At 37.5% G+C, this 72089-nt stretch overlaps 3 protein-coding genes across 3 annotated transcripts; 2 read left to right on the top strand and 1 right to left on the bottom strand.

Moving 5' to 3' along the window:
• The first annotated feature begins 19147 nt into the window (after positions 1-19147).
• LOC116255086 (GDSL esterase/lipase At1g09390) lies at positions 19148-25379 on the top strand. The gene is made up of 5 exons (XM_031630835.2): positions 19148-19653; positions 22209-22394; positions 22487-22656; positions 24151-24421; positions 25000-25379. Exons 1-5 carry the CDS (start codon positions 19407-19409, stop codon positions 25254-25256), a joined length of 1131 nt encoding a protein of 376 aa, XP_031486695.1. The 5' UTR covers positions 19148-19406; the 3' UTR covers positions 25257-25379.
• Positions 25380-29907: 4528 nt separating this feature from the next.
• LOC116254684 (laccase-3-like) lies at positions 29908-37407 on the bottom strand. Its single transcript, XM_031630221.2, has 6 exons — positions 37250-37407; positions 36950-37101; positions 35876-36120; positions 33536-33664; positions 32179-33132; positions 29908-30233 (listed from the first exon to the last, which is right to left on the bottom strand). The coding sequence occupies exons 1-6, from the start codon at positions 37376-37378 to the stop codon at positions 30097-30099; spliced, it is 1746 nt and encodes a 581-aa protein (XP_031486081.1). The 5' UTR covers positions 37379-37407; the 3' UTR covers positions 29908-30096.
• Positions 37408-50438: 13031 nt separating this feature from the next.
• On the top strand, positions 50439-68091 carry LOC116254227 (GTPase LSG1-1-like). Its single transcript, XM_031629453.2, has 7 exons — positions 50439-50845; positions 51260-51352; positions 52102-52188; positions 55950-56043; positions 65182-65238; positions 66561-66640; positions 66722-68091. The coding sequence occupies exons 1-7, from the start codon at positions 50613-50615 to the stop codon at positions 67893-67895; spliced, it is 1818 nt and encodes a 605-aa protein (XP_031485313.1). The 5' UTR covers positions 50439-50612; the 3' UTR covers positions 67896-68091.
• Positions 68092-72089: the final 3998 nt, after the last annotated feature.

Here is a 72089-nt window from a genome sequence, read left to right as displayed (position 1 = left end):
TGGACAATGAAACCATTGAGCCAGACTTGAATGATGGGACCAATATAGGCAATGAGAATGAACCTCACAGTGACATTCAATGTCAACCCATATGCTCTGAGAGAGTGCCATGTCCTCATAGACACTTGCAAGACTATGTCACATACATGACTGTTGCTCATCCTATTGAAAAGCAAGTTGGATATTATCATTTTCACATCATGGAGCTGTTCTCAGTCATATCTCCTATAATCATGAACTAGGGTCATACCATGAGGCTAACCAATCAGCTGAATGGCAAGCTGCAATGAGAGAAGAACTTGTTGCTCTTAGAAGAAACAACATTCGCAACATTTGCCATAGTCACCTTGCCTAAAGATCACAAACCAATCGGATGCAAATGGCAGTACAAGATTAAGCACAAAAGTGATGGATCCATAGAGAGATGTAAAGCTAGGTTGGTTACAAAAGGGTATACACAGACATATGGTATAGATTATAATGAAATCTTTTCACCTATAGCAAAAATGAACACATTCAGAATTGTCATCTCTATTGCCTGAAACCACAACTGGAATCTTTATCAGCATGAGGTAAAAAATGTCTTGTTGCAAGGGGAGCTTGAAGAAGAAATTACATGCAACTGCACCTGGACATCCCGAGTAAGCAAATGGCTTGGTTGTAGGCTGAACAAATTCATATATGGGCTAAAACAATCTCTCTGAGCATGATATGCCAAAATTGGTGGAGCTCTTGTGAAACAGTACGGTAAAAGATGTCATTCAAATAATTTGTATTAATCAAGAAGAAAGGTAGTCACATCACTAATGTCCTTGTTCATCTAGATGACATTGTTACTAGAGGAAGTAGTGAAGCTAAAATTTCCATTCTTAAGAAATATATGCATAAACCATTTGATATCAAGGATCTAGGACAGTTGAAATATTTTTTGGGGATTGAAATTGCTCAATCCCACAAAAGGATCTTCTTTTCACAATGCAAGTATGCTTTGGATGTTCTCAAGGACACAGGAAAATCTGGAGCTTGCCCTGCTTACATGCCTATGGAAGCCAAACCATCACTTACTAGCAATGATAAGGACCCTAAGGTAGACAAACAGAGATTTCAAAGATTGATTGGAAAGTTTATCTACCTTATTAGTAGCTTGTCCTGACATTGCTCACACAATTAGTTTGGTAAGACACCATATGCAGGATCCCAAATAGTCGCACAAGAAGACTATTGATAAAATTCTGAGACATTTAGAAGTCTCCTTGTCAGGGCTTATGGTATAAGAGGAACAGTCACACTCTTATCACTAGGTATACAAATGTTGATTGGGTTGGAGATGCCAACGATAATAAATCTACTACTAAATATTGTGTTTTTCTTGGGAGAAACTTGGTTGCATTGAAAAGAAAAAAAAATGAACATTATCGCCTCATCTAGTGCAAAGGTAGGGTATAAAAGCTATGGCTGTAGGAGCTAGTAAGCTTACTGAAATGGGATTTGAGGTATCTCTTCCCATGATTTTACACTGCCACAACAAGGCTGACATATTGTCACAAATCCTATCTTCATGAATGTACAAAGTGCATTGAGATCGATTGCCATTATGCCCATGAGAAAATTGCTTCTGGAGTGTGCCTTGTCTATGGACGTAACCCCTTCATGGCTGAACCATGTTAAATCTGGATATCCTTGAATATCCCTTTCTTCCTCTTTAGTTCTTCAGAAACCCAGTTAATCTGGACTGCAGTAAATTTTGTAGCCATCGAGTGGACATGTTCATGGAAATGTTTTGCAACTGAATGAGTCTAGAGTTTCAATCTTGTTCTTCCTAATAAATTTAAGTGTTCAACCATGACTACTTTTAGTGCATGAATTTGCGATGCTTAGCTCAATTTCTTAATGGCCAATGCAAATACAACTCAATGACCTCCAACTCTTTTGAGCTTCAAGTAAAATGGCAAAGCCTGAACAATTCAAACTTTTCCAGTCAAACAGTTCCACAGTTACTTACAAAGATTATTAAAAACATTTCAAGTTGATCACCTTTTGGATTGAAAGGTACATAAATATGTAATGTTCATTGATTGCTACCAAAACTTTTTTGGTGGGTTTTCAGATTCCTTAACTGCACGATCTTTTAAAATCTAAACGTGACTGTGTAACTTTTGAAGGCTTCTGTTGAACTAAAACCATGCCCGGAAGGGGGCCTGTAGGAGTGCAGACTTGTACTAACTAGTCATGGCCCTATTCTCTCATGCAAGTAGACTTTGGAGATTGACCATTCTGAAGCAGCTTACCACCAGCTTTTGTCTAGAAATAAGCAAGTCTTTAATCCACTTAGCATACTAGGAGTGGTTCGCACCCGACTGATTCTGTTGACATGCATGGGCCATTTTTCATGTGCGCACAAGAGAATCACTTATTGTTGGGACTATCCACACACATTAACAATTTGAATGAAACAAGTGATCCAAATGTCATGATTCCAGCTTCTTAAATGCAAAGTTAAGTATAGGGCTGGGCAGTGTGCTGGCCCAGCCAGGCCAGATTCAAAGAAGGGTTTGGGCTAACCTGAAGCCTGTGCCCATGGCCCTCCATCAAGGCTTAGGGCTAGGTGAGGCCCAACCCGATCAGATTATAATAAAAAATATATACAATATATAAATTTGATATACAAACATAATATTTATAATGAAAAAATACATAAGATATAATTATATATATTATCAAGTGGAGTCAGGCCTAGCCTATAAAGTTGTCAGGCTGGCAAATAAAATATGTAAACAAGATAAACCTATCACTGAATATGTTACTGGTTTTAAAGCTATATGTGATGAACTTGCAGCAATAGGGAAGCCTCTTGGGGACAACGATAAGGTGTTTTGGCTCGTTAATGGCCTTGGACCAGGATATGAGTCGTTTATGACCTCCATCCTCAAGCCGCCAGTTCCATCTTACCTTGATGTGGTCTCTTTACTTCAAGGGCATGAAACAATCAAAGATCTACATGTAGGAGCTACTAGGATGAACAACCAAATCACATTCTTCACACAACAATCCAGCAATCAAAATAATAGAAGGCACTACAACAACAATTTGCGCAATACCAACAACAATAAATAGTCAGTTCAACTACAAGGGACGTAGGTTCAATTCAGCAACTCAGCAACTCAGACTCGAAATCAGCAAGGGTCGGCCAATGGAGAGAAGAAAACATCCAAGGTACCATGTCAGATTTGTGGCCTAAATAATCATAGTGCCTTTAAATGTTATCACAAGTTTGATCATGCTTATCAACCACGTGATATGCCACAGGCATTTGCTGCTATGAAAACCGTTGATCCTACTAATCAAGACTGGTTTCCTGACACCGGAGCAAACTCTCATGTGATCAATGTTCCAGGTAAACTCAAAAGCTGCATTCTATATAGAGGAACAGAAAAAATCATGGTAGGAAATGGCCAACATCTTGATATTACACATATTGGAGTTGTCGATATCCATGTGGAGATTCACAATTCCTGTCGACAACGTTCTTGTTGTGCTCGATATTAAGAAAAATCTTATTTCAGTTAGTGAACTCACTTCTACTATGCCTCATGTGTTTGAATTCTCTTCAAATTTCTTTGCTATTAAGGACAAGGAGACCAAGGAAGTGATTGCAACCGGGTCTAGAGAAGGCGAACTGTATGCTCTCAAGCCAAAACCGAAGAATGTGTTCTTTTCAACACGGTTCCCATCAGCTCCCTTTGAAGTGTGGCATGGATGAATTGGCCATCTACATCATAAAGTCTTAGAATTTATGATTGCAAATAAGTTGATTACGATAACAGAAAATTTAAATCTTTTACTTGTGCCAGTTGTCAGCTGGGGAAGGCGTGCAGCAGACTTTCATTTCTTCCTATTAATGATGATTGTGATTCTTTATTTACTAAAGTGCATTGCGACTTATGGAGACCGGCTTCTATCGCGTCTTGCCAGAATCTAAAATATTATGCTTTATTTGTGGATCAATTCTCTAAATATTCATGGATTTATCATCTAAAATGGAAATATGATTTTTTTTGCTAAATTTCTTGAATTTCACAAAATGATTCAAACACAATATGCAAAGCTCAGAATTTTTCAAAGTGATGAAGGGGGGTGAGTTTAACAGTTTGGTTCTCACGGATTATTTAAAGGAGAACGACATCAAACATAAAAAATTCTGTCATAAGACGTCAGAGCAAAATGATATGGTGAAAAGAAAACATAGATCAGTTACAGAATTGGGTCATACTATGTTTCTTCCTACTAAATATTGGGTCGAGGCTTTTTCCATTGCAGTTTGGCTTATCAACCAACTTTCACCACAAGTCTTACACATGCAAAGTTTGTATGAGTTGCTTTCCAAGAAACGACCTGATTATTCCTATCTTCGCGCTTTTGGATCTAGATGTTATTCTTACATTAGATGATATACCAATCATAAGTTTCAGCCCAAGTCGTTACCCTTTGTGTTTCTTAGATATAGCAATCATCATAAAGGGTATAGATGTCTATATCCTCTCACTGGCGTGTATATATCTCCCGTCATGTCATGTTTGATGAAACCAATTTTCCCTACAAAACCACCACGCCAACTCCTAGGGCCATAACCTCTTATGCTGACTTTGTATCATTTTCAGATTCATCCACTGAGCCTCATATTAAATCTCAACATCTAGCCCAAATGCATAATTCTGAAGAACCTTCTCCTTTGCCACCTATACACATACCAGCCCCTACATCACCTCTCCAACTCAAGCCACCAAGTTCACCATTAGTCCCATTGACTACCTCCTCCTCAACTCATTCTATGACTACTCGATCCAAATCTGGCATTGTAAAACCTAATCCTAAGTATGTCTTTACCACTTCATCTATTCCAATTGAACCATCACATTACACCCTTGCCTTCAAACACCCAGGCTGGTATCAGGCTATGAAAGAAGAAATGGTTGCTTTACAGGAGAATCATACTTGGGATCTCGTGCCTCGTACACCAAACATGCATGTGATTGGGAGCCACTGGGTCTTCAAAACTAAACTGAAAGGAGATGGGCAGCTTGAAAGACTCAAAGCGCATCTCGTAGCACAAGGTTATAGCCAAGTTCTAGGTCTGGACTTCTTGGAAACTTTCTTACCAGTGGTAAAATTTGCTACTATAAGAATCGTTCTTAATCTTGCCCTCTAAAACAATTAGATGTCAAAAAAGCATTTCTTAATGGGCATCTTCGTTAGCTATTTTATATTGAGCAACCTCCTGGATTTGAAGATCCATCCAAGCTAGATCATGTTTGCAGGTTAAATGGAGCTCTTTATGGATTGAAACAAGCACCTCGGTTATGGTACGATAGATTTGCTTAATTCCTATTCTTTATGGACTTCATTGACAGTGTCAACGATCCATCTCTCTTTGTTCACAGATAAGAAAAATCTGTCACTATTTTATTACTGTATGTTGATGATATCATTCTTACAAGAAATTCACATTCATTTATAATGTCCTTTCTCATTACCGTCAGACAACAATTTGCTATGAATGATCTGGGTGATCTGAATTATTTCTTGGGAGTTCAAGTTGCACGAACTTCCAATGGTTTGTTTATGCATCAGTCCAAATATACTCAAGACATTATATCTAGAGCACAAACGCAACAATGTAAAACAATGATCACACCTATTACTGCCAGTTCCAAATCTCCTAAGAAAATTGATCCTCCTTATTCCAATTCTACCACATATCAGAGTCTTGCAGGGACACTTCAATACTTGACCCATACACGGTCAGATCTCTCATATGCAGTCAATTTTGCATGTCAATTCATGCATGCCCCAACGATGAAACATTGTCAAATCTTGAAACGCATTATAATATATCCGGGCATACTCTGATGCAGACTGGGTGGCTATCCAGATACACGCCATTCGACTTCAAGATACTGCACATTTCTTGGTCCAAATTGTATATCCTTGAGTTCTAAGAAACAATAGACTCTTGCTCGCTCGTCCTGTGAAGCTGATACCGGGTCCTTGCTGGAGCTGCTGCTGAAATTAAATGGCTTACCTTTATCTTACAAGATCTCGGTGTTTACCTCTCCAAGGCTCATATTCTATTGAGTGACAACATTTCGGCACTACATACCACTATCAATTCAGTCTTTCATTCATGTATAAAACATTTGGACTCGATTATCATTTTGTTCGTGAACAAGTCGCACTTGGAAATATGAATACTCAATTCACCACAACTGAAGGTCAGCTTGCAGATCATTTGGCCAAACCATTGTCTCAGCAACGACTCACCTTTCTCATTTAGCATCTTCGCTTACATATCCTTCCCTTCGGTTGAAGGGGGTGATAACGCACCAGCTCACTCTAGAAAATCAGGTACAGCTTCAATGGATCATAACTCTAGGAAATCAAGCATAACTAATATGGTAGGAAATCAAATCAGCCACGAGAGCCAAGAGACTAAAACGCATCTTGATAAGGCTCCAACAATGAATCAGAATTCCAGCCAATTAAGAGCAACAAATATGGAAACAAAGACAATCGGACGAGCAAAAAAAAACGCCTCTTCACAATGCTGAAATATTTCAGGAGAATGTCGGTTTCTCCTATTCAAGACCAAAGGAAAAATTCAAGGAAACAGTACGCCCATGGAAACTGATTCAAATTTGAATAAAACATAGCAGTGTATAAATACTGTGTTAAGGGAACGAGATCATCATGAAATGACTGAGTCGTGGAGTAGGAATTTTCCTTCCAAACCACGTTTATTCCTTTGTTCATCATCTTCATCCTTTTTTTCTTTTTTCAGTTTCCTCATAAACTTAGATATGAAAATAAAACTTTCATATGAGATATTACATACTTTATTCACAAGGCCTTTCTATCCATTGTGTTTAATAGTTGAGAAAAAAAACGAGAAAAAGGAGTGAACTAATAGTTGAAAGTGACGAAGAATGTGAATGAAATAGAACAAATGAATAGGATGACTCAACTTCATGGAATGAAGATTAAAGATTCACTATACCATTTTGGATAAGCGTCGATGGGCAGCCAACTGTACGCAATAGAGATGCATTCCCATCAGCTGAAATTGTTGAAAGTGGAGGTCATAACATCAGTCGAGACCATCGAGCGCCTTGAGAATCAATCTCTCCAACATCAACAACAGCGTCGAGGTCCTCCACTTAAATCCTCATTTCACTTTCTCATCTCTCTCTCCCCCCTTCTCTCCCCCCTGCGCATAGTTGGACTCTTGAGTGCTTTCATGTCACAGGCCCTCTAACATCATAGATAAGCCTCCCCTCCTTCTTCTCCTTGTTCTAATCTCTCTCTCTCTCTCTCTCTCTCTATTTTGTCGTTAAACGCTGAAACAGCAGCAGCCTCACTACGAGCGCCTTCAATTGCGCAGCAAGCATGCCCGTGCCATTGAAGGGTGCCTTCAATGGCGCGGAGGGCAACGTATGTGCTACCAAAGATGTTATTTCTGGTGTTAGGATAGGCCATGCCATGCTATTTGCAGATGTTGGCATCCCTCGCCCACCATTGACGAGGCAAAAAGGATTAGGACGAGCTAGGGATGCCACATAAAATATGATTGTCTTCTGCATTGAAGCATCCATGGTGAACAGGTACAATAATAAACTTTGGGCAGGGCTAGAGAGTGAAATATTTTAAAGTGCGTGCAACAGAGTTTTGAGAATGAAATACTTTCTTATACGAAAAAAAAAACAAAGAGAGAAAATATTAAACAAGGAGAGGGCTAGGGTTTGAGAATGTTCAAGAGATTCCATAGAGAAAGGGAGAGACATGAAGGACGTTGAAGAATGTTGTTTCCTCAAGTCTTAACATATGATTGTGGATACTTGGGGTGAGCTTGTGGGTACCGTATGCATGCTCTCTCTCTCTCTCTTTCTCTCTTGCTTCTTCTTGTCAATCCTAAACCCTAGGTTTTGGAATTTTGTATGTCTAGCTAGCATGCTTAAGAACATTTCAATTTTCTCCACTGGTAGATACCTTCATCGGTGATAAATTCCACCGCTTAGGTAAGGACAAAATCCCAACGGCCTTTAGCATGGGGAATTAAGAATAATTTTGTGACGATATTTAGTACCATTATAACAACCCGACTTATTCTCACACTAGTCTTAGGCCCCTGGTTTGGTGGATCCTACCCTGCCTCCTAGCAGCTACAGTTTTCAATTAACAACCCCCTTTATATGTCCTCCAAGATTCTTCACAATCTTAGATATGAAAGTAAACCTTTCACATGAGACATTACAAACTTAGACTATCCATAGCCACCGAGCTAACTCATGAGCCTTTGATCCATCGTGGTAGATGGTTGAGAAAAAAACAATAGAAAAAAGTGTGAAATAATAGTAGAAAGTGATGAAGAATGTAGACAATAGAACAAATGAAAAAATGACTCTTTTTCATGGGATGAAAAATAATGATTGAGCTTTTTTCTTTTTTGTATTGAAGAATGACTTAAATTGTTTGTAAAGTCATGAGGGCTATAAACTTGATGTTACTATAAATTTATTTGACTTTTTTTAGTTCCTAATTTTTATTTGTTATATACTTTGTTTATTTTATTTTTTCCCAATTTTTAAGATTCTACATGTTTTTTTTTTAATTAAGAATACCCTTTTTTTGTATTCTTCAAGTTCATTTTATTATACTTGAGAAAAATCTCACCATTTAAAACTCCAAAACGCTATTTATGACTATGCTTGACATACATGTGTTAGCGTATGCCAGATCCTAGGTCCGCGTATTAAACTGGCTTCATAGATCCCAACCTGCCCTCTAATTGCTTTAGTTCCAACCTACAAAACAATAAGAACCAGGACAACTAATCACTTAACAACCCTTTTTACAAGTCATATGAGATTCTTCACAATCTTAGTTATGAGACTAAACCTTTCACAAAAGACATTACAGTCTTTGACTGTCTAGAGCCACCCAATTGTTTCATAAGAGCTTTCTTGGTAGATGATTGAAAGAAAAGCAATAAAAAAAATATGTGAATTAATTGTAGAAAGTGATGAAGAAAGCATACACAGTAGAACAAATAAAGAAGATGACTCTACTTCATGCGATGAAGATTAAATGTTGTAACGTTCCTTTTTTTTGTATTGAAGAGGGACTTGAATTGTGATGTAAAGTCATGAGGGCTATAAACTTGATGTTACTTGTGGATTTATTTGACTTCTTGTTTTCATTTCCTAATTTTTATTTGTTATGTATTTCTTATTTTGATGTTGTCTTATTAATTTCTCATTTATTGCATTTTCCCTCAAAATTTAGGATTCTATTGGATTTTAGAAAAAAAAATGTTAAGAATTTACAGTATTTTTTTCATTTTCTTCAAGCATGCCATATGCAAGAAAATCTCACTGTTTAAAACTCCAAAGCATTTGTTTGTGACTATTCTTAACACACATACGTCCTTTATGTGGGATTGTAGGTTCGAGTGTTAAATTAGCTTTAATACCACTGTAACAACCCGACTTATTCTCATATCATCCATAGGCCCCTTGTTTTGTGGATCTCAATGTGCCCTTAGCAGCTTTAGTTCCAACATAAAAACACTAAGAACCAGGACAACTAATAACTTAACAACTCTTTTTATAAGTTTCCCAAGATTCCTCACAATTTTAGACATAGGACTAGACCTTTCACATAAGACACTATAGACTTTGAAACTTATTCATGAGGCCTTTTTGATCCATCGTGATGGATGGTTGAGAGAAATATGATAATAAAAATGTGTGAACTAATAGTAGATGACAAAAATTGATTGTATGTTTTTTCTTCTTATTTTTCTCTCAACCATTCATCATGATAGATCATAAGACCTTTATGAATGAGTTGAGTGACTCTGGGCAGCATAGTCACTATTCAACTTATATATATATTGCAACAACCCATACATCCAAATATGCGGATGGCAGGAGGATTTCAAATTTTCATTTAGGATTATTAGATTCCTCTAGCCATCCATCCATCTCAATGTCTCATACATGCAGCTCAATGCATACAGTTAATTGTTAAAAAAATTATAAGCCGTTGGTATACAATAACCTATTGCTAGTGCTTTCGTTGCATAATATTTTTGGCGATGACATTTAAATATTTAATCATCTAGTAACATTTGAGAGTCGACTGATTTCAAGGTTGTCTTTTAAGAATCCAAAGTACCACTCAAATGATGAAAAAGACTAGAGAGGAAAGAAGTAAAGATGAGTTTCCTTAAATAAAATTCTTTTTTTAAAGGGTATTTTAGACTCTTAAAAAAACAATTGTGTCTTCCACATTTGTAATTTAATATCCACCTTCTTTTATTTCCAACGTTAAAGTCTTCGATAGTCAGAATCACCAGTTTAAGCCCAACGCCACCACCCCCACGGACCTTAATGGAAGTGCCTGTTTCTTGGGTTTAAGTAAGGGAGCCCAAATGCATCGTATTGTACCTCAATTTGGTGGGGATGTTCAACAAGTCGAGCTAACTCGAGCTTGACTTGAATTCGCTCAGTAAACTTTGCTCAAACTCGATTTGTTTATTAAACGAGTCGAGTTCGAGTTAAGAAGTGAACTCAACAACCTAAGTGGGCTCGGCTCAATTAATCTCGGTTAAGCTCCAAAAAGAAAACATATAAAATAAGTTTCACAAAATTATAAAAAAAAAATAGATTGATCAAATGGGTAAACACATGATTGGTAAACGGGAGGTTCCATATTCAAACCTATATGCCATCGAGTTTGAGTTTTAAGAACTCAAGCAAGTCTGAGCTCGAGCCAAGTTCGAGCTCGGGTCGAATTGGCTTTCAGGGCAATGGAGAGGGCGACTGCCATCTCCAACTTCAAGATAAAGAGATAGAGAGAGAGGGAGCAAATTAAGTTAAGCAGAAAAATGGGTGTAAGGATGGTATTGGAGTCTGCAGCGCATGTATGGTGGTGTCGGTTCCCATCTTAACAAATGAATGACTGTTCAGCAGTCTCCCTTTTCTTGGATCAACATGTGCTGCACCAGTGCCTTATTAGAGCAGAGATGCCTCCACATTGAGGCCCATTCGAGTGGTTTCTACCTCTATGTGTTTTCCTCCTTTTGTGAGCGAAAACAAGAGGACGTCCTGCTCCACTTGATCCCAAATGGAAAGCACAAAAAACCATTTGAGACAACCTTCGCCCAGACTCTCAAAATCACAAAACGGGAAGAGGATGCTAAGAACACGAATGCCCAAGAAGAAAAAGCACAAAATCGGAAATGCAGGATGGCCTCTCACTGCAAAATCGCCGCACCCAATTTTCGGCACTCCAAAAGCCATCAAATGAGAAAATAAAAAAGATTTGACTAGATCAGTTTACCTGGACGATTGCTGAAAAAACGGGGGAAGGGCAACGGTGCAACACGCCAGAATCGTCCCCAGAATCGCTTGAGACGAATGCCGGAAACACCCTTTCAGTAGGCGAAGAACACAATGCGCCATCAAAACTCGAGAGAGAACGCACGAACCTTCCGGGGATGGAACCAAAGAGGGAAGAGAAAGAAAAACGCGGGGCAGATTTTATATTAAACGAACCCTATACCGGTGAAAAATCTCCGCAACAAATCGTAACGGTGAACTGTACACCGGTAGGGAGTGTTGATACCCGCGCTTTCTTTCGCCGAGATAGGATTTCCCGCCTAAAGCGCTACGGTATAGCGCTTCACCGGTATAGACATAATTTCCTTTTTTTTCTTTTTGGTTTTCCAATTTGGTATTGCATGCATTGATTTATTTTCGCGTTGCTTTATGTTGCTCCGATGTTGAGGGGAGTCCCCATCCATCCTCTATACGAGGCGGAGTCAGGGGGGCAGCAGCACCCCCCTTTTCTCTCAAACTTAAAAAGAGAACATGTAAATTTAAGAAAAATTATTTAGCTATATATAAAAGTTTTGAAAATTTATATTCAACCCCTACTACAATTTTAAAACTATAGTTGGGCCCCTACGTCTTGAATCCTATTCGATTAATATAACCCACGTTGCCTTTGTGTTTTTGTTTAGGTGTTGTCTCATCTTGAGGTTGCTGTGGTTGGGCTCATCAATAGTAGGTCCAGAATTTGCTTTTGGAGTTGTGTTGTGGCTCAGAAAACGTAGCTACATTTTGCTAACCTTCATGAGAGTTCTTCATAGGTCCTGTCGGCCAAGGAGGCAAAATGTTACCTTTTTCTTAATTGGTCATTTCAATATTTGTGGAGCGTCGACCTGTTCTAAATTAGATTTTTATGTAGGAGTTTATGAAAGTTGTTCGGTTCAAGGTTTCTCTGAGTCATTTGGATTTTTCGCAACAAAAAGTTAAGCCTTTAAACTAGTTTTCTCAATATATGTAAGTATCTAGGTTTTGAAGCGTGATTTTGCCAAAAACGCCTAGTCTTCAAAAGGCAAAATCAAATCTGTTTCTGCAAAGCTTATGCTGTTTTAATATTTCATTATGTTTAGAGTTAAGATTCACCCTTTAAATGCTTTTTTGGAGGCGTAGATTTGGTTTGGTTGTAGGGTTTCGCACATTTGTCTTTGCTGTTTGACATAGTTTTGATTTTATTGGCATAATCTTGCATTTAATTGCATTAATTTTGTTAGGAATGTCAATGGTTTGGATTCCAATTGGATATGCCTTTAACAGTCTCTGTTTTTTCAGAAATTTACATATTTAGATTTGAATACAAAACAAAGAAAAGTTGCATCTAAATTTGCATCTGAAATTCGATTTCACAATAAGAATCCAATTTTTACATTTGTACCTGAATTTCAATACGAAATTTTTACCTAATTTGGCCGATTTCAAATGTAAAAGGATTGAATATATGCAAATCTGAGCTGATTGTGAATCTGATAGGATGTCATTCCCTAAATCCAAATCTGATCAGATTTCTTAATTGGATACTGATATTTTTCTCATATCTGATTTTTTTATAATAGTTTGGTCGAATATTTGATTCAAATAGAATATATTAACATTTTTATTTTTACTTTTATTTTGCCTAGTCATTTTCCTACATGTTCAATCTCTGGTCCATAGGTTTACAGTCAACAAAGATCACCATAATCCAAACAAGAACAGTCCCCTTTGATAGTTGCTCTCCATGGAACATCCTTGGGGTTTTTTGCTCTCTTAAGCAACAATTTCACGTATTTTGTTAAATCCTTTGAAATTTATCGTTTGTTTTATATTCTCTTTGTAATTTAGATTTTTGTCTTGTATTGAAGGTGCACTTTTTCGTGTATTTTTGTTTCCATATATTTCAAATTTTAGGTCAAATTTACCCATTTTGCCAAATCTAGACTTGTCTAGATCATCTACCACATGTGTCCTAGGTTAGAGTGGTTGTTTAAAGGGTTATTTGGTGGCATTGATACTTGGTGAGTGTCTGAATCTACCCTAAATATTTGAGAAAATTCATGGAACACTAGAACTATTATTCTATAAATATGTTTGCAATTTTTAAAGCAGATTCATAGGATACTCACAAAGTGTCTCTGCAGCCAAATAATACTTAGATATTGTTTGGTTGTAGGAACAACTATTCCTAGTATACTTGTCCTTAGAACAAGTGTCATAAGAACAAAACTTTTTGTCTATATGCACAAGTTGTAATTTTGTCAAGTGTTCTTTTATAGAGACAAAAATTTTCAAATTGTATAGTTTTTTGTTTAAATAGCTAAACGGACAAGTTTAACTCATGTTTTGCATTGTCTTCTCTATCTCTCCTTTTCTTTTTTTTGAAATACATGATAAAACAAATGTCAAACGTATGAACTAATAAAAATACTCTTTCTTCTCTCAACACAAAATTCATATATGACAGAATGTTCAAATGAGACTTAAAATCAATATCTAAGCCAACAAAATATGTAAAAAAATATCTAACCCAACAAAACTACTCTTTCTCCTGCTATTTCTATCTCTACAAATACAAGCAACCTAAAGTATACCTAGTCAACAAAATACTCTTTGTCTTTTCTCTCTTTTGTTTTCTCCCTCTTTACAAATATAGATGACCTAAAATCCATATATCATAAAAAAAAACATCATCCAATTACAAACAACATAAAACATAACTGAAAAGTAAGTTTTCAATTTGTTACATATAAACTATATGAAAATATTTAGATGCAAGTTTCTAAAAATAGCTAAATATATATTATAATAGTTATGTGACAAAAAGAAGACTTTCATATTCTTTAATCTCATTGAAGTTTATGACTTGAAAATGATAACTATCTCATGTAGTCAAACAACTACCATCAACCATAAAATAATGCTCGTCCATTGCATTTTCATATTGGTCCTTGCATTCAAACAACAATTTATGTGAATATGAGTGATAATACAATATGCACTAATAATGAAAAAACATATAACAATAGACTTGACATTGACAATAAAAAACATAGAAAAAAACTTTTTTTTCACTATAATATATTAAAGAAAATGTCGTTAACAATTTATAAACAAAACCACACAAATGGTGCATGGACTATATATGCATTATCATCAACCTGAAAAAATAATCTAAAAACATCAAAATTACTTACTATTGCACCAATCGATCTACATATCATTTGTTATTGCATCTTTAAGCACATTAGTAATTCTAGTGGGCTTTTATTGTCATTATCAAATTGTGTGAATCGATTGTCAATAAGTTCTTCAAACTGTAGTGCATTGAATTGTTTTATATTCTAATGTTACGAAGACATAGATTCAACAAGTACAATTTTGACTTGTGTGTCAATTGGATATTGCACTTGGTTTTTAAGACTTGAAAATCTTCCCTTCAACAAAACAAACACTTGTTCTATTCTAGTACAAAATGGTGAATGTCTATAGTTGAATAACTCATATTTGTTTTGCATTGGTTGCACACTAAAGGCATTGTATTCATACAAATCATACAATATAGACAATAAGAAGTCAAAAAAACCCACAATATTAGTATATTCAGCATTAGTAAAATAATATTTTTCGACAAAAATAAAAAATATCTTTAGTTGTTATAAATGACTAAGTTATTTAAGATTCAAACCTCACCACAAGGTACTTGTAAAGGATCATGTTCATCATCCAAATGCACTAGATAACACTTTTGCATCTATTATGCTTTATTTCCAATCAACAACAACAAAATAAAAGTGTATATTGAAGTCCACAACAGCAAGGACATTTTGAGATAGAAAACGTTTTTTGTTTTTCCAACAATATTGATTCTCTTTTCTAACATATGTAAGAATGTGGGTCTCATCTACGCTCCATAATAATCATATCATAAAAAAACATGAATTGCATAAAAAGATATTATTTAAAAAAATTAACTTTTTAGGTTTAAGTACCTTATGATATGTGCAAAAGTGTGGTGCTCCTTTAGCCTTTGGAGGCGTCTTTTCACCATGTTAATACATATGTTCATGGCTAATCAAAGTAAGTTAAAACCAAATTAAAGTATATGTGAACTGTTTTTCTTGAATGTTGAAAATCATAATAATTCTTTGATTTCATGAATCATGCCCCATATTTAGCAAAAACATAACAACTTGTTTTCCAATTAATATATGACTTAGATCATTTAATAATCATTCAACTCAAAATATTTTATACAATCTACCTAGGATTCATGTTCCATTCACAAAAGGTCATAAGAGTTTCATGGGTGATCATAAATATAATTATAAAGATATCGTTAACCAACATTTATCTTATAATTGTCACCCTATTGTTGCCTCATGCAAATAATTATGATAATCATTGGCAATTAAACAATAATCATTTTTTGCACACAAGTTCTTATTTTTGGTCTTACATATAAGAAATCAATAATTAACTCATCCATAGATTTAATGACTAGACAAAAAATCTCTCTATACTCAACTTACATAAAACATATTAATGATAATATGAATTAGCACACATAAGATAAAAATGAAACATATTAACTCATCTAAAATAAACAAGTATACTATAAAATGAACTAACATAAACATATCAACTCAATTAATCACTATATATTCTTAATAGAAATTATACCTAAACATGTATTAAACTAGTAATATAGAAAAAAAATGAACTACCATTCAGCATGTGCAATAAAAATAAATAAACATACCTAATATCCTCTAATTTTGCTACTCGATCACTTAGTACTTAGTAATCCTCAATTCTAGTGAAACACAAAAAAATATGTTCACATGTTGTGACTATGACATAAATTCAATGGCTTTCAAATAAGTAAATGAATCAATTTGACCATTTCTGAATAACTTTGAATACAATGTCACTAACTTGTTTTGTTACATGATATGGATACCATCATAAAAAAAATTGTACTTATTGAGTTAGACTACTTATCACATCATAGATAGAAGCACTTGTGATGACTTTCTCTTATTGCATGTTCCTTTTGATAATGAAGGTTGGTCGCCTAATGAATTCTTTGTGGGATCATCAAAATTATTCGTTTGAGATACTTCCTAATCTAACAAAGTAATAAGTGGAACTTTTGATGGTGTTGGTATATTTGAATATGCATTTCTTTGATCACCCATAACAATAGATTTACTTCATGTTTCTACTACATGCTTATAAAATTTTCATGTAAGTGGCTTTTTATACCTTTTTTATTTAGATATCACTACACATACTCATCCCACACATTCTTGTGAGTCAAGACCATTTATCTGCATCTCATCCAAATCCACTAGCTTTTCGAATTTCACCCATAACGGTTAATATTTGGTCTGACATGATTTGAGTTGTTTTTTTATTTTCTCTGGCATATATTTGTCACCATATTTCCATCAGTGATCTTTCATCATTTTTCATGGCTGCATCCCTTAAACTTCCATTAATTTTCATACTCGGAATACGAGATTGTTTTAATAAGGAATCAAATAAAAATTGTTCTTGCTCATCATCTCACACTAGTCTATGTTTCTATTTTTCAATTGCACTTCCACTATCTCCCATCACTATATAAATTTAATGATGCATGCATTAGATAAATCATCAACGAAATAAACATAGAACAAAATATAGTGGATTATTCTACCATAGAACATGCATGTGACATAGATACCTTGAACATCTTTTATGCACAGTCAATTGCAATAATGCAAATTAAGTATAAACAAAAGAAAGAAAAATATGAGAAAAAAAAGTGACATAAGTTGGACTTGGACGTGCTCAACACCAAAAGAAGAAAAAGTTGCAAGCAAATAAAGACTTCCAACTTACATTAGCATTGGTAAACTTGAAAGGAAGATGTTTTTTAAGTTAATAAATTGCCCTTTCCAACATGCACTAGCATTGGAAATCTTGAAATGAACATATTTTCAAGTTAATAAATTGTCTTAAATCGCAGTTAGTTTATAATGATTATACTTCTCTTCAATAGCAAAAAAAAAAAAGAAAAGAAGTAAGAGAGAAATAAATGAGATTCAAACTCATTTAAGGAATAAAAGAAATTTATAGCCCACCTGTTTTGTATTCCTTTCCTTAAATGTGAAGCAAAAAATAATTTCAATGACCAGCATTATATCAAATGAAAAAATGTTATAATAACATAATATGTGGAATTTATACTCATGACATGCTAAAATACATTTAAAATTAGTGTTGACAAACTAAAAAAATGTCCAACCCTATGTCTACAAAAGGTGGTCTCACTTTATTCAAGCGAATAACATATTTTTTTATACAACTTGACCTACTTTTCCTATGGCATCTACATATCAAACTAGTTGTTTCACCAAAATGAAAACACAATTTCCATTTTTCTTCAAAACAAATATGACATGGGTTCTTTTACCTTACCAATTTCCAGTTAGGACATGCCAAACGATGAACATAATCAAGAAGAAACCAGAGAAGGCTTGAAAACAACTTTTTGAAAGAATAAATGAAAAGGAAATATTTAGAATCTTTCAATAAAAATGAACTAATATAGCACAACAAGTAATTGGCGACTTTGTTACTGTTTGAATTTGTGTTTCTCAATCTACAATTTTATTTGAAAACCTAGGGTGTCACTTTGGAACAGTGTGTTACTTTAGCTAAACGCCTTCTAAGTGTCTTATTGTGTCATTAATCACATTTTAGGTTTTTTTTTTTATAGTTTGGGAGTATCTGGTCATAATGTTGAGTTGTATTTTGTATAGTTAAGGTACACTTTTGGTTTCCTTGAATTTGATAGTGTGGTTTACTCCTTTATGTTTTCATTCTATTTTAGAGGATCTTAACTAGGTTTTTATTAGCTACAGGTCATGTTGAATTTGCTTAGTATAGAAATAGTGGGTACTTTGTTGAAGTACTTTAAGTTAGAGTTTAATGTCGTTTTGTTTTCAACTATTCTAAAAGCAACCACAACCTTTACACTCACCGACTGCAACATACATGGTACTATTGACTTTACCCACAATCCTTACACTCATTGATTGAATAACAACACCCATTATATTATGCACTTACTTAGTGACTAAGCCAAAGGAAGGGTCGCATGGACCCTAGCCCCACCTCAAAAATTTTTTTTTAAAAAAATTACATGTAAATTTTAGAAAATTTCATTTGTCCTGTATAAAAATTTTGAAAAATGATATTTCGACTATGTCAAAATTTTAAAAACTTTAATTTGACCCCCTCATAAAAAATTTCCAGCTTAGGCCCTGCACTTACTCCAAATCCAAGTCTAACCAATTACACACCAGCAATTGGCTATTGTGGGGGAGACGGAGAAAGAGAAACAAAAAATTGCACCTGCCATCTTCTCATGAAAGCACCAAACTACATTGTAAACATTGCTCATGAAAAACTCAAACATCTCTCATTAGGAACAATATTGAAGGTAAAATTTTGTTATGGTAGAAAACTCTTTCCCCATTGTCCGTAGAGAATTGAAAATAAACTATTTTTTCTTTTTATTTCCCCCAACTGAAAATAAACTACTTTCTCCTTTTATTTCCCTTGATCTTTTTTCGGTCCTGTTCAGATACAACTCTTTTACCCTTTCCTCCCCTTTCGTTTCCCGCTTTCCCCGTTTCGCTTCTGTCCAGTGACCAGCCAAAGAGAGTGTTAACTTTGAGCTCCCTAAAAGCTCCCCCCCAGGCCCCATGTCCCCCGCGGCACGTGTGATTCGACCTCAGCGTGGAGATAGCCGAGCTTTGGGGTTTTTTAACTCTCTGTCCTCCTCATCTGATCCCAGAGCCACCGCCATTGTTACTGTAATGAAAAATGCTCCTCTAACTCTACTTCGGTTCTCTTATTTCCTTGTTCTTTATCTCGAGGGGGAGTAAGAGGAGGAGATTCCTTGTTCTTTATCTCGAGCGGGAGTAAGAGGAGGACATGGCTCTCCTTGAGCGGGTTTCCCACCTGTTCCTGTCGATCCTTCTTCTCTTCTCCTGCGGCGTGGCGTTGGGCGCCGTCAGTTGCAGAAGGAACCCTATTATCTTCAACTTCGGCGACTCTAACTCCGACACTGGCGGTCTTCTCGCTGGCTTAGGATTAGCTGTCGGGCCACCAAACGGGCGAGTTTTCTTCCGCCGTTCTACTGGACGGTTCTGCGATGGACGCCTCGCCATTGACTTCCTCTGTAAGATTCTCGCCTTCGCTTATCGAATCAGTGCGTCCGACGCCAATGCTCCACCTCGGTGGTTCTTATTGATAAACCTATACTTGTTGGAGATCTTCTGGTTCTATGTACGTTAACACGCGTGCATATATGTCTTATTTAACCCTTAATTTAAGGGCGACAAGCTTGTACGCTAAGAGAAGTAGGCACAATAGATAAAGAACAATGGAATGCACAACTTTGTAAATGATAGTCTGTAAATCGATTGCCTGGATCACATTCGCGTACATCTGAAAGTTATTCACACCGTATGAAAGGCAGCTTGTATAGATGACGACTCGCTACATGGTGAAAAAGTTCTGGACTTCCATCGCTGCCATCTAGTGTTTTAGCTCTAAAAATACGAGAAGAAAGTTGGAGGATAAGAGGCTTTCTTCACTTGAGCTTGAGGTGAAAATAGAACCTGCACCTAGGAGCCCGAAGCGAGCAATCAAAAGATGCCCTTTCAGATTTGGCCATCCAATGTTTGGACATCTAAGAGACAACTTTGCCTTTTCTATTAATTTTCACAAATCCAACTATACGATTCCATGTCACATCTGGAAAGTCGCCGCACCCTCGGTGTCGACACGGACATAGATGCAGGTACGGGACACTGCTTAGACATGGCAAGACTCTACCGTCTTTTTTTTGGCATATTTGGCTATTTCTTGTTTTATAATATATATTCTGTTTTAATTAACAGTGTCTTGGTGGTTCGTTGGGAACTAGAGATGCATTTAAGACACCCTATTTCGGAGGAGAATGACCTACATGAGTTTTCAAGTCATCTTATTAATTACTTTTCTAAATACATACTTTTTTAAATGGAAGTCCAGCCTTTATAGGTTTGTAATTACTTTCTATTCTGGAAACTTAATTGATATGCTGAAGAGAGAGGAAGAACCGAAGGAAAAGTGGGAGGTTGAAGAGACTTTTTACTTTTCCCGAGAGAATTAAAGCAAAAGCAGCACAAAGGCACAAGTGCCTTGACAGTCATGTTGTCTGTTGCCAGATATACAGATAGTTGAGAAAATCATCGAAGTTTCGTTGTTAAATGTCGGAGAAAAATGGAGTCAAAAGGGTTTTTTGCCAGAGGCTTTGCTTTCCCGACCCTTCGAGAATCATCAGAAAGGATCGAGCTCTCGACCCTTTCCCATGTATATGCATGGCGATTTATAAAAAGGAAAAACCAAAATCTTTGGATGGATGTGTTCTTGTTGAAGGACAGAGATTCGTACTCAGGTGCCTTATCCTTGCCTTGCGCAGTCAGACTAGTGTGAGGCCCACTGTTGAATCTGCATCTTCTCTAAGCTGACCCAAATTAAACTAATTCCTGACACAAACCAATTATAAACCATTGGTTTTTCTATACATTGTGGGACGACCACTCCGATTTTATAGAGAACAGCTGCATTTTTCTGTCTTGTTGGGGTTAGTAGTAGCAGTGCTGGTGGTGTGTGTGTATATATATATATATATATATATAGATATATATATATATATAAAAGAAGTAAACTCAAAATAAGAAAGGGAAATCTAGTTGGCTATGTTTCTAATCCATATGGACTTCTTTCATTTGACTGCAAAACCATTCCCAAGCGAAATGTTATCAGAGTGATGGACATATGTATTACAGCACGACTTTTTGGATTTTGTGGAAAAAATAAAAAGATTTTAAGAAGGTCCAATCAGCTCATGTGAATTTCTATGTCCATTGTTTTTTGAACAGCCAAATACGCTGAATGCTTACTTGCAGACAACTTCTAGTGCCAGGAAATCTACTTTTTACCACTGGAAACTAGGATAACGAATTCGTAGCGCAATCCTTCAGCGTCTTTGAAGAACGTGCAGCCCAAGCTTGAGCTTGTGTACATTCTTCTCCTTAGTAATTGTTATGGCCGCAAAAGTTTCATTTGGTTGGTATGTATGCTAAATCATGACATGTTGTGTGCTTCATAAGGCAATATTATCAACCAACTTTCCCAAACATAAAGACAAATTAAAATTGCTCACCCAAAACCTTATGCGTTGTGAAACGCTCATAGTTAAATGAATGAGACCCAGGGTGAATGTTTGACATTTGTCAATTTAATAATTTTGTTGTGAGTTTTAAGGTCATAATTCTTTAAAAACATAATTTCTTTTTAGGCTTCCACAAATTGCTCGGTTCTTGAGTTATGGAGAGATGTTTTTTGAATTGCCATCGTATGCCCATTGAATGCACTGAAATACTACACAAGAGGTCTCTCGGAGAGGTGATATTTGTAAGCATTTAACAACAGCTGTTAGAAGGTGAGGACAACCCTTCCCCAGGAATGCTTCGCAACTGTAAACAAAAGTTAAAGGAGGGAAACCATGTTTCTTTATTTTTCTGAATTGGGTTTTTTTCATGTTTTCAGTTGTATTGATCCTCTGCATGCTCTTTATGGCCTTTTTCTTGCTTGTACATGTGCTCTAATCAAACATAGGAAAACAAATTGTTAAATAATTTCGGCGCAACTTTTTTACATATCCCTGTTTTCCATTACTTGCAGGTGAGCATCTGAATGCAGCATACCTCAGCCCTTACTTGGATGCGTTGGTGCCAAATTTTTTCTCTGGAGCGAATTTTGCTATTGCTGGATCAGGGACTTTGCCTCCCTTTGTTGCTTTTTCCTTGAACATACAAGTATTGCAGTTCCTTCGGTTCAAATCTCGTATTCTTGAAATTAAGAAAGAACGTAAGAGAGATAAAATGGCAACTTTCTTCTTGTTTCATGTTTTTATACCCTCATGCAACTTGTACTACTCATCGACAACTGGTTTATTGCAGATGGAGAACATCCAAAATTTCCGTTTAGTGAGGATGAGTTTCAGCATGCTCTTTATATGCTGGACATTGGGCAAAATGATCTCTCTCATGCATTCTCTGCAAACTTAACTTATTCACAGGTTATTGAAAAGATACCAACCATATTGGAGCAAATAAAATCAGCTGTTGAGGTGAGCTGTGTTTCTGGTTCTACTGGCTAACATGGAAAGCTGGAACCTATTTTTGAGGTAAAATATTCTGGTGAAAATGGGGAAACAGGGGTCCCATCATAGGTGAAGCACTACACGATACGTAGATGTTGCAAATAATTGGTTATTGAAACGAACTTATGCCTTATACCTTGCCTTTTGTTCCATGTCATGTTGAAAGGTGAATTTTGCTGTGAACATCCTTAACCAAAGCTCCCTTTCTTCAGTTTAATTTTGATACTCTTTCCATATTCTGAAAGTCATACTGCTGCACTGTATTCCATCTTATCCAGTCAGGTTGGTATATTATCTTGTCTTATGCTTGAGATTATTGTATTCACAACCTTCTAGTACTAGCTCTTGGGTGTTTTGGCTACAAAGTGAATTCTATAAACCTGTCATGAATTATACGAGATTAAAATATTAAAGCCTCATTATCTCGGCTTGGCTTCTCTAACTTTTCATGGAACCATTGGATATTGGCATTTTATGCTCGTTGTAGTTTGGTAGAATTTTATAGTGCAAAGTCGCAATTTTATATTTGTTGTAATGACATTTATTATTGGGCACTTTTCTTTTGCATCATAGGTTAAAGTGAGCCCATATGTAATGACATCCACATGCAAGTTCAGTTAGGTATTGGGGGTCTATAATCTACTTTCCCCCGTTCTCTCTTCTTTCTCTTCACATTCTCTATGGCTGACATTGGAGTGCACCAGCTTGTTGGAAACTCTATGATGGTTTGATGTTTATGTTACAGCAGTTGATGTTGAGGATGTACTACAAGAACCTTAAACAGTTTCAGTAATTATTGCATGCTCATATGCTATAAGGAAATATTTCACTTTAATCTCCTGTTGGTTTGTAAGAGTACTGCCATGGCCGCATACACCAATTGCTTTAGAATCAGCATGGATTGTCTGTAGGTCCAACTTGTATTCAGAATGGTAGGGAACCATCAACTATAATTATAAAAGATGCTGCTAAATATTATTAACAAATTTGTACTTACTTGCTCATCTCTGTGTGATGATTATCTCCAGACACTATCACATCTTCTAGAAAGTAGTGAATGCAAATTGATGTATAAAGCTGACCAAGTTTAGGGGATAAAAGATTCTATGAGCCCTGTTACTTATCTATCATTGGAGAATGCATACGGCTTGCCATGAGAATGAGTTGTCTTTGTTGCAGCTGTGTTTTCTTCATGCATATGAACTATATGGAAGTGATGTTCCTCGTAGAGGATCAGATCAGGTCTTTGGGTTTTCATTGGGATTAGTAAATCATGAAGCTCCTTATCATCTTCACAGTTTGAGAAGTGCACATTTGAATAGATATATTTATCCATTGATGTGCATCTTAGCATAATCCCTTATTTTGGGTTATATATGAGACCAAGGCTACTGCTTTTGCTGAAATATTCTACTAGCTCTCCAAAGTATTACTTTGGTGATTGGATAATTTTCTTTGCAGAGCTTATATGCGAATGGGGCTAGGAATTTTCAGTTACATAACACTGGGCCCTTGGGATGTTTGCCTCAGAAAGTTTCAATGTTTGGTGAATATTATACTGCACATGACGAGAATGGCTGCCTCAATGTCTTCAATGATGCAGCCAAGGTTTATAATACAGGCTTGAAGAAACTTTGTGCTGAGCTAAGGACAAACCTTAAAAACTCAACAATTGTTCACGTGGATATCTACAGTATAAAATATGACCTTATAGCAAACCATGCCAAATATGGTTAGTACTATTTTTCTTCTACTTTAATAAATTTTATGTCATTGAATTTTTTAAATTGGAGAACTCCTTTCAGTAATTATTGTCAGTTATATTGTTTTCAGTGACCACCAAAAAACCAGAGTTGGGTATCATTTTCACCTTTTTATGAAGTCATGGTTTTCTTTTCAAGCTAGACTTATTTGTTGGTTTCGTAGGTTATATTGCTTACAAACTACTAGAGTGACATCATTATCATTATCCTGTAACATGAAGGAAGCCAAGTTGTCGTTAATTTAGTTGTCAATATATCTTGTGTTATTGCTTATTCTTTGTTCTATTAGATATGTTAACATTTGCAAGCATTCCCTACTCAATGTCAGATTTTCTACATGGAATATCAAACATGAATGGAAGAAGATGTAAACTCAATTAATGAAAGGATAATAAAGCATGATATTGCAATTATTCAAATTGAAGTGGTTTATGAGAAACTAATTATGGCATGTCAAAACACGTGGTGCTTTCAGAGAATTGTGAGAAGTTCATTCAAGTACTTTTTGCTTGTCGTCCAATCTTTGTTTGGTGCATGTATGAAACAGGCTTTCAGGATCCGTTAATGGCATGCTGTGGATATGGTGGCCCCCCCTACAACTTCAATGACAAGGTAAGGTGTGGACAGACCGGCATCATAAATGGAAGTGTTGTAAGAGGTGAAGCATGCAAGGAAGCTTTGAGCTATGTGAGTTGGGATGGAATTCATTACACAGAAGCGTCAAATGCGATAATCGCTTCGAAAATCCTCTCTACTAACTATTCTGAACCTCAAACGAGCTTTGATTTTTTTTGCCAGATTTAGTTCTTAGTTGGAGATCAAATATGTGCTTTTTGCCCTACTCTATATACTTTTTCTCCTTGTTATTTATGCAACATTCTTCACGAGTTTTATTTGATATGGCCATTTACGTTTAGTTTGAAACTACATCCATGTATTGGAATTCTTTCAGATTTTTGTATGTTACGAAATCAAATTGCGTCTTGACCTGATTTTAAGCTAGTCAGTTACCATTTTTAACCTGCACATGCAATTAATGAGAACATCTTTTGCCAAAGCACAAGCTGAAGCGTTCTTCATTCTTGTTTGAGAGAATCAAGTATTAGATCTATCGTGCTTGTATTGTCATACTCATATGTACTGTCTTTGAATGGGAGCTTTAGGTTCAAACCCTTGGTTGCATCTTTCCTCATCTGAAAGGCAAGCCTGGCGTTCTAAGAATTCTCTCTATGGACAGAGAACGACCTTTTGCTTATGCTAGTGTTTTTAACTTTGATCCCTACATTTCAAGGTCTGAAGGGCATATATTCGTTGGGCATATATTCGTTCCAATAAAGGATCCTTACCATGAATTTTGTGAATGATGGCGCAAGGCATCCAGCAATTTGATACAATTCACCGGCAGCATCCAAGTGGCTGCCAACATCTTCTCTCCTCTCTCATGTCCCTAACGTTTAAAATCTAATTTTTATTCACCTCTGACATAGATTTTGTTTCTGTGATCCATTTTTGTAGGCTTAGGATGAATCCGCCACTTGGTTTTGTTTATATTTTCGTTGTAATTTCTGTTCAATTGCTGGTCGGCTGGTTTTAGTTTTGTATCATTGTTTTTATACTTATGCCCATTCGTATACATGATCTTTGCATTGTTACAACATGCATATTCTCGTTTTGCATCATTCATGCACATAACATGCATATCGTCATCCATCATATTATCTTAGGCATCATAATTAGGAAGTAATTTTTTTAAGCATGCATTTCATAGTGATGCTGAAATCTAGCCATTCACCATAAATTCTGGCATGAATAGGTGCACCCATGGTTCTGGGAGACCTGGATGGTGGGGGCATAGTAGGAATTAGGAAGATTTTCTAGGGATAGTCTAAGAACGTATCAGCTAGGAAGTTCCCTAACTTTGTGTATCAGTTTTATACCCTGTTTCGACGCAGCTAAAGAGATGGAAAGGCAAGGACAACCAATGCTGTGTTTGAATAGATAATCTTAAAGGAGGGAAAGGAAAGAGTAAAAAAATGTGTTTAGATAAAAGAGAAAGGAAAGAGAGGAAAAACTAGTGTGCCACCAATCCCTTCCAGAATGGAGAGATCGTGAGGGAAAGGAAATATATATATGTATATTTTTAAAGAATAATGATTAAGATGCATTCTCTCAAGTAGCTCTTCCTCTCTCCCTCTCTCTCTTTCTCCCTCTCTCTCTTTCTCTCTCTTAAGTGATGGATAGCACAATCGGTTGGATTGGGTGGCATGTTATAGTCATGTTCTTAATTCAAAACTTAGAAGGTATTATTTTGATGGTATTGAGGAATGTTGAATTTGAGATTAAGAGTGCTATTATAGAGGCTAAATGGATCAGTTCTTGTCCCTTCATCTTCCCTCTCTCTCTCTCTCTCTCTCTCTTTTTCTGCCCATTCTGTGTTGTTGGGCATATGTGGCAAGCCCTTTCGCCATGAGAGGGGCTTCATCATCAGCTGGACATTTGACCAATAACAATGTCAAAGGGTCTCAGGCGGAAGCTTTCCCCGACCAGCTAATCTCCGACGACTTTACTCCATAGGCAACATAAAAAGGGCTGTAATAACAACCCTTTCACATCGCTGTTGGCCGAGTCTTGATTGCCTAAAGGTAGGCGAATGGTGCTGCTGTGGTCCTGTTACTTTCTGATCCAATATGAAAAAAAACCAAGGAAGACATTTTTTAACTAATGGAGGTTCACCTGATTTGGCTTACTCGTCATCTTGCTCAATGCAGAGTTTATTTTTAAATGAAGTAAATAAGTCAGTAATGAGGCAATGTTTGCTTGCACTGTCAAGCTTTCTTGGTCAATTTTTTCGTGTTACTTTTTGTCTTGTGCTTTTATATTATGTCCATCATTTTGATTTGCTATGTGTGCCTTCAATCACAATATAAAAAGTTTTAGTTATGAAAATCAAGCCAATCTTTATCAACAGGATGTATTAGCTGCAATTTTTTTTTCCTAAGACACTTTTGGTCCAATGTAACTAAGTCATGTATATATGGGTAGAAATTAGGCTCAATCTCGTTAACATCATGATGCATAGGTCAAAGATGAATCTTTTAACACTACAATAGATTCACTTTCATATCCAAATTAACGAGTAATTGAATTATGGAATAGATTCTTTGCCAATTTTCCTTCTTTCCTCTCAATCTCTGCCTCACTTCAAAGTTTGTAATACCGTCATCTGTGAAGTCTTGCATTTGGGCATTGACCATATCCTTAGATGTCCACCTCTATATCATACATGCTTGCATTGCCAACTTATTGTATGGAGGGGGAGGGAAATATAAATGTACAATCATATTATTCCATAGAGATGTAGAGTCAAATTACCATAGATAATAAAGAAAATTATTTATAAAAGAGAAAGAGATATGCATAACCAAATTCTACAAAGAGAGGTATTATAGAGAGGGGTAGCGAGGGGAAAAAACTATGGGTGTTAGGGGCATTATCATAAATAAACTTCATTTTTTTTTTCAAATTTTCCTTTATATCGCTAAATAAGCATGATATTTGATTCATTCTTTCTTTTCCATTTTGTAAACATCTTATATTTTTTTTATACTTTACAATGACAATTTTACCCATGTTCCACATGTGTTATTACTATTTTTGAATCATTTTTTAATTTATTTGGTCTGTGGCCCTAGAAAAGTGCTAGAGCATCCCATTTCACCCCAAAAGGATTATCATTATCTTGAACCTATAAACACCCCTCGCCCCCTAGGTTAACTCTTGGTCACTTTTACCATTTTACCTTTAAACCCTAGAAACAACCATATTTTCATAAGTTGACTTCAACCAAGCCATTTGTAGTCTTAAGATTAGGTCCCATTAGGGCTGCACACGAGCCGAGTCGAGTTCCCTAACACGAGCTCGAGCTCGACTCGACTATACATAGTCGAGCTCGAGCTCGACTCGTTTAACTCGTTTATTCCTCCATCGATGCTGCTGAAGAGCACGGCGATCATCAGTAGCGTCCTCTGGACGAAGCCCATCTTCCTGTCTGAGGACCCGCTGTACCAACCTCGTCGATGGCGGAGCCATCCTCTTCGACGGCCTGCTTGAACCCAATCAGGTCATCGGAGGCCGAGAGCTCCAGAAGAGCGGAGCAGGTGGTAACCTTGCTGCCGCCAACGCAGAACCCTGCGTCCTTCATCCCACAACACAACGCCTGTTGCTTCAAGGCCTCTGGTCCTCCGCACATACGCGACACTCTTACCCTGCACAAGAAACCTAATCAACCAAACCATCAAAAGAAGACACTCAAACTCCTTTTCCCCTCTTCTTCTTCCCCAAACAAGAAGGGGGTAAGAAGGGGGTAAACAGGCAAAAAGACTTGCAGTTTTCTTCAACAGAGGAACAGAATCGTAAAGGGTGAAGGAGGAAGATGGTGGGTGGTGCTCTGGTGAAATTATAAAAGGAGCTTCGTGCACCTAATCCACAGTGGACAGGAAGGAAAGAAAACGGCAAAAATGAAAAATTGATGACCGCCATCTCTTGCTTATCCAGACAACCAATCCATTGAGCTGAAAAGCAAGAAACTTTACTTTCTAGACAACCAAAGCACTAAATAACGCAAGATCACCATGACAAGAGAAGGAGAAAGAGGATAACCCTAATATTTTTTCCATTCCGCCTCTTCTTCTTCTTTTCCTTATTCTTCATTTTTTGTTTCTCAGTCATCCATGGCTAAGTCCAGCAAACATGCCCTTGAAGAAAAAGAAGGAGAAGAAGAAAATGGAAATAAATAGAAGAAACCAAATAACTTATCTTTGATTTTCAGGATGGATAGACTCACCGATGGCTAGAAACCGCCGGATGATGTCGAACGCTGCCACATGCCAATGATAGTGGCCAAGGAACTTCATGGTTGGAGAAATAATGGAGAACACAGAGACAGAGAAGAAAAGGAGAAGTCGAAGAGACCGAGAGAGGGAGGGTCGGAGTCGGAGAGAAGGAGAACGGAAAAAGGAAAAAGGAAACCTAAACTGAAAAGGAGTTATGAGTTTCCCACCTGAGAAGTGCTGAACCTGTTTTTTTAAAACCGGTATTTTAACTAATCGAGCCGAGTCGACCTTTAACGAGCCCACTTCAAGAACTCGAACTCGGCTCGATTAGTTAAATGAGTCGACTCGTGAACTCGAGCTTGACTCGTTGAACTAATGAAGCAACTCGAACTCGCTTACGAGTCGAGCTCAAGTAGCTCGACTCGTTGTGCACCCCTAGGTCCCATGACCTTCATCTTTAGCATAATAGCAATTCTCCTTGTTCATTTTGGCTTAAAACAGTTCACCTGAGCTTGGTGAGCCCCATTTTATTAGTTTCCGCTCCATACCATGCACAAATACGGTCTCCCTTTCTCCTACCGCCGCTATACTATTTATTAAAGAAAAATAAGAAAACTGGGAGCCCATTTATAAAGTGTAACAATAATACATATTGGTGAGTACATGCAGAAAAGTACAACTAAAAGGAAGGAAATTCCTCCTGTTGGAAACCAAGATGGATTGGCTACGGAAACTATAACGGATGTATGCACCGGTCCATTCAATGGAAAAAAGATGAGGTGTACAGGAGTGCACAAAGAGTACTGAAGCTTCTAGTCAACGCAAAGAGGGTAGTCCTCCGGAATAGGCTCTAAGGACTCCAGTTCTTCCACTCCATTCTCGACCAGCAAGACAGTAGCCAATCCCCAGGTAATGTGAACATCCAAATGACAGTGCATGTACCAAGTTCCTGCATCATACACCAGAAAGATTCCAATCCTTAAAGTCAGAACTTCAAATGTGCCAACAAAGTTAGTTATTATGTTTAACTGTGGCCAATATTGGAGCTACCTTGCGGTTGGCGTGGACAACTGCGCACCCCAGCATGAGCAAACATTTACGAAAGTTTTACCATGATAATGCTGGACTCAGGCCTAACCATATGAGGTGCCTACACCAAACTTAGGCCACTCCTTGGTAACTCAACATGCACTCAACCGATTGCAATAATAAGGTAGTTCAGTGCCCCTTAGCTAAACATTTCTGACTCTGCCACTGACTGTGACACAAGGGTGTAGTGCCGCTGCACATAAAAGAGGTTGTTGTTTTGACCCCCACAGCTGCTATCTCGCTTAAGGAACTATTCTCCTAAATAATATTGGTCTCAAAGAAAGCTCTGAACTCCGAGGGTTAGGAGACAAAGGTGAAGCTATGGCCTCTCTTCTAGGAAATGGGCTTCATAAACTCCCAGTTAACAAAAAAAAAACATGATACAGATTCTTTCACGTTTGGAGATATTCAGACAGATAGAACGCACAAACTTCAGTTGAGAATGAAATTAAGACGCTTGTGAACCAATACTACCTAACCAATAATGTTAGGTGTGAGGTCACAGTTGATCAAAGTGCTGATTGACCATGGTTCCGTCAGCATGGTAGTTAAGGAAAATGTGGAAACACATAAAATTTTGGAAATGACCATCAATGTAGACTTTGAGGGTGAAGCACAATTCAAGATATAAGGGACATTTACTCAACCAAAGAGTCTTTTTGAGACATAAAGCGCTTGAGGTACATGACAAAAATATCTGTCGATTGCTGGTCTTCTATTGTCGTCCCAACAGGAGCAAAACCAGAAATTTTTCATAAAAGAGACCGAATTAAGGTTTCTAAATTTTGAAGAGGGCTGAAATATCACTTTTCAAATTTTTTATATAAAATAAATGAATTTTCTCAAATTTACATGTAATTTTTTTTAAAAAAAATTGAAATGGGGTTAGGGTCATGCGAGCCCTATCTTGGCTCCCCCTAGTGTAAGGCAAAAAACTTTGCATGCATATAGGCTAATTGATATGTTTGTTGGTGACAAATAATGTGCATGCATTTAAGCGTCTGCACGTTAGTGGTGAGGGGAAACGATTAATTGGTATTGTGCACCGTGCTGGTGCATACCGCGGCGTCTAATTTGAAACCTAATATTGGCGTATTTTAGGAATTTTTTAAACTGAAATGTCCCTTTGAGGTTACAAAAATGTTTTTCTTTTTTGTGACTAGGAGAATTTTAGACATTATACAGGACAATGTACAATTTTATGTACACCAGGCTGGGAAAATAACCTGTTTCGGTCTAATTTAAACCTAAACTAAACTAAAGCTGGTTGTATCAATATGCACCAATGTGATGGACAAAATGATGGAAATTGACCATGGTGCCTTTGAAGGAAAAAAAAAAGTGGAAAATGTAAATTTTCGAAAATGTCTATTTCTCTTTAACGGAATGGCCGAAAAATCAAGTTGTGCGCACTAGGTGTGCATACAACACCCAAGGACAAAAAATGGGTTGAGGTATTTTAAGAATTTTTAAAAAGTAGTTTGGTTAATAGGGATATTTTGGTTATATATTTCTATGGATAATTTTTTATATATAAAAACGTATACATAATCGTTTATTTATTTAAGGAGTTGTTTGTCAGTAAAAACATTGCAAGTGTTTATGAATTTACCTAAAAAGTTGTTGTAGGTTAATATAACAAAAGAACTATTGTTTTATGAATTTTTTTCAGTGATTCATCTCAGATACTCACAAAGTGTATTCGATGCAAACAATCCCTAAAGCTCCAACTTAAGTAAACAAAGTTTCAAAACCGGACACAAAATATACATAATAATAAGAGAGAGAGAGAGAGAGAAAGTCACCAGGGTTATTCGCTAGGAAACGGATGACGGACCAGCCATTGACAGGTACTGCGACGGTGTTGCGGAGGGGCGGGTCTACCAAATTAAACTTCGCCGTGTCAGTAGCCGCATTGAAATTTCCGAATCCTTCTGCCAGCACGTAGAACTGGTAGCCATGAATATGCATGGGATGGTTCTCAGCCGCGAATATGTTCGTGTCCTGAAACACAATCTGCACCACGGACCCGAACTTGATGGGATACACCTTCGTTCCCGGAATCGGCTGCCAAAGACTCCTGCTCACATTCATAGCCGTGTAATCAAACACGACAGGCGGCATCGCCGGAAAGTCCCTCGTGAAAACTCCTTGAATTCCTTTGACGTGGGCCTCAAGGATGGATGCCCTTGTAGGAACAGTGAAGGAGATATTGTTCATGCTGGCCGTGAACCTGGTGTTGTTTGGCCCTCCGCACGAGCTGCCAGAGTTGCAGTTGAAAAGCCCAAGGCCGACGGTGAAGAAGAGGTTTTCGTCGACGTGCAGGGGGACTGCGGACAGGTGGTCGGCGGAGTTGAGGCTTCGGAGTTTCGAAGCAAACGCGGTGGCTGTGTTGGTGTCGTTGTAAGCGGGCAAGACCGGCATCACTGCCTGCACATGCTCGGTTTTCGGGATGGCTTCATACTCCAAGATGGCCGTGGTGGTGGTGTTGTCGAATGCTACGCCTTGAGCGCTGGCATACGCCCGAGCTGCGATGTAGTATCGGCCGGGGGGTTGGTCGGCCAGGACAAGCACGTCGGTGGTCTGGCCGGGTGCTATCATGATCACGCTCGCCCGGACTGGCTTGGTGTAAGCAGCATCGATGGCGACGACTTCCATGGTGTGTGATGCAATGCTCACGAAGAGCTCTGTGTTCATGGCAGCGTTTATGATGCGCAGCAGGTAGGTTTTTCCTTTCTTTATGGGAATCACACTTGTTTCTGGTAATTACATGCCACAAGTAATCAAGACGCGCCATGAAGATGGTCTCTCTTTTATATATATATATATATATATATATATATATATATATATATATATATATATATATATATATATATAGTTGAGAAAAAAATAAAAAAGTATGAAATGATAATAAATATCAAAAATGTCTATCATCTTTTTTTTTCTCCTAACTACTCATCTTCATGACAATTTTGATTGGATGGCTAAGTAATTAGAAAAACTAGAATCACCATTCAATTGTTCATATATATATATATATATATTGAAATCAGCTGACTACTTCAATGGCCCAATGTTTTTTATTTTGTATCAATAAAAACTATCATGAAAACATATTATATCATTGAAAATTGTGATCAAACAACAGACTACGCGCACCTGAACTTGAACAAGGGTACAGGTCCCCGGGTTGCCCATTTATAGTGAAGGCATCTGAGATGTTTGGAGCTGCTCCGGTCAAGGATGCTTGGTTAACTACGTCTATCGGGTCCCTGTTCCACCATTCTCCTGAGTGTTTCACCAAGTGTGTTAGTGCATTTAAGTAGTACGCCTCGCCATAATGATATAATTAACTGATACAGCCCTTAATTTCCTTCTCTAATTAACTACAATCTCAACCAGAGTTGCCTGCACCAAGTCAGTCCATGCAACCAATATGCACGAAAAAAAGGGTGAATGGGGGTATTTTAGCAATTTGTAAGAAGAAACTTTTTTGTAAAGGCTTCCCTTTGTACTGATTTAGGGTATTCTGGTCATTTCACACTTCTGCATATAATTTTATGTGCATGGATGTAGCCCATATAACCAGCTTCAAGACTAAATCGACTGACCCAAACACTGAAATTAGTGGTTTGATAACCAAAGTACCTCAGGCAACACACAGTCAACAAGTATGCATCAAAGGGGTTGGGGGTTCTTTTTTTTTTTTAATTTTTTTCAAAAAGCAATAGATATTTTAGACATTTAAACTTTTTTGACAATCCTTTTTTATTCTTTTAAAATATTCATGTTTTTGTTTTAATGAAGGTATTTGAGTCATTTCACACCCCTGTGCACAATTTTTTGTACTTAAGGGGTGTGCACATAACCAATTTCTCAAAAAAAAAAAACCTTATATCAACAAAGAAATGAAAAAAGCATTTTTTTAAAGACAAAAATACCTTTTTCAAAAACCAAGATGAAATATGTGACTCACACGGTCATGTGGTGGTTTGGGAGGGGAATTGTGAGGGAGTGGTTGGACCATAGCATCCACTGATCGAGCCCTCCCAATTAAGACCCTTTTGTATTTCACCAGCAACTTTGTCATTAAGGTTATCCACCGCGAGAAACTTAAGGGAGCATTTGACATACTCATCAGCATAGAATTTTAAAATCAAAATGCTCATTTTTTAAAACATTAGAATTATTAAACAAACGAGATATTTTGTTTTCAGAATCAGGACACTAAAATTTAGAATTTTGTTTTCATTTCAATTTTAGGAGGAATTATGATTCTTGAATTTTCATTTTTGAATCAAAATTTCAAGCCATCAAACGCCTCCTAAAATAATTACAAAGTAAAGAAAATTGGAACGTTGTTTTGGTTCATACAAAACGAAACATTTGAAATGAAATTATGTATATCTTTACAGTTCAAACATAAACTACACAGACATGTGGATGATTTTGAAAGGTCATCTTGCCATCTAAAAGTAACGTTTCCTTCTGGAGTGGACTATTTTGGAGGAAGAGAGATATGCCATGAAAATTCAATAACAAAAACTTGGTCATGACAAGAAGTCAAAAACGAAAGCAAAGGAAAAAGGAACAAAAAAAAAAAAAGAATAATAGGAGATGAGGAAGACAAGGCATAATATTGACGAGCATAACATCCGTCATGCTCCTCAACCAACTTTCATATTCCAACTGCAGGAACTTGAAAAATATGAAATTGATCAAAGACTGAGTTGCTTGCACCACATATATATGGACCTGAAAAAAAAAAAAAAGAGAGGGAGTTGGGATATTTTTGGGAGTTTGAAAAAGATTTTTTTTTTAATTTTTGATTAGTTTTTTTATCCTTATAAAAAAGCTTTCCTTTTTACTAATCAAGGGTATTCTAGTTATTGCACCCCTGATTTAAGAAAAAAAAAAAAAGTAGAAAAACCTTAAATTGAAAAGCGAAACTCCCCTAGAACGGAATTCAGTCTTTTGCAGTTAATAGCTTTGTTCGACTAATGTCGAAAATATTTTCGTTGTCATTAATTGCAAGATGGAGTAAATGCATGATTTTGCCTGATCTTCACTTTGAAGCCTTGCGATACAAGACAAGAGTACGTATTTTTTTTTTTTTAATATATTAAAGGTAACTGTATTTTCCACCACTCTTAAAATAGGCTAATAGCTTTCACAAGAAAGAGCTTATTGAGACATGACAGTGATCATGGTTGGAGGAGCACTGTTTAAAAGGACACTTTTATATATATATATATATATATATATATATATATATATATATATATATATTCATTTAAAAAAGCCCATTTAAAAAAAATTAATAAAAGACTGGCATGGATACCCAAGTTCGGTGAACTTCCTTGTCTGTGCTACAAGCTCTTGGAGTTAGACTGCTTGTCAATTAGTCCATGCATGTACCAATGAATGATAATCACACGTCATATGACTGCTAACAGTTATCACTTGATTAGGACCAGGAATGAGGTATTAACTGGATACCTAACAGAACGGGGAATTCTTTGTCCGGAAGCCTGAATGGGTATGGAGATCCGGCTTTGGGGCGGATGATCAGTGCTCCAAACACGGACGCCCTGAGCCAGGAGCTGTGGGCATGCCACCACAGCGTGCCCTCCTGGCCATGTATAGTGAACTTGTACGTGTACCTGCCTTCTGGCTTGATCGGACACTGCGTTACGAATTGAGGCCCGTCTGCCCACGCTGTCCGCAGTTGGTGGATTCCATGCCTGAAAAAACCCAAACGGCGATTTTCGCAAGCTTAGATATTTCATACAAGCTGGGCTTATTGGGATGCGATTCACTATACGAACTAACTGTGGATAAAGATTCAGCATTTGGGAGTGAACCAATTGGTCTAAAGCTAATCAATCTATGTTTCACTCAAACCACAAAACTTTCTCAGGTTTAACATTAGAGTTTGGAACTGTTTTGGGACTTGGGTAGCAACAGCCATCAACTAAGTATTGTGTACCTACCATTTATAATCCAACCCATAGTTGGAAAATGCATGACTTAAACTCGGATCAGCAGATGGCCTAGTCATTGGGTTAGTGAGTTCACTCCTCGACTTAGCGAGTTGACTTGCCACCTCCATTGAGTATTCAAATAATCTTAATGCATTTTACTACAAAAAATCTGGTAATTTTGGGCAAATTAGGAGGAGTGAAGGGCAAGTCAGGCCAAGTTAGGGGAGAGTCAGCCCAAACCTTGACTCGCGGCCAGATTTGTAAGCGATCCGAGTTGACTCGGGTGATTCTCAAGTCAGCCCCACAAGTTTGCCACAAGTTTGCTAACTATGACAGTCCAGTGATGAATTGATGACCAGATTTTCACTAGTCCGCACATATGACTATCTATAATATGATGATGGATCGATTTACTAATGTACATGCAAGACTGTGGTGGCATGCACTTGCATCACTCAAACTTATCATCATAAATTGCCAAAGACACTGTCTGGTCTTACGTGAGCAATAAACGAAGTATTAAAAAAACAAAAAGGAAAGAAAGAGATATGACTTATAAATGGCCGGTAGTAGTTCTCCGGTAACTCACCAGTGGAGGGTGACATTATACTTGGACTTGTTAATGGCGGTGATGATGAGGGTGTCGCCGTTCCTGACTTCCAGCATGGGTCCTGGATACTGCCCATTCACCGTTACTACCTCATGGGTAATGCACAGCCTCTTCACTGGCGTTGCCTGCACCTGTAGTCATTAACTGTGTTTAGTTTTCATTTCTGTGATTAGACAATTCCCCTCCCTTGTTCTCTGTTTTCAGATTATTATAAACAACACATAAGCAAGATCGAGATTGAGATCGAGAACGAGAACGAGAGAGAGACAGAGAGCATACAATGAACTGATGGTTGTGAACTTCTTGCGCAAGCACTTGAGTGGAGATGCAATGCAGAAGCAGTAGGCCGCGAAGCAGCAGGACCAAGTTGTACAAGCTACTGATCGTGCTGACTACTCTCGCCATCATGTGACCTTATGGAATGGAAACTAAGTGACGGTGTGCTGCCGATGCCCTCATGCAAGGAAATGCCCCACCGTTATATATACACTCATGATGGTGAGACAAGAAGGTTGGGTTGTTTCGGAGTTGGCAGATTAGGTTTGGCTTGTGAAGGACGATGCCATCTTTTTCTTCATGCAGGGTGAACCAGGAGACTTCCTCAATTCGTACTTCCCCTGGTTAGTTGATCTACCCACTCCACCTGCCGGTCCCACACATTCAATAAAGTTTATTTTTACTTTGTTCATTAAGCCAATGTACCGTAGCAAGTAATTTGAATATTGTAATTCAGATCATTAGGCTGCTTGCTTATTTCGCCAAGCAGGCTAGGTGAGCGTATCAAGCCACATAGAAATATGAATTGGACGAGTTTTGGTATATGCACCAATGCCATCAACATATTCTCAGAGATCCCCTCCACCACTCTGACAACCATGTCCAAGGTGATGAACCGACCACCTCTCTTAGGTGATGCTTAGCCTCAGACCTATATATATAAAGAGAAAATGATGACTCTAGTTTTTTAGAGCCACTTGTTCATGTAATTAGGGTAATACTAGTACATACCCTTTCTCTTTATTTTTCTCTCAACAATTCATCTGTACACACACAGACAGATATATATATATATATATCTAGTGATTGATAACCATGTCATCTAATAGGGCTAATCATCTGAAGCAGATGAACGGTTGAGAGACAAACAAGGATTTGAACGGAAAAAATCTGGCATCTCACAACATGCATATTGGATAAGTGTAACAAGGCTAGATGGTTTCAGCTACCACATAAAACTATTGGAGAACGGACTAACTTGAAAAGCTTTTGTGTTTCGCCTCGATGAGTAGTGGGTAACCTTGTTTTCTTGAACCCCATGCCCAAGAAAAACATGAAATCTTGAAACTCTAGATCGATCATTACCATGAATCCTTTTGGAATTATTTTCTACCAATTTCGAACTTTTCAACATTACCTACGTAAGCACCATATTTGACAACTACTTTCATGTAAGTAGTTAAATTCTTGCCATTAATGCCCGCACCTTCCGTAGAGTAAGTGTATCAGGAAACTTGTCCTTCATGTTTGATCAGCAGCAGTTTGATCAGTTTGTTAGAGATCCTTGTTGACATCTAAAAGTCTGTCAAAAATTCTAGGCCATGTAACGAGAATACTGCTGATGTTTGATGAGAAAAAGATCAATTGGCAGTACTGTGTCTGAAATAAGCGGCTAACTTGTCAAAGGATCTAGAAACTATAGAGTTAGAAGCCCTTTCAGTTTGGCAAGAAGGTCCTTCTACGTGACTTTGCCTTTCTGGTAACTTCTTGCCCCTTCTTTTCCCGTCGGGAGAGACACCATTTTTCATGCAGGGCTACATCACGCTTTCAACAGTTCTTGACCTCCGTGTTGAAAAGTAAATCCCGCCTGCCTGTCCCAAAAAAAGGTAAAAGCAACAGTGTAGAAGCATGCAAAACAAGGTTTAAACTTTAAAGAACAAAATTTTTGGCAAAACAATTATAAAAGGTTGACAAGTTGCATGAATGTGACTTAAATCTGAAGTATGTAAGTCGATTTCCTGAATTTTCTTATTCATCATACATAACCGTAAGATGAGCAAAGCCGCTATGTGTTTGTCCATAAACATAGAGAAAGGTACTGCGATTTTGAGGTCAAAGTATAATACATTATCAAGACAGGTGAGGCCAGACATTCTAAAATATTTTAGCTTTATGCTGCATCTATTGGAAAGCAGCATGAATACAAGAAACGAAAATTTAGTAATGCATCTTCTGAGTCACTAGCATACTCCTACAATACTTAAAAGTAATCAGCAACAATACTTCTGCATTGTTGAACCTGAGTAAAAATCCCATTATTATTTTTCATCAGTGGCGCTGGTTTTCATCACTGAAAGTCCAAAATAGCAGTCTTCAGTTGTCAATCGCAATATTCAGAGCTAATAACAATGTGCGAAATATAAAAAGAAACACCGAAACACAATATTTTATTACATGTAAAGATTGGATGCAATTATGGATAACAACCAACAAATTGAAAGAAACAGGAAAAGGAGAGGTTGATCAGTTGTAAATAACTATATGAACATAGTAGATGCCCCTTCTTGTAAAAGTGCACAGATACTGCCAACAATCAGGCCATCAAATACAAAAGGTTGTACCAAAAGTTGCTCCCACATAAGATGAGGATAACTTAACCAACAATAAGTGTTCTACTTGTTTCCTCTCCTTTTCTTACACATAGTGGATATATATATATATATATATATATATATATATATAGGTAGGTAGGTAGGTGCCAGGTATACACATGCCAGGCTTGGTAGGAACCAGCACCACCATCCATTTTGTTAAAAATCAATGGTGGAGATTATAATGGAACAAAAAAATAATAATATTGGTTTCGAGAATGACTAAAATATCCTCATAAAGAAAATCAATGTTTCCTCTGTTTTTTTTCCGGTATCCCCTCTCTCTCCCCCTCCCTTACTTTGACATGCAGAGGATCATGGTTGCAGTTTCTTGGCATCGATGTCGTCAATTGCAGGTGACTTCACAGCAGACAGGCAAAGAGTATATTGGTTTGGGAAGTTGAAGGCCCAGATATTGTAGATGGTTAAAAGTGTTGATGTGATTGGGTCAATATGATGGAATAAAGGGCCGATGGCATGCCCAAAGGTGGCTCGGGTAACATGAAGCTAAAGTGAACGTGGTTGAGGTTGTGAGAGTCCAACGTGGCATGTCATCATAAGGAAGGTTGGTCAGGTGGAAAAAGAGAGGAAGCACAGTGGCAATGATGGACCAAGTATAGGACACGCAGGTAGGGAGGAGAGGTCATGCCAAGTGTTGGGGTGAGACATGCAGTACTTGGTACAAATGAAGAGGAAAATGAGGTGGTCCAAAGTGGCAAGAGGTGGTCAGGTAACGTCTTCGAGGGTCGGTCTCCACCCCACAGGAACAGTGAAAGATGTCATCAAGATGACAAAACACGATCATAGGAGGCTTATATAGAAGCAAGATAATGTTTGACAAGTGTGATTCTGCCAACAAGCAAAAGCAACTTTCCTTGCCAACCCAACATTCTAGATTGCAAACACACCTCCAATGCATCCCAAAAGGAAGAAGGCGGAGGAGGGGGGAGATGGTAAGACCCAAGTAGTTAAAAGGCATGCCAGTAGATTTGCAGCCAAAACAGTTCTCTACAAAGAGTGCAATGGTTTGGTAACATTGAAGAGCGACAACTGACACGCAATGGTTTGGTAACATTGAAGAGCTACAACTGACACTTAGCGGGATTAATAGAAAGACTAGAGGCAAGTTCACAAAGCTTGAGAAGAAGCCAAACCCTAGAAAACTGCTCACGGGAAGGGAAGCCGAAGACCACAAAGTCATCAGCATACTACAGGACAGAAAAGTGTGAGAGAGGTAGGATGACAGCTGCTGAAGAAAGCGAGACTGAGGAGCTTACCGAAATAAAGTGGAAAAGCTTCGGACACAAGGTTAAAAAGGAGGAGGAGAGAGGGCACCCTTGGTGAAGACCACGAGTGAAATGGAAGAACTCGCCAATACAGCCATTGTAGGAGATGGCCATTTGGGCACTAGTTCGGAAAGAACGAATCCATCCCCGAAAATTGGGCCCAAAACCAAAACGGCGAAGGAGCTGAAAGAGAAAGTCTCAGTTCACCGAGTCAAACGCTTTGGATATATCTTACTCAAGGATAAAAGAAAGGGCTCCCGAAGAAAGAAGCAAGTACACTATATATAAGCATAAGAAAACTATATTATTCATGCAAGCGTTTTAACTTTAATATAAAACTGAAATTGAAACTATAGATGAGGGAAAGGAGGAGGCATACCTGACCTCCACGCCTAGCCTAGAGACAGAAATTTAGTTTCTACCTAAGAAAGAATTATACTAACTTAGTGCATGCTTAAGAATTAAACTAATCTAGGCAAAGAATTAAAACTACCATAGAGAAAATGATAAAAACTTTACAAAACATGCTATATATCATAAATAAACATAAAGAATACTACTAAGAAAGCAAAAAGAAAAGAAAAAAAGAAGAAAATTTACCTGACCCAGCCGACCATTGAAGACATGTGCCCCTCCGCTAGCACCTGGTTTCACAGAGCTAAGCTTTGGAGATATTGTTTATCACTGTCTTGACTTGGACCAATGACCTAATTCAGACCTATGAAATTAAATTTTTTTCCTCTGAGTCTAGCTACTTAAGCACTTGTCTGGAATTTTTTACCAAACCTTTTGTGCTAATTCAGCAGTTCTTCAGACCATGCTCTCCAAAGTGGAAGAATTCCCTTTCTATAGCAACCTAAAGAGAAAAAAACTTCCCTCTATGAATCAATACGTGACTAAATTCTTGAATGGAAACTTGTACCTTCTCATGAACACGACATCAAGTACAAAACCTTATGATATAACATGTATAAAATCATTTGAAAACAAGGAAAATAAGATTAGTCTCACATGGTTTACACATAAAACTAAGATCATTTGGAACAAATGCAATTGATTCTTAGTCAAGAACATTTAACTTGTTTGGATGTTTTGTTTTTTGCAGGCCCTTGCTTCAAAATCCCAAGGGTTAACTTATTGCAAGAACCATTTACTAACATAGCCTTGGAAATAGTTTCTTCAGCTCAAGGTATAAAATAGCTATGATTTCACGTTATCAAAGTTTACTATGACAATTTCATCAAACCATATTCTTCTGGTCAGATTTCTATATTCTTTTGATTATGCTGGTCATGTAGTAATTTGTATCATAGCTTTGTGATAAATTTTGGAAGGAATTTTTATTGTCCTTATGTAGATGACATCATTCTCACAGCAGCAATGCAGCAATTTCTATGGCATGTCAGTTTTGAGTTTGCAATGAATGACCTTGGGTTTCTCCATTATGTTTTGGGAATTGAATTTCAAACTAGAGTAGATCATATTATTCTCAATCAATAGAAAGTATGCCTATGAACTTCTTGAAAAGGCAAACTTGTTGCATGCCAAACCTGTTCTGAATCCAAAAACAGCTAATTCCAAACCCACTAACACTCAAAACATTGAATTGTTGATGCTTTGTGTTTATAGTGTTTGACTATAACCCGACTAGATATTGCATATAGAGTGTCAATCATGTCAGCCAAATTATACAAAATCACACTAGTTTCCATTTCTCTGTAGTTAAGAAGATTTTGAGATAAATTCATGGAACAATTGGTTACAAAGTATGCATCATGAAGAAGCATGCTCTTGAACTTATAGTTTATTCAAATGCAGATTAGGTGGATGTCCTCTTATATGGTGATTTACCATTTCTGTTCATTTCATCATCGTTTATTTTTATCCAGCAGTTCCTCTCTATATATTCTCTCTATATATGCATGCATTGATGCATCTTCGTGGAATTGCAAGTATGTTGATAAAGATTTAAACTATTATCTAGGGAACTACAACTTCACAATCTCTTAACTTCAATGGCCAATTTTTCACATGGTATTGTCTTCTGTGCTGCCGGCTTCTTACCAACAAAATCTCTCAAAACAGGAAGGAATGATGATTTATTTCTTGTGTGGTCAGTCTTCTATGCCTTTAAGAGAGAGCGAACTGATTTCACCCAAGTTGTTGGTCCTTTAGACATCTCATGTGATGCTCTCACGCCCTCTCTGGGAGTGTCTGAGGTGAAACAGTACACCAATAGTTGAGTCAAAAGTCATTTTTGGTTTATACTGATTATGTTCCTCAGGTGGCTTATAAGGGCCCGTCCCCTTGCCTCATTGGTTCTGCAAGGGGATATCCCCCTTGCCGCACCAACAGTGACCATGTCTAGTTTGAGATTAGATCATTGCAAACACTTAACCTACCGGTAGCATGATAATTCAGAGCACTAGCGATGTGAAGTATGCGGACCATGAAGGTGTGGATGTTCACTTTTCACTGCTCTACCGTCCCTCCTCTTAGTTGCTAGCATGAGTAGTAAAGACGACTACCCATTTAAAATTTCCCAGCATTCAAGGTGCTTGAATCCTTCTGTTTTATTGTCCTTAAATGCAAAACCTTGGTTTTAGTAAACCCTCTGGGTAGGGTCATCCAACAAAGCGAAGTAGGATTATTTACTTGTACAAGACATGTAAACCAAGTCTTCATTTTTTTGAAATAGGTCTTTGTTCAGATGACAAAAATGAGTTTCTGAAGGTATACATCAAACCTAATGTCAGCTGAACATTAGATGATGGTTATATTGCATAACTTTTGTTGTAATTTTGTTGATTACCCTGTTGACCTTTATCCCCCATTAGCGTTCTTAATCATTTTCACTACATTACACCAGTATTCAAGCTGGAAACACTATATAGTCACTATGTTGTGGACATGGACGATCCATTTTGAATACGATACCAAATAGAAATTCAGAATCATGCATTTCCATTTACAACTTGGATCTAATTCCACACAGTATTTAAAACAGACCTAAGATATGTAATCAGATTGATAGGCATAATCCAATTTGTCTTCTACACGAAGAATTGATCTTCCCCCATGGCATCTCTCTCTTTCTTCATTGCATCGCAAACGATTCAAATTATCTGAATTTCTCCATACCTAATAAATGTACAACATTGACAAAGAGAGAATTTAGAAAAGAGAAAAGAGAAGACAATAACAAGTGAATCACTATATCTGCAGGCTCTAGTTAATTACTAGAGAGAAAGACAAATGAAATATGATAAATAAAATTAATACTCAGCCACTATATAAAACTAAACCCCAGAATGTTAAAGGACACCAAAAACAACCAAATGGAGACATGAATGATGTGTAAGAAGTACATTTTCCTTTCATATACCCATATAAATATTAAGTGTACACATTTTTGAAGATTGACAATAAAAATATAATTGACAATTTCAAGAGTTTCCCCTGTCTAGATCTTCTTCCTTCCTTCCCAATTTCTGTCCATTCTTTTGCAATGTAATGAGCAGTGCCTTCAAAGTTGTGAGTTCCCTAACTCATCGCTTATCCCCCCACCCCCCAACAGAAAAAGGAAGACAAGAACAAAGACCAAATTTCTACCATATTTCAGAATACATTGAAAACTGTGTTTTCTGGAAAACTGGGCTTCCACAAATCCCAGTTTCCAGTGGCATCCAAACATAACTCAAACATTGTTCTGGAGGCACATCTGAAGGTGTCATCCAACATGGACTGTCTTAAAGTGCTCCCAGTGCACATCTACCATCTATTTGCTTGAGTTTCAAAATGGATACAACCTTAGTTGTCAAGGCGACGCCTAGGCGTGGACTAGTTGTCAGTCCACATCCCATGCCTAAGTCTATCACTTAGGCATGGGGTGTGGGTTTGACGCCTAGGCTGTCGCCTAAGCTGGACAAGGTGTGTTGGCGCCTAGTCCATTTTGGTGTTTGGGTGACTTTAGCCATTGATACTTGATTTGTTTTGCTTTCCAAATCATGTTATCTCTTGAGTTTAACTTAATTTTCGATTTGACCCAGTGGTTGCAAAATTTATGTTGAAAACAAAGACTTTTTGCTATAAGTATCTCAAACATTACAATTCGTGCAGAAATTATATTGCTTGCAAGGTCTATCTTTTACCGGAATTGAATGAGTTAGGATTGTAGGTGTGATTTGAGTTCTTCTAATGTATAAATTAGATAGCTTAAGTAAGAGTCGTGTAGGCATCTTTCACAGTCTTTCAAATTTGTTTACATTCAGTTGCCATCTACCATAGGTCCAGTTTAGAGAGCATGATTTCAAAGTAGGTTTTATTTTGGTTATTTTTCATTTCATGTAGTTTAGCGATCAGTTTCAGTTCTACAACGAGAAGTCTATCACCCGGTTTATTCTTCACTAAACTTTTTTTGTACTGTTTTATAGTTGATGTTGACTAATCCAAACTTGCTAACATGATAACTTAATACATAAAACATAAAGCTAACATTTTAGAGTGTTAAAAATAACTAAGCAAAATTGCAATTACTTTTGGATGCCTTTTTAGGCTAGGCGCACCTAGCCGCCTTGACAACCAAGGATGCAACAACTATCATTTGTAAGGATCCAAGTGAAATGTGTCTTCATATTGTTGCATGTTTGCAAAGAACATCTATTGCCTTCTTTAACTCATATTGAGTCAAAATAGTGAGCATTCGTACTTGCTATGGACTAAAACTCATAATACCATCAAAATTTTCAATATCAAACTTAATTGTTGATGACATAATGGTGAAACCAATTCAATCAGGCTCTGATACCAGTTTTTTAAACAAATAACACTATCCGATCGAAATAACCCACCACAAAAAGAACCTGCGTGGAACAAAAGCAATATACCAACACAAGATATACATGGTTCGGCAATATGCTTACATCTACGGGCAAAGGAGGAGCACAAATCCACTATTAAGCAAGTCAAATAAAGGCTACAAAGAGGCAATGTAACAAAACCCTCTTTCCCAAATTGGGCAAAACCCTAAAGGGAATAAGAGCAAAAGAAGAGGGAGCCCAAAGAGAAGAAGAATGCCTTTCTCTCTCTTGAAAGGAAAAATATATCAAAACACCTCAAGAAAATAACCTCTAAATCAAAGGTGGAGACTTTCCCGAAGTGGAAAGCCAAAGCCTCCGTTTCTCTTTTTCTTTCTCTCTCTGATATTTCAAGAAAGAATTCCCACAACATGAAGCTTAAAGGGGAGAGTCCCCTTTAAGATTTTATTTTCTTAATGACTCCACAAACTTTGGCTCTATTTCATGAAGCCTCAAATGTGGATAATAATTACCATTTGTGTGGGTTCAAAGCACACGTAACAAGTCACAAATTGTTTCATTTGTAAAACAACCTTTTAAGAGTTGTTTGGCGAATGTTACCATCTCATGAATCTACTCTAAAGTTTGAGACATGTTTGTGAAATACTTCATCACAATGTTTCATGAACCTGTCCCAATTATTGAGATACATTCATAGAACAATAACAAGTTCTTCTTATTGCCAAAAGATTCTTTAGGGATCTTAGATCCAAAGATTTAACCTCAGGCCTCCCCCCATTGAGCCTCATATTAGAGGATTTTAAGGGGACCATAAATTTAAGAATGGTAGGGTCTGCCCGAATGCGGATGAGAAATCTTCAAAATGCCGCCGAAGAGCCTCTCCAAGATCTAGGAGGAGGTTGCTGTTCAATGGGTTTAAAAGTTAATTACAAACTTTGGTTTCCGCCAGACAGTGCTCAAACTAGGTCAAGTAAGTACAAGTATGGCTTCCCCAAACCCGGCTTGAACCTACTACAAGTGACTAGAATAAGGGTGAGGCTTAATACAAATCACAGCGATACAAAATATCACTCTCCTCACTCAACATTCACGAAGCCATTCAAACCACCATGTCATACAATGCCTAATCGGAACAAACCACACCCTTGCCGTTGGTGGTCCAAAACCCGAAAATCGTGTCCTTGGCAAGGTGCCTTGGAGGGATTCCAGTCGGTTGTTATTGCCAATGGCGGGATGGCAAGAAAATTGTACCCTTAACCCACGATTCTATAGGGTGAATCAAGATTACCTCCAAGGCCTCGCTTGGGGACTCCACTAGCTTCACCAAAGGTGATAATCGACAGCATTAGGTGGCTGCCTCCTTCGGTATTACCAGCAACTTCCACGTTCTGCAACGCCAAATCTCCTCATTGGATGGAATAAGAACAAGAGAGATCAAGTTCTATTCGAGTAAGCAAGTGAGAGAAAGATGTGTGGATCTAGTCACCTGATCGAGATTTGACCCCTAGTTGAATTGTAATGTTGTAGGGGGAAGCAATCGCCAATGTTGCTTGGTGGATGCGGTTCCTTCTCTCCACTTAGTGTCTCCCACGTTGAAGAAGGATGACTTCAATTTCGCAAGGTCTCTGGTACCGTTCCTTCCCACGTTCTCACGGTCAAGTATACGAACCGAATCTCCAGGGAGGCAATAGAAGCAATTAATCTCAATTCAAATTTGGAAGAAGGGTTATAGAGATAATGCACTTCACCTGATTGATTGTACACCCTAAGAGTAAGACAAGTCGATTGGGGGAAGCAAGTGTTGGAAGTGCCAACACACGCGTGTCTTCCTCCCTTTCTGGCGAGTGTTGAAGTTCCGGCGAGGTATGTTGATCGGACTCAGGCCGGTTGACTCTCTATCTCTCCTCGGCTCCTTGATCGACTCACGCAATCTCCAAGTGAATCACCTCCTTCCTCACTCGAGCTAGGCCTAGAAGCTTCTCAAAACTGATCGTGAGTCACCCTCCTAAGATCGTGGTGGATCTTCCTTGATTGTTGGAGAGGGATCTCCAAGGATCTCGAAGATCTTTTGGCTTTTCTGGAATGTGTCTAGGTTCGACGTACCTAGCCCCACAAGTCAAGCCATTTCCTACTTTGTTGGAGAGGAAATAGGAAAGGAGATCTCACCCAAGTGGGGACGAGCTGCTCTCTCCCACGTGTCTTCGGGTCCAGGTCCAGCTGCCACCTAGCTCCTTCCGTTTCAGTGGACGTCCAGATGCAATGAACTTCCAAGCGCTGGAAATCTTCTTTCCAAATCTTTAGGAACAGAATCTGAAAGAGATCGCCCCTTGATTGGCGCGCGTGACACTTGTTGCGCTTTTCCTTCTTCTTGCGGCACCTTCCTAATCCGTCACAACTACATTGACCAGCTGGATGGCACCTACTCCCACGTGCTGCCACCTGTCCTCCGTGCTATCCGTAACTGATCTCCTTTCCGGATTCGTCGCTAAAGGGTTGAAGCAAGCTGGGTGACGCACCAAGGCTTTCCTTGACCAAATTGCCCATGCTAAATATTAGATAATTAATACATATCAGGGGTCGGATAGGAATTAGTCACCCAATTGTCAGATCTGGCTGGAGGGCGCTGGATCTGGCCGGAATTAAGATCGGAATTCTGAGCTACTCCATGCAAACCGGCGAATAGACTAACAGGCTTCCAAAACTTGCAGATGATGGTTCGATGGACAAAACAACTCCAAATACTTTGATTTTTGGATATGTTGTAGACCTTTTAATTACGAATCCAACGGTATATGACTCTCTTAAAAAATTCAAGGGAATCAGCGTCTAAGCGACAGCGGCGGAAACAATGAACTTTCGTCGCGGTTTTGACTGCCTTGTCATGGCCGATCTGCCTGAAATTTTAGTATGTTGTAGGTGAGGATGAGAGCTTTCCAACGAGCTATAGCACACCTTTAAACTCTTAGGGAATATCCGGGAATAGCTTTCTAATCAAAGGTGTGTCCTGTCTTCTTCTTCAGAAACTGGGGCTTGCCTTCTTCCGCATTTCTCCCTCTTTCGTCTGCCTTTTCTCTTCTTCCTTCCGCTTGCTTCCTTCTCCTCGTTCCCAATCTTCCTTATAAGATCCAGAGGTATGAATGTGACTAGGAAACACCTTATCTAGCCCGGATCCATCAGTTAAACGCTGGAATTTAGGCTGCTGAATATGATTCCAGCCAGATGTTCTAGTCCTTCTTCCCGGTGTCTCCAAAACCAAATCTTCATCCCCAATCGATACCGCTGGTCCAATCCTAGTTAGATGTGATGAGACTCACGAATGCAAGGTCTAGATCACCGTTGATGTCTTGGCTAGGGCGAAGCCGAGAACTCCCTCACTAAGTATTTGGGAAGATAGAATACTTAGTTTTCGGATGGAGATCTCACCGGTTGTCAATGGTGGATTGTCGGCGAGCAGAACCACAGCCTCGTCTTCTTCCTACCTCCCTATAGAACAGCCGTCTCTCAACACCCTTGTGTTTTGGGGTGAAGGCATAGTTGCCTACCCAAGCTTAACCTGGTTCGGGTTCGTCGGGTTCGTCGTTGCTCTTCCCTGTTAATGGCTACTGGCAGCTATTAACCTTGCAAAAAACTCGGTGCTCTCACGGCTTGGTGAGTGTTGTTGTTTAGTGCTTCCGAGGAAGCCACGCCCTAAGGACCAAGATACTCTCCACGCATGGAGTAAAGAGAAACCTCAAATTTCATTAAGCAAGAATGATCAAATTGTCTCGGTTTTGGTTTAAATACAAGTGTCAAACCGGTTCAAAGCAATGTCTCGAGATGAGACGCAAAACAAACCGAATCAAACAAGAAAATGGTACAAAAGCAAATGAATCAAATCAACTTAAGCAATTGTTCAAATCCGATTTGGGCCAAAGGCCCCACCTCGCCCAGGTCCACCTGAGCTTCACCAATCCGATCCGTGAAGTGGGTTCGAGCCCAATGTGTTCTCATCGCCATGCCGAGCCCACCTTCATCTAGGTCAAAACGTGCTTAGGTCTTCCCCTTTTGGACTAGGTGAGTCCGGGTCTTCCTCGTCTAGGCTAGGTGCGCGCCTAGGTCTTCCTCACTTAGACCGGGTGGGTTTAGGTCTTCTAGGTCAAAGTCACATAGGTCTTCCATGAGCCTTGCACCCTTAGTCTCACAAGGACTTGCAACACGCCCCTCACTTTGTTCTCATCCGCTCCACGCTTTATTTGAGGAATTAACCTCATTAGGAAAAAGTCCGTCATCTTCCGTAAGTGCCAAGGAGGAACTAGTAAAGTTAACCTCCCTACGCTTTTGAACTGCTCCCGAAGTCGCTCCTACCTGTTCTCCGCAAATCTCATAAGCATAACAATTAGCCTCACAATAAAAAAAGATGCCTTTGACGGAGGTGCCAACATGGAAAGTACGAGCTTTAGGTAGACTCGTATCAAAGAGCTTTAGGTAGACTCGTATCAGGTAGACTCGTATCAAAGAGCTTTAGGTAGACTCGTATCAAAGAACCACAGTGGGTCCTTGGTCCTACTAAGAAGAGCATTTGAAATCGGAGGGGATCTCACACCACCGGAAAACAAATGGCCTCCAGGACAGAATTGTTCGTGAAAGGGCCAATGTTTTCGGCACGAGGGGCAGGATAGTCCAAAGCAATCAGAAAATCGAGTTCCATTGTGACACCCACCACGACTAAGTGGCTTGCCGGGGCGTGGTCGACCTCCGAGTTCTTGAGAGAGGGTTGCAGTGCAAAATCTGCCGCGCATATAACCCGCCTCCTCCCTCCTTGTGCGCCGTTTTTGGGTTCATTTTTCTGTCCGCCCCGCGGCTCCCTCCCCTTTTTCTTTGGGCTCCAAAGGTAGCAGGGCTAAGGGCAGAGATGGTGAGGGGCGGGAGCAGCAGCAGCGGCAAGTCGGGCGTCGGCAGGGCGTTGGTGAAGCAGCACAACCAGACGGTGCAGCTCTCCAAGGAGAAGGGCCGCGCTCTGCGCAAGCAGCGCGTGCTCGAGTCTGTCACTGACGTTGGCGACATCGACGCCGTTATCGAGCAGGCTGAAGAAGCCGGAAGGATCTTCGACGCGGATAACCCGCTTCCGGATGTCCTTATCAACTTGTGAGCCACTTCCCTCTGCGATTCCTATCTGTGTTCCTTATCCCTCCCGTCATGTCCCTTTGTTTTCTGGATCTTCTGACGACCGCGTTTCCCCCATCAAGTAGAAGGAACAAGAAGCGCAAATTTTATCGCGAGTATAATAATTTTGTAACATTAATTTGCAGGATTCTTGTTCGTTGTTGGTCTTGATCATGAATCATTCTTCTTGGTTTTTTTTATTTTGAATAAGTGAAAACAGCAGGTGGCAACGTATCTGTTTTCCAGCCTTTGTTTAATGGCTTAATCTGTGTTTTGTATGCATGAATGCAGTATTTGCGAATTAAGGTTCTATCTCAAAAAAGATATTCTTTTCTTTTTCTGTTCATTGTTTTGCCACTGGTCTATATGCCCTTATGTGCGTGAATTTTTTCGCAGCGATCTGAACTCTGATTTAACACCTGAAGAAAGGAGGGGACAACAAAAGAGAGAGGAGGCGTTGCACCAAAGCAGCCTTCGTCTTCCTCGTAGGCATGTATTTTCCCTTATATTATTCTTCTGTCATTTTTTGGATATAAAACGTAGTTTCTCAACTTTATTTTCTAAAAAATATTATTGAGTTTGCATTTAGCTATTTATGGTTTGATTATGATTCCTTCATTTATTTATGTTAATATTTTGCCACATAAGTTCATCTATTTCCAGTATTCAGCACCGTAAGTTAGGGTATGGTTTGATACGTTTCTTGCACCTGTTCAGAGTATTACACCTTCTTTCCCTGTTTGTCTTTACCATATATGGTTAAATAGAGTTTAAAATGTATGCCGAGGGTCTGTCCTTTTATGTTTGTTAGAGTAGAAGAACAGGCTTGAAAAATAGGCGATCTTTAAGCAAAAATGAAGAACCTGCTCAAGAAAACTGAAGTTCGTGATGAGTAAACACACGTTGGTTTTGGCTGTTAAGCACTTAAGTTTGTCTATTTGTGGTTGCTGAGGTACGAGTATAAGCTTAAATAAGTAGATTGATAAATTTTGAGAAGCTAGTGTTAATAATGGTAAGCCGTTAAAAAGTGCTTGAACAAAGAGTAAGACTCAGAAAGACAGAAAAGTTAGAAAGACAGAAAAGTTGCTAAAGTCCATGGTAGACCCATGACTCATTTATTTGAAAAGACTGATCCAAGTTGCTTTTGGTTAATTCCACCAATGTTGTAAAATGTGTTATATCATCCATATGGGTCCACCTATTTTCTGTTTTACTTACTATGGTTCCATGTCATATAGGCCTCCTTGGAGAACCAGTATGTCGCCTGAAGAGCTTGATGAGAATGAGAGAAATGCATTTTTGAGCTGGCGCCGGTCGCTTGCAAGGTCAGTCTTATGTTAATTAGTGCTTTTCATGCCCTTGACAAAATATTTTCTTGGGATATGCATAAGTGCGACAGTGCAAGTTAATTTTAATGGTTGAAGTGCCCTATGCTTCGTGCTCTAACAAGTGAACCTCGTTCTTTCATGCCAGCAGTTTTGCTTTTAGCATACGTAATTGCTCTTTTCTCTCTCTCTCTCTCTCTCTCTTTGTGAGGAGAGAGTTTTTATTGGAGAATGTGAGCAGTGTTGGTCTTTTTCTAAGCATCTCATGTTGGCATGTCTATAGGGACAAATTTGTGGAAGAAGTATGGTGGTCAATGGATGATGATTTCTTGCAACGGTTGACACTTGTTTGTGTAATCTACACATCAAATGTTCACTTTGATCATATGGATGCGTTTAATATGAATTGTTTATCATAGTAGTAGATTCAAATTGCTTGACTGCATGATATGATTCAAAACTTTTACATGGCAAAAGATGAATGGCTCATAGTTCAACAATATGGGAGCACTTCAAGTTAGCCGAAAAATCATGTTAGGCAACTTTAATGCATGAAAATGTCTAAAATCCTATTAATGGCCCAGAAGTTAGTTTCCTAATATCAGATTCATGTACATCAATTGCACACTTCAATACGTTATATGGCATGGTCATGTCCATATGTTGAGTAAGAGTCATTTCAAACAAAACCTAATGCACTCTGGCTGAGTACGCATGGCTGCTAAGTCAAATGGGTGCATGTATGGGCATGGGTTTTGACATGGCAAATTTAAAAAAATGTGGGTGTGGGAATTATATATATATATATATATATATATATATATATATATATATATATATATATTTATATATTGTCCTTGAATGGTGACTCTGGTCATCTAGATTCAGGGCGTGCTAATTGCGATTGTTTGATCATGCAATTGATGGTTGCTTTTTTTTTTTTGCAAACTCCCACCCACTCTCGTGCAGAGAGAGAGAGAGAGAGACGCGTTGATGCCCCCCTTGTTGCTGGCTAGCCATGGGGGGGAAGGGGAGGTACAATGCCTCCCCCCTTCCTCCTGTGCCATCCGAGTGCCGGGTGGTGCCGGAGAAAAGGGGAATGGGAAAGCGCCTTCCCCCATCATCTGAAAAGTGAAAGCCTTAAAAGAAAGGGCTTGGAACTGGATCCCATCTAGGTCTGAAACCTGAAGTACTTCGTTCATTATAGGTACCAGTTCCCCTAAACTGCCATACCAGCACTAGTATGTCACCTGACGGACGGTTATCCATGTGTCTTAATTCATGTGTTGGTAAACGTTACTAGTTTATTTTCTTGAAAAGTAACTACATGAATCTCTATGTCCAAAGGCATAGGAATCAATACAAGAACCATGTTTACTCTATGTGGATTCAAACCATTAAACTGTAACTCTTTGAGAAATCTAACCTATCCAACAGAAAAAGGCAATCTCGGTGTTGGTTCCTTAAATTTTTGGACATGGACATCGCACTTGTGCAGCTGATCTCTCATATGGAATTCCATCTAAGGCCACATTGAGTTTGTACTCACATACATATATATACACATATATATGTATCGAGAGAGAGAGAGAGGTTTGTTGAAAGTTCAGAGAAGATTTATGCAGTTTTGCGTGTTTCCATATTGCATGATACATCATGTTAGCATTTGAAGCAGGAAGCAGAGTCTACATTACACAAACACATATCTATTGCAAAAGCAAATACACTTCTATGATTAATTTCAGAGGTGTGACATAAGTGTAGTGCCTATATCTTTCAATATTGTGTTTTACGATATATACATACAATAAAAATTACATTTTCTAAAATATAATCTGCTGTATCGATCAGAACAGTAGTTAGATATGTACATACAATAAAAATTACATTTTCTAAAATATAAAAATCATGAAAATTTACAATGAAAAAGGAAAAATGTTTGAGAAAAGCATGAACACATGACTATAAGTTACATAAAAAGATGGCAATTGACGAATTTGAACCACTAATTTATAGGCTAATCAAACTAAGAAAAAATATTGCTTGCAATAAAGAACTGATACTAAGTCACACAGGTGCGGGGTGTGGGTGCCGCCGTGCCGGTGTGCGTGTGGATGAGGCAATTTTTGAAAAAACTGGGTGTGTGTGTGTGTGTGTGTGTGTGTATACACACACACACACATATATATATACTTAACAATTTAATTGCTTTATTTGTGTACAGTTTTTGATAATTTTTTATGAAGGTTACTTTAATCTAATTCAAAATTTTATTAAATAAGACAAAATTTTTCTTTAGCCAATAAAAATTCATGGTTGTCCTATTTAAAGGACGATAGGCCTAGTCTCTCAAAAGGGATGATAGTTGGACTCCCTTATCGAGAGAGAGAGAGAGAGAGAGAGAGAGAGAGAGAGGGAAAAATGGAGCTGACAAAATGGAAATTCAATAAAAACAAAATGTGGTGACAAGATGTCACCTTCTATTTGAATCTTCTAGTTCCCCGAATATATGTCAATCCCTCCACTTTGACTCATATTTTGGATTTTTTTTGAGTTAATCTATTGTGTGAGTGCAACCAATCTAGTAAGTATGCTGATCTATTCCCATTTTATGATGTAGCGTTTTATGGTGTAGCAGTTCATACATGGGAGAAAAATGCCTGATTTTATCACAGCAGGTTGTTGTGCACCATGCTGTGATAAATTTGTTTTTTTGGGAACGTTAAAAATAGTTGCTGAAATTCCAGCAACAGTCAAGGGTTCTGCCGATGGAATAAAACTTCCGTGCAGTCACAGATGGGAGAAAATTACATGGAATAAAACTTCCAGCTCACAAGCTAATTTGGAATATGGCATTTTTATTCCACCCCACCAAAGCCTGGTATTAAACACCTGGCATTATATTTTAGTGCCAGGCATTCAAATGACCCGCTAGGTTTTCTGCTCTGCTTGGTTCTCCTGCTTCACTAAGTTTTTCTTCATGTGGCCATAGTATAACAGTATAACTAATACTGCTGATGTTGTTAGTGCAACATCTTCATTTTCAGTCAGGGACAATCGGATTTCTAGTGTATCATCTTGATCTTCGGAGTCATGAAGATATTTGGTAAAGGTCGATTGGACCATCAATTGTAACTCTTGTCCTTATTATGGTTCACTCCTTCAGAAATCTTTCACATAGATCAACTGCAATTTTCATGTAAATGTTGACAACACAGAACATGGACAACCATTTTTTTTGCCAACCAACTGCAACTTAAACATATGAAGTCTACCGTGCAGACACCAATTATAAGAAAGATGCTGTTTTTTTAAGTAACATGTCTAGTTGATAGTATTGATGTGCAAGTTCATTAGATTTGTCAATGAATCTATCTATTATCAAATCTAAGTTGAAGATGAAAAAAATAACAAATGTTTAATGACAATCTAACCAATTTCTTTCAAAAGAAAAGAGGTAAAAGTTGAAAATTTTATACCTTTGATAGTCGAAAATATGTAAAAGACCTTTACCTTGAACAGAAAATTAGTCCCCCAAGCATGAACTTGGCCCTAAATAGTGTTTCTCTCTTCCAACAAAAAAAGGCACTCTCACCCAATTTCTAAGTGTGAGCTGGAGTTGGGTGTTAGGTGCTTTTGCTAAAAATAGAGAAAGGGAGTTTGTATATGTGTTTTCTTCCTATTCTTTATATGATTCTTACATCTTTTGTCTGCGTCTTACTGAACATCAACATGATTTTCTTGTATGTTTTTCATTTCAGGCTTGAGGAAAATGAGAATCTTGTCCTCACACCATTTGAAAAGAATCTAGACATATGGAGACAACTATGGCGTGTTCTAGAGCGCAGCGATCTAGTAATTAGTTCAATACTTTTTGCTTCAAGTTTTTCATTTGCATTACTCAATTATTTGATTTTTTGCTATGTCACATAGGTACGGGTACGAGTACAGACCATTTTTAAAAAACTTGGGTGCGGGGGTACGACCGTACGCACACATGCACATATACATATATATGTCAAAAAATTTCAAACAGAATAACATATTCGCACATATATATATCAAAAAATTACAAACATAATAACATATTCATAAATCATAATCCAAAATTTATCGTTCTTGATTATCATGCTCCTCAGTCGCAAATTTGCTGTTCAACTGAGGCCGAAGAAAATCACGCGTGTATAGAAGCATAAGCACAAACAAAAGAACACCATAAACTTTTACATAACAAGATAAAGGAGCTAGTGAAGCAAAAAACCAATCCTAACACTACGAAGCAAGAATGAAGAAAAAAGAGGGAAGTGAGACATTAAAATGAGGGTTTCGAAAATTTAATGTTAAAATGGTTTAAAAAGTTGAAATGTAAAAATCGTTAACATTAAAATCGAACAAATTTGGACTCAGTCAACTTTGACCGAGTCCAAAAAAGGTAAAAAATGACCTTGGGTGCATTGACTGCACCCGGTACGGTCAACGCAGTACCTTGCCATACCCAGGGCCGTACCCGTACCCGTGTCGTACCCGGACCGTGCAGGTACTCCTCAGGAGGAGTACCCGTGTGAGAGATTTTTTGTTGTTGGACAATGGAGAGGTCAATTTGTTTTGAGGAACACATGATACATCTTTGATATGTATATTTGGAAGTTCTAGCATTTACTGCTGACGTGCTGATTGATAAATCATAAAGAATGCAACTCCCTGCCCTCCCCTTCCTTTTCTCCCTTGTAGTGGCATATACGAACAAAAGATTCAGTACAATGTATTGCTTTCTGGATATCTTGCTATTTGTGAGTTATCAAGTTGTATCACAAAATATTGGCTGATGATGTGTGTTAGGGATCAGAGGTGCTTTATTGACTATTGGTATCTATCCTCATATCCTGCCTACACATGAAGACTGGAACTATTTATCTACTACTCACCCTAAGGATGCATTCTATCCAACAGAAAATGAAGCATTTAATCGTGGAAGAAGATGCCTGTGGGATTGACACTTGCAGGACCATGGTTATATAGCTATATAAATAAGGAAAGGTAGCATGTCGTCATCTGGTCACTGTCAGCAGACTTATTCAGCTATGTTGGATGGTCACTTCTGGAAGCATCAATGTAAATGTGGGACATGGTTGGGCCATCTTGACATATAAATGAGTTTGGAATGGTGGCAATTAAGATCAAAGTGCCCAATAAGGTAGAGACAATTGTCAGATTATCGGTTACAGGGCACCTATGCCAAAGTGTCTAGCATAAAAAATATCCACCTTGTGTACACACTTCTAGTTGTTTCTTTGTAATCTTTCTCTGCTGTGCAGACCTTAGTAAAAGTTCTTAACATCAAAGTATCCATCTTCTGTGTGCATCTCTAGTTATTTTCTGCATCTCCCTATGGAGGTAAACCATTCAATGCAAGGAAAAAGAGGGAGGGAGAGGGAGAGAGAAAGAGAGAGAGTTCAATTTAAGGAAGGTCCACTACGTCCAAGCCAATCTGGACCATTGATTAGCATAAGTTTTTGGTGGTTGTCGACAGTGATGATTTCTTTAGGAATCTCGTACTTAATCTTTCCTAAGCTCCACAAGTTTTTAAACCTCTTTAGAGGAATCATATCTCTCTCTCTCTCTCTCTCTCTCTCTCTATTTCTCTATGTGATTTTGACTCCATAGAATCATCAGATTTTCAAATAAACCAAACCATTCCTTCAGTTAAATTAAATTAAACTAAACTCCAAAATATGAGTGTCCACATTTCTTTAATTTGGTTGAAATGAAAAAGTATGTGCAAGTCTCATCCATTCCTGGCTCAAAGTTACCCGAAAATTTATAAATTTGAACGGATAATATAAACTCTTAATGCCACTTTACTTCACTTTGTTAAATACTTAAAAGTGGGTTTTTTCTTGCCTTGAGCTTAGGGAAGCTCCCCACTATCTCCAAAACTCACTCTTTTCGTAAAAGTTAAAGTTTTTACTCTAACTACTTAATTGAGTAAATAGGTCATTTAACTAGCTCATTATTTGGAAATTAAGTTGAAAACCTCAGAGAAAATGGCCAAAGAAATGGTCAGGCCTTTACAACCTACCCTTTTAAGAGAATTTTGACTGCAAAATATAGAGCTTCTGGACCACCTTGCTGTGCCAAGAAGGAATTCATTTCTTCATCATCCTATTTTCTCAAGTTTACTCTGTCATCATTGTACGTGTATTTCTGTATGTGACCCATTTGGGGATCATTGCTGCAATGTCTACAACCCATTAGTCTTGTCTTCTGTTTATCTTTCTTCCTCTTGTGATTTTTTTACATCATGCCTAGGCTTGCTACCATATGGATGTTTTTCATTGACATGAGGACAGGGAACAACCTAAGGCTTAATTGCCGTGAGGAGACTTCTGGGTTATCTGCTTCTGATGCTTTGCTGGTCTTTTTCCCTCTTTTCTCAGCTTGAGGTTTATTAAATAATTTTTTTTATTGATACCTAGACCTAAGCAGTTTGTAAATACCTAGATCTATTGATAGCTCTTGCTCCTCTTTGCAGAATATAGACTATAGCAATAGCTTCCGAGTTCTTGATCTGTGTGTGAGGGCATGACCTTTGTATTTCTATGAGTCCTATTGAATCAAGATGAAGAGAAGAAGGAGACGTGAGAGAGTGTAGTTCACGTTAATCTACCCTAATCTCTTGTTAAAAGAGAATTTGGGTAACACCAACAAACTACAAAATGAGTCCAAGAAGGAAATAAATATAAATAAAGAAATACTCCTAAACTATTTAATATTCCAAAAATCCTCCTAATGTAAATACTATTTAATGCTCCCCGTCAAGCTGGAGCATAGATGTTAATCATGCTAAGCTTGTCACGACATCCAGAAAAGTCAATAATAGGTAAAGCTTTAGTAAAAATATCAGCTCCTTGATCTTCTAAGGCTCTATGTTGTTAAGGCCTTGCCTAGATCTTGCTTAGGTGTTGACTAAGCGTGTGTCCACACCTGTTGCGTAAGTCCACCACTTAGGCTGGAGATTAGGCTCGCCTAGACTGGCCTAGGAACCAACACGCTTAGTCTATGGAAAATTGGAAAGTCATCTTTCCTTTCAATTAAAGTTTCTTAATTGAGTATATATTGTTATGTACTTTATTTTGTATTGATTACGTCTTTTTATGTATTGTATGTTGATTATGCTGTTATATGCGTACCGTCATATGTATATGCTGTTAGTGTTAGTCACTTTGTCTGTTATTTAGTATTGTGATATTTCATACCTGTTATATGTATACATTAGTATGGTTATGTTATGTACTTATATCATTATATGGATTGTTAATTTGTTATACCTGTTATAAACTTACATGTATATGCAATTGTGTAATGTTAGTCTGTTGTGTTAACCTGCTGTTATACCTGTTATATGTATTATTAATTTGTTATAATACTGTTATATACATGTTATTACCTGTTATTGTATTGTTACTCTGTTTTGTTATATATAATACCTGCTGTTATACTTGTTATATGTATTGTAATACAATTTGTTATTCCTGTTATATGTATTATAATACATGTTATATGTATATACTGTTATGGACAGTTTGTTATGCCTGTTATATACTATTGCATCAACCTATTGCATGTATATACTATAATACTGTTAGTCTGTTATATAATATGTAGTATTGTGATACCTGTTATATGTACGTGTTAGTATGGTTATGTACTTATATGTATTGTTACTGTTGATACTTATATGTGTACTATTACTGTTAGTCTTTTTTATTATATTATGTCTTTCTTTATGCACTGTTTGGAAAGAGGGAAAGGAATAGATGAAAGGGAAAGGAAAAGAAAGGAAAGAGAAGGGAATGGAGAGGGAAAGGGGAAGAAAGGAAAGGGAAGGATCATCCATTCCTTTCCCTCCCAATCTCTCCATTTTGGGAGGGATTGGAATTACATTAAAAAATACATTCATTTCCCTTCCCTTCCTTTCCTTTGCAGCCAAACACAATTTTTAGCTCTCCTTTCATTTCTCTCCTTATTAATTAGTCATCCAAACACGGAAAAGACCTTTCTTTCAATTGCTTTCTCTCCCTCTCCCTCCAACAAAACAGGGTATTAAGTGCAGTTGGACTAAAGCCTTTTTTGCGGATTTACGTTCCTTCTTCTAGAAATTAGATTTAGTTTTTTTTCCCCTTGTATTAGATTATTAATAACTAATGTTAAACTTCTTCTCTGATGTTGCATATTCAATAAAGTCAACAATTAATTTTTGATTGCTTAAGTTGATTATGCTTGTTATATTACTACTCTTCACATTTCAAATATTAGTAATATTTAATAAAAATAACTTGACATATTAATGTAACTAAAAAATAAAAAAAAAATTAGTACCTTTTTTTGCCTAGGCCCGCCTAGGCACCTTGGCGTCTAGGCACCTTCACAACATACCTAGGCTATATGTATGGTAGATGTGACTCCTCCTTGAACCATGTCTCAGTTGTAACCACAGTCTACTTCAATGTGTTTCGTCCTCTCATGAAATACCGAGTTATTGACAATGTAAGTGGTAGCTTTATTATCGTTAACATTTTCATAAGTATAGAAGTAGGAATACCAAGACACTCAAGTAGGGATGTAAAACCATGTCATTTCTACAACAGTTTGATCCATAGCCTGGTACTCAGGCTTTGCGCTGGACCTAGAAACACCATTTTGTTTCTTACTCTTCCAAGATATGAGATTTCCTCTTACTATAAGCTTGCATAGTTTGTATCACTGTAAGCTTCAACATCAAGAGACGTACCTTTTTTGAAGAAAATACCTTTGCTAGGGGAGGACTTTAAATATTGGACAATCATCATTGCAACATCCCAATGTGTCTTTTTCGGTCTTTCCATGAATTGGTTTAGTTTGCCTACAATAAAACTAATATCTGGCCGAGTTATTGTCACATAAAGAAGCTTACCAATAAAAAATCTGTAGGATCGAGAATCTACCCCTCAAACTCATCATCATAGAGATGCTGTTGTGGGTTCATAGGAAAGGTTGTAGGTTTCGCTGCTAGCAGCCTTGTGTTTCGCAAAAGGTTAGGAACACACTTTTTCTTATAAAACACCACACCTTCCTTACTACGAGCAACCTCAATGCCAAGGAAGTACCGTAGCTGGCCGAGAACCTTGGTAACAAAATGTTTCTGGTGAAACTCTTTCGTTAATGCTATCTCCTGCTCACACTCACGTATCAGAACAATATCATCTACATACACCACTTGCACAACTATACCTTCAGTTACTTTCTTGATGAACAACGAATGGTCCAGCTAAGATATCTAAAAACCACACTATGACACTAACAGAATTTGTGAACCAAACATGAGAACTTTGCTCGAGACCATATATAGCCTTCTTCAACCTACACATCTTCTCACACTCCCTGCTGATGCTCAAGGCCAGGGGCTGCTGCATGAAGATAGTATATTGAGATTCTCATATAAGAAAACATTTTTATCATCCAACTGATATAAGGGCCAAACACTGTGTATCAATGTTATAAAAGGCGTAGCGTATTGCATATCGGTTGGGCCGACCTATACGCCGTATCGTAACGTATCGTAAACGTAGCGTAGCATATAGTAAAATTAATTTTTTAATTTTAAAAAATATTTAAAAATCAGAAAAAATAGAGAAAAATTATTAAAAATCTGAAAAAATGAACAAAAAGCAGAAATCAAGAAAAATGTATTCAAATATAAAAAAGATCATCATACATAAGGAACATTCATGTGTATCAACAACACATTCAAAAATAAGAAATTAGATATTCAAAATAACATAATAAGCATTCATCACAATTTTAAACTTGAAAATGTTATAGAATCTTAAGACTTAGAGTCTTAGGACTTGGAGTTTTAGGATTTAGATTACATCACAATTTTATAAGTTCAAAACATATAGCTATCATCTTTCATGATTTAACGATAATATCTCCCAAATCGATGAATCCTTGGTTATTTTTTATGAAAATGTGCAAAATCTCTCCCTCATACGTCTCTTGAAGTCTTTAAATACAAGAAGAGAGAGAGGGAGGAGTGTTTAAACTTTAAAAACTAAAAAAAATTATGTTTTAACCTGTATTGTACGATACGAGGGTGTATCGCCCTTATCGTGTGATACGGCGCCCGTATCGCACAATACGTGCGATACGCGTACGATACACATGCGTATCGCATATCGAATACGTATCATATAGGTTTCTTTGACCTATACGATACGTATCGTATGATACGCGTCCGTATCGTACGATACAGATAACTTTGCTGTGTACAATAACATACACAATAAAGTATATGGTCCCCACTTTGGCCACAAAAGATAAGCTCTCAAAGGAATTGTTGCCATATGAATCCGAAACCAATTCACGCTTTTGAAATTTGTAGATAGTTTTGGACCAATTTATTTTACAATTCTCCTACCAAACAGTGATAGTAAATAATATACCAATACATCTTGTAAAAGAGTAAATGTAATGTAAGCTATCAGGGCTTGGTCCATTTTCATCCATGAAACAAGCTCAGTGTTGCAAACAAATTCAATGGAGACAAGCCATTATTTTCTTCCTGCATGAGAAATTGTAGTGGGACATATCCTATAAACACAAGTCTCATATTTGCCTTCTAGTTTATGTCTTCTATAAGTTCCTAGGCATGGATATCAGGCACAACCCTAGAGTTTTAAGTAGTCATAATCGGGTTTTGTTTGGAAGAATACCCAAATTTCAAAGTACCCTCAAGAACTTGTATGTTGGACATTTTCATTCTCATGTTATGCATCTGAAAGGCCAATTTCAAGATTTTAAGAAAGGTAGTAGAACCATTTGTGAATATTTTTAGCAAGCCAAAAGATTATGTCATCAATTGGGTATTGCTTCCAAGCCGCTTCGAGAAGAAGACTTGATAATGCAGTTGTTGAAAGGCCTTTTGTATGAATTTCATGCTTTGAAAACGTCCATAGAAACTCATTTGAATCTAGTATCATTGAAGAATTGCACAACCTTTTGCTGATTTAAGAGAGACTTATTATAGATTCGGTGGCTGCAATGAAGGGAAGCCTAGACGTTGCACAAAGCCCTTGACTCCGTTGAGGCTCCTCATTTTACAGTGTATACATGGTAACTTATAAAAAACCACTAAATTTTGGACAAAAACGACTCAGTCAAGTTTCAAAATGGTTGGATACAACCATAGGTACATTGATCATACCCATTACCCTTTGTCCCGTGTCCGTGGCCTACCAATACCTCTATCAGTGTCATACCTATTTGACATGAGTACATCATTTTAGCTGTACCCGTGTGACATAGTAAGGAACCAAAGAGATTAAGATGGAACTATCTAAGATGCTGTATTAAGCTTGTTTTTTTTCCACTTAGAGGATATATTCTGTCTTAGATTAAATTTATTACAAATATTGTTGAAAGATCAGAGATCACAGATGAAAAGGTGGTAGAAACAGTTAAAGCTCTTGAACTAATGAAACTGCTGAACCATCTCACTCCTAATTGACAATTGGTGCAGTATTATCCTACTTGTCCATTGCACATTCTTACATCTAATATATGAATTTCACGTAGCAATTCAATCTCATCACACTCTATCTGTCCATATGAGCGGCCTATTAAAAGTCATCAGATATATCAAACACATAGCTACTAAAGGTTTACCTTTTTGTCATTATTATCACCTTTAAATTTAATTGCTTATGCTCATGTTGACTTGGGTACCCTAATAGCATCACTCTATCACTGGTTTCTGTGTTTTTTTCCTAAGTGATCTCTAACTTTTTCTAGAGGTGCAAGAGACAATAGAAGATTTTTTTCTCATCCACTGAGGCAGAGTGTAGAGCTATGATACTACAGCCAGAGAAATTGTCTAGATGGAAAAAGCTCTTGCAGTTTTAAGGGTTCGCCTTCTGCATCCGGCAAGGTTATATTGTGACAATAAAAATTCATATATTGCGAGCAATCACATCTTTTGATGGACAGATGTGAAACATAGAGATGGACTTGCCAGTTTCATTTGAGAGAAAGATTTGAAGAGGTTCATTGATTAATACTATGTTAATTCAAAATTTAAATTGGCAGACTCTTTAACCTAGTTGTTTGCTTTTTCTTTTTTCTTTTTTCTTTTTTCTTCTTAGCAAACTTTTGGTTGTTACACTATAGGTGTGAAGGGGGATCTTAAAATGCATTTTCTTCTTTCTAGTTATATGTATATAGTATCATGTCTCATAGTTGTATGCATACTATTTGTGTTATTTTTAGAAAAGGAAATACAAGAAAAGAAGAAAAGGAAATACAGAAAATAAAGATAAAGAATTGTGAATGCATGAGATAAGTGTTTATGTGTACGATTTTGCATTCAGAAGTGAAGCACAAACTAGTATCTTTTGTTTGAATGATGAGTTAGTGAAAATAAAGATAAAGAATTGTGAATGCATGAGATAAGTGTGTGTGTGTGTGTGTATGATTTTGTATTCAGAACTGAAGCACGAACTGGTATCTTTTGGTTGAATGATGAGTTGAGCTGGGAAATGATGTACTCTAGCACCAGTTGGCTTTAGTTGAGTATAAACCATGCGTAAGTTAAGTCTAGACCATCAAAAGGGAAATGAGCTAACTTTCCTATCCTAAAAGTGGAACTCATACCCTGAAAAAGAGGAAATGCTGAATGTGTTTCTGAAAACTGAGTAATTTATATTCCTGAACCAGACCTGAGTTGGAGAACTAATTTGGAGATGAGTTTGCGTGTATACATGCCTCTGTTTGCATGTGAAGAATGCACTTGATTGTAAGTCTTCTTAGTTCTTCATTATGTCTGTCATATTCGTAACAAAATGGTGGTGTGGTATAGACTCTATTGTTTCTAATGATTATTTAATTCCTATTCTATTTAAATTACAGTTCTCAGTTATGTGATTCCTATATTGACTAATGTCTTATCTCTTCTAGCTTGTTATGGTTGTGGATGCACGCGATCCCTTGTTTTACAGGTGCCCAGACCTTGAGGTAAGACTACATTTGTTTCACTTTGAGAGGTTAGAGTACATTGTATTGTTTGGAATAATATCTACATTCTAATGGTTTATGCTCCATCTTGGAAAGCATATAGCATGACAATCGTCCCATTCCCTTATTTCATGATAGTTTTTAATTTAAATTGTTATTCAGTCAGGTTGTCATGCAGACATGGCAACCATTGTTTCTTAATTCATTCAATCATATGCCTACATCGAAGTAGGCTGTTTTATATGCCTGTTGTTTTTTACCTAAAAGTTCCAAATAATTATTATAAGCAACTGTCATGGAAAGTGTCCGTTTCATACTTATGTTGCCTGCTTTTTGGTATTCTAAAATACAAAAGGTTAATCATTGCTAGAATTTCTATGCTTCTTTTACTTTATATACTCTGAGAATCCTTGATGAGGCTACTGGGTTTTATTGCGTGATAGCACTTTTTCAGTTTTTACTTTTTTATTTATCCATTTTTGTACTGATGGAGGAACTAGAATTCCTGAGAGATTATCCCAAATGTTGATTAGTCAAAGGTTAATTTAGATGAGAGTGTCAAGCTGGAAGTGCCAAAAGTAGGATTCCTGATTACTAGTTTTGGACAAGTGAAATCCACCGAAAATCGAAAATCCTGAAGGTGAACCAGTTCTTAATCATATGACATTACAATTCCCATGTCATTTACCTTAGTCAACATTGTTTATGAGATTATTGTCCATACCTGTTTTTATTAAACTTTTAGCTATTTCTGAATTTTCTGTCCATGTGGTTTTCTGTATTTTATGTGATTTAATATATCAGTTCCAGAACTATTTGAAATGGTTTTGCTGCTGCCTATTTGTTCTGCTCGTTGTCACACAGGTAGTGGGTGCTTGTGCAGCATTTATCATAAACAGATGCACAAAGACACATGTAATAGTCACTGCAGAACGCCATTTTGTGAAAAACCTTCATTTTGAGGAGGTTCTGTTTTTTTTGAAAATTTCAAACGATTAGACAGCTCTGGAAATCCTAGATGAGGCTTTGAATTGTACTGTGGTACCATTTAGCAATATCAGCTCTTTTATTCTACATTTTATATGGACACATAAAGAAATTTTCTAAAAGGTTGGTACACTCGTATGTCTTTCTGTTCTACTGTGCTGCCATAGCAGCTCAAGATTTTAAAACACAATTCAATAGAATCCTTCAAGTAATACTTGAGTTCAGGTGTGACGTAAACTGATGCTATTGGACACAAGCACATGCAAACATTGTTTGTATGATTCATGCTGGATGTGATGAATTTGCTTCCAATGCTCCTACTTGTACTTCCTCAGGAGTATGCAAAGGAGATAGATGAGAATAAAGAGACTGTGCTACTTGTCAATAAAGCGGATCTTTTGCCCTTAACAGTCAGGTTGCAGCTTATCCTTCTTAAAATGCTTGATGCTAAGTTTATCTCTGGCTTTATATCATTTTCATCATCTCATATTTTCAGAAAAATCTGGGCAAGATATTTTCGGGTCCATGGAATTCAACACATATTTTGGTCTGCAAAAGCTGCAGCAGCTGCTTTCGAAGGAAAAAAGTTGAACAGCCACTGGGGAACAGAGGAGGAAGAGCTTCTGTCTGACCTGTCCCATGAAGATGTGAAAATATATGGAAGGGATGAACTATTGGTTCGATTGCACAGGGAAGGAAAAGCTATTGTTGAGGCCAGAGAGAATTCCCCTGGCAATAGCCTGGAACAGATTTCTCATCATCAGCCCCATTATCCAGCATGTGGTGCAAGGCCTTCAGACAAGAAAGTTGTTGTAGGATTTGTAGGATACCCAAATGTTGGAAAGAGTTCAACAATTAATGCATTGGTTGGTGAGAAGCGAACTGGGGTTACTTCTACCCCTGGGAAAACAAAACACTTCCAGACCTTGATCATTTCTGAGGAACTTATGTTGTGTGATTGCCCTGGTTTAGTTTTCCCATCCTTTACTAGTTCCAGACATGACATGGTTGCCTTAGGAGTGCTACCGATAGATCGGATGACTGAGCACCGGCAAGCTCTGCAGGTTGTAGCTAACCATGTCCCTAGAGTTGTCCTTGAGAATGTCTATAATATAAGCTTACCCAAACCCAAACCATATGAGTCACAATGTAGACCACCTTTTTCATCCGAGTTACTGAGAACTTATTGCTCTTCTCGTGGATATGTATCGTCAAGTGGACTTCCAGATGAAACACGAGCTGCACGGCAGATTCTGAAGGATTACATAGATGGGAAGCTGCCTCATTTCAAATTGCCACCAGAACTTCCCGCAGATGTTTCTGAGCAAGACATAGCTGAAAGAATGGGGCTTTGTCATCTAGGTGACTACGTCAACAAAAGGTTGGAATCTGACTCAGAAAAACAGCATGACGCGAGTGAAGATGCTGTTTCCTCGAACGTTGCTAATTTATTGAGTGACCTTGATGCATTTGATTCCTCTAGTGATCTTGCTGGGTCAGTTGCTTATGTGAAGGAGAAGAAAGCTGTTACTGCAAAGCATAAACATCATAAGAAGCCACAGAGGAAAAAAGATCGATCATGGCGGGTACGGAATGATGGTGGTGATGGAATGCCTGTGGTGGGAGTATTTCAGAAACCCGTTAGTTTTGGAGCTATGAGAGCCACCTGAGGTTTCTCTATCGCTACCTGGCTTCTGATGTGCAGTATGAACCTTGGTTTCTCCATTTTTAGTCAGTTGTACGGCGTGTAGATATGTTGATGGCCTGTGTGGCGTATGTTCGCAATATGGTGCGGGGTTACTAAATTTTTGAAACTTTTTCCTGTCTTATATTTTATTGAGTGAAATGGTATACGTTATTCGGATAGCGGAAGCCTTACGGAATATTTCCTTCCTGGGGCTGACGGAATATTTCCTTCCTGGGGCCGGTCAAATATCTCTTCGTGCGCTAAGTCAAATTGAACATCTTATTGGCATGTTCTATATACTGTATGGCAAACCATACTTTAACTAATGATAAGTAAAAATGACTAGCTATATAATTTTATTTGCAAATCCCGTTTTTCCATTTTATTGTTTCAAATTCATCTCATTATTCAGGAATCTGGCATTGAATGTCAACCAGAATAATACCATCTTGTATTCATGGTTTACCTCGTATTAACAAAAATGGTCGTCTTACCTATCATGCATTTTCGTTGTGTCCTTAGAACTGGATCCATAAAATGGTCCCGGTAATTGTATTCAATTATCACTACAAATCGATGAAATTGGAGCCGTTCACTCTTTGTTCTAAGTGGTTAATAATGTTTTGAAAAAGGGAGCAACTCTTGTATTTTTGAACTCGAAAATTAAAAGTTGTAAGTTCTTCATCACTCATAATAAAATAAGCACGTAAAATAACAAGATAGAGTATGTATGTGTATGATCCAGATTGTGCATTCTTGTTCAATTGTTTCTTTGTGGATTTCTATATGAAGCTTTTGTACGTGTCTTGGATGCTCCGTTATGGTTTCATTCAGCAAAAACAATTCTTTTGTTTTTATCGGAACAACAATTCCGTTTCTAATTGACGCCACAAAAGAGGGAGCGCATTTGGTTTCGCATTTCCTGCATAAAAAACATTTGGGTTCAGAAATAAAAGGTGGAAAAATTTTCAACCATGATCCATTTCCCATTTAACTGACCGAAAAATTTAAGTTTGTTCTTTGTGCACATCTTGTGTCAATGTATTTTTTGTTCTTTGGTGAAAACATATTAGAACAATCATTTATGATGAAGTATTTTGCTCATTGGAGGATTTTGTTTTGGTGTATTCTTTGAGTGAAAAACTAATAAATTTAATAAAAGATGATGCATGTGAAATTAGATAATAACTGGTTCTCACTAGATGCTGGACTATCTAAAGGGTTGTTGTTAGTTCAATGAAATTAACGTGCAATCACATATATATAATTCATTTCACTAAATGTAATCAGATATCTATATTGACATGAATGGAATGTAAGTCTTTTGTATGTGCAATTGCAGTCCTTTCAATGAGATTAAACTACAATCACATGTTTAAATGATTGTAATCACATATATGTAATGATATGAACGAGATTTGTATAGTTGTAATTTGTTCATTGGAATTCATTTGTAATCACATGCACAAAAATTCACTCAAATGGTTGTAATTAACATATGAATTCACACTAAAAAAAATCGCATGAATTCATTTATTTAATAGAAGAAATTACAAAAAATGTAAATCATCGATAGGCACATTACAAAGATAAATGAGTGAATTTGTTTATGTAGAACTCAAATGACAAATGATGGCTTAGTTCATCAAGTAAAATGAATGAAAAATTCTTTCTATTTTGGGCCTTGTTGTCTCCAGCGGTCAATCTAAACTCCTTTCCTTGCACAAATTCGTCCATCCACTGCCTTGCAACTTAAGAACAAGAAAAAAGGAAGCAGAGCAAGCACCTAGAAGAGAAAGCAATCTAAACCTCGGTGTAACTGTCCTAATCATTTACTCTAAGAATCTATGAGACACTTAGAAACTATCAATCTAGAACTTAATAGAAAATTTTGAACAAAACTATCTTCAATAGTGCTTGACACTACAAAGAATAGCTCAAATTTAGAGAAAGCCTATCAAAATACAAACCTATTTTTGAAGACCAAAAAGCATGGAATTTGGGTTCCAGATTGAACTAAGAATCTTGAAAATGGCAAGGGAAAATTAATTCTAAGATAAAACGATAATCAATATGCTATTTAGACTCTTTAAAAGAGTTGTAGGAATGAAAATCCATTTCTTACTACATACAAAATTGACAGGCAAATTTGATATGAGTGCCTCAAACTTTGGAAATGAAAAAATAGATACATGAGAAATTGAAGTTTTGATATATGAAACACTACCTGAAAGTTTCCAATGAAAGGACGTTGAGTGGTTAGCTCCCCATGTTTCTAGCTAACAGATGGTATATACACAAAAGAAGCATAGATACAAAAGAAACAGAAAGGGGGACACAACCAACCCATCCAACTTACTATTCCATGAAAAAAACCTGTGATGAAAGCAAAGGATGTAAACGATTCAACCAAACTCAAAGCAGTTATCAACCTCCCTGTAATTCATAGTAGCTAGATCTACTTGATGTGGGAATAGTTCTCTCTTAACCATAATGTTCAACTAGCATTACCAATAGATGATCATTGAAGATTCCATTTTCTGTGGCCTTCCATCATTGCATTAAGATGCCTGGGCCAACATAAATTACTTCAGTAGGCAAGCATACAATGAGCTAACAAATTAGATTATGAAATGGCCCAGTTAAGAAGTTTGAGATCTGCCCATCACTATTAAAAAGGCAAGGTGCTGGTCAACAACATATTATCAGATTCTGAGGAGAACGTCAACTATGATGTTCTTGTTTGCAGTTCCTATAGTAGCAGTGATAAGGCTGATTCAAAGCCTTCTCAATCAGCAAAAGCTGAATTAGAGAACAAAGGCCAGTTCTGAGCCAGATTAAAAAAGCTCTCCAATACAACTCTGCCATAAAAATAGAGCTCAGATTTTTGACATCTTCTTTGGTCCAAGAACCATGACATAACATGTTTTTATCCCACGATAACTTTCAAGAAACAATATGAAACACATCTGGCCAACATCTAGAGAGTCATTTGTGACAAAACACACTCTCCACTAGAAATTAAACTTTGTAGTAAGCACCTGCCAAGGGACTCTCTTCCAACGTATTGAGATGAAGCTGTCCTAATACTATCTAGTGTTTTTGTTGACCTATAGCCTAAGAAAGTTGAGGGCCGAAACTTAGATGAAGATATATCCTTAGTAGTGTCCATGCTTAAATAAGACCCCTTGGCTAGTCCAATTACATACTTAGGAATGAGATTGTACATTATAAGGATAGAGCTTGGCTATCTATTGAGTTGTCACTAATTCCACAATTGACCATTTCCAGTGCACACCCTTAGCTAGACATGAAGGTGTCAAAAAGACTTTAAAGCGCCTCAAAGAGTCAATCTTTTAGAAGCACAAGAAAACAATGGTTAAAGAATTTGTTAAGGAGTGCATTCCTTGCCAACAAAATAAGTATGAGGGCATAAAACCACCAGACCATCTATTCCCGTTACCTATACCTAAGAAAGCCTGGGTGGAAGGTACCATGCATTTTATTGAAGCTTTACCCTGCTTTCATGGCAATAAAACCATTATGGTAGTTGTTGCTGGCTCTCGAAGCATGCTCATTTTGTTGCAATGTCTAGAGCCTTTTTTGCCCATTCGGCAACTGAAGCCTTTCATCAGCATGTAGATAAATTGCATGGTATCCCACAAACCATAGTCTTCGACAAGGACTCTCATTTCTTGGGTAGTTTCTAATAGAAGTAATTCAAGTTCATGGCAACCAAACTCCATTTCAGTTCATCCTGTCATCCACAAACTAATAAGCACTCTGAATGGTAAACCACACCATTGATATTTTATCCGGTGTTTCTGTTGATCTATTGCCTAAGATAGTGGAGGACAAAAACTTAGATGAAGATATTTCCTCAGTAGCGTCCATGCTTAAATAAGACCCCTTGGTCAGTCCCAATTGCATATATAAGAATGAGGTTGTACATTACAAGGATAATTAGGAGACCAAAAGATTCTTCCAATATATTATTTTTGGGTCCAATGGGATTCATAGGTGAAGCAGCTCCATCTAGTGATTTTTTCTTTAATTGTGAAATATTGATTGGTTATTGAACCCTGTGAATCATGAGGGCAGCACACTCAAAGTTTGGGGGCTGAAGAGTTTCAAAAAATGTTCTTGGTGGACAAACATTTGAGTGAAAAGATACCAC

Source organism: Nymphaea colorata, chromosome 5 (genome assembly GCF_008831285.2).
Source record: "Nymphaea colorata isolate Beijing-Zhang1983 chromosome 5, ASM883128v2, whole genome shotgun sequence".
Taxonomy (NCBI): domain Eukaryota; kingdom Viridiplantae; phylum Streptophyta; class Magnoliopsida; order Nymphaeales; family Nymphaeaceae; genus Nymphaea; species Nymphaea colorata.
Note: the sequence above shows the minus strand (reverse complement) of the source record. Positions and strands in the feature narration are given on the sequence as shown.

Coding starts and splice junctions, on each gene's coding strand:
- LOC116255086 (XM_031630835.2), top strand. CDS start 19,407: ATGGCTCTCCTTGAGCGGGTTTCCCACCTGTTCCTGTCGATCCTTCTT. Junction 19,654..22,208: donor CCTCGCCATTGACTTCCTCT/GTAAGATTCTCG, acceptor CATTACTTGCAG/GTGAGCATCTGAATGCAGCA. Junction 22,395..22,486: donor TCTTGAAATTAAGAAAGAAC/GTAAGAGAGATA, acceptor GGTTTATTGCAG/ATGGAGAACATCCAAAATTT.
- LOC116254684 (XM_031630221.2), bottom strand. CDS start 37,378: ATGATGGCGAGAGTAGTCAGCACGATCAGTAGCTTGTACAACTTGGTC. Junction 36,121..36,949: donor TATAATGTCACCCTCCACTG/GTGAGTTACCGG, acceptor GGGTTTTTTCAG/GCATGGAATCCACCAACTGC. Junction 33,665..35,875: donor AGAATTCCCCGTTCTGTTAG/GTATCCAGTTAA, acceptor TGAAACACTCAG/GAGAATGGTGGAACAGGGAC.
- LOC116254227 (XM_031629453.2), top strand. CDS start 50,613: ATGGTGAGGGGCGGGAGCAGCAGCAGCGGCAAGTCGGGCGTCGGCAGG. Junction 65,239..66,560: donor ACAGGTGCCCAGACCTTGAG/GTAAGACTACAT, acceptor GTACTTCCTCAG/GAGTATGCAAAGGAGATAGA. Junction 66,641..66,721: donor CTTTTGCCCTTAACAGTCAG/GTTGCAGCTTAT, acceptor TCATATTTTCAG/AAAAATCTGGGCAAGATATT.